Source organism: Sciurus vulgaris (assembly GCF_902686455.1).
Source record: "Sciurus vulgaris genome assembly, chromosome: 11".
NCBI classification, from domain to species: Eukaryota; Metazoa; Chordata; class Mammalia; order Rodentia; family Sciuridae; genus Sciurus; species Sciurus vulgaris.
This window is the reverse complement of record NC_136472.1, coordinates 24,886,705-24,958,793: the sequence shown is the minus strand read 5'-3', so window position 1 is coordinate 24,958,793 and position 72,089 is coordinate 24,886,705. Positions and strand designations below refer to the sequence as shown.

General features: G+C 36.3%; 4 protein-coding genes across 4 annotated transcripts; all 4 read left to right on the top strand.

Annotated features, from left to right (window-relative positions):
• Positions 1–4,950: 4,950 nt before the first annotated feature.
• LOC306639235 (olfactory receptor 4C15-like) lies at positions 4,951–5,889 on the top strand (the record flags this gene model as incomplete). Its single annotated transcript, XM_079102631.1, has 1 exon — positions 4,951–5,889. Exon 1 carries the CDS (start codon positions 4,954–4,956, stop codon positions 5,887–5,889), a length of 936 nt encoding a protein of 311 aa, XP_078958757.1. The 5' UTR covers positions 4,951–4,953.
• Positions 5,890–19,853: 13,964 nt separating this feature from the next.
• LOC306639004 (olfactory receptor 4C15-like) lies at positions 19,854–20,789 on the top strand (the record flags this gene model as incomplete). Its single annotated transcript, XM_079102449.1, has 1 exon — positions 19,854–20,789. The coding sequence occupies one exon, from the start codon at positions 19,854–19,856 to the stop codon at positions 20,787–20,789; it is 936 nt and encodes a 311-aa protein (XP_078958575.1).
• Positions 20,790–34,756: 13,967 nt separating this feature from the next.
• On the top strand, positions 34,757–55,220 carry LOC306639195 (olfactory receptor 4C15-like; the record flags this gene model as incomplete). The annotated part of the gene is made up of 2 exons (XM_079102594.1): positions 34,757–34,932; positions 54,539–55,220. 2 exons carry the CDS (start codon positions 34,757–34,759, stop codon positions 55,218–55,220), a joined length of 858 nt encoding a protein of 285 aa, XP_078958720.1.
• Positions 55,221–69,728: 14,508 nt separating this feature from the next.
• LOC306638975 (olfactory receptor 4C15-like) lies at positions 69,729–70,703 on the top strand (the record flags this gene model as incomplete). Its single annotated transcript, XM_079102424.1, has 1 exon — positions 69,729–70,703. The coding sequence occupies exon 1, from the start codon at positions 69,765–69,767 to the stop codon at positions 70,701–70,703; it is 939 nt and encodes a 312-aa protein (XP_078958550.1). The 5' UTR covers positions 69,729–69,764.
• Positions 70,704–72,089: the final 1,386 nt, after the last annotated feature.

Below are 72,089 nucleotides of genomic sequence, written 5' to 3'. Positions count from 1 at the left end.
CAATCAAGAAATGTGTGCACTCGAGCTAGCTTGCTAAACTTTGTGGCTGTCAGTCTCCTTATCTTTATTTGGGACTTCATTTCCTAATTTTGAAATGTGCATTCAAATGAAACAATATACAAGGAGACCACAGAACAACACGCAATCTGTAAAAGATACCAAACAAACAATAATAGCTCCCAATAGGATCTATTTTATGAGAATTAAATTTTTTCAAGGTGGGTGATGTGATTAGAAGAACCTTTTCCTTTAAAACTAATGAAATTACAACTGTATTTAGATTTTCATCTTCAATTTAAATCCAAATTACTTAGAAATATACAAGTGCACATTTTAGCCTAGCTTTCCAACAGCATGTTCTTTGTTCTTTCTAAAGACATTTTCTTTGATCCTTTATGTTCTATCGTTTTCTCCACCCTTTTATTTCAGACTAATATATGGAATTTTCTGAGGCCTTATAAAGAATGCTGATGTGAGGGTATGGTAAAATCACAGGTATTGATGTAGAAATTGGTATTTGTTATTTCCACAACCACAGACTGGCAGATGGAATGGGGAAGGACTGTAAGGTAAGAAAGAGGTACTGAAGACACATATTAGAGTCTTCTGATTTAATTCTGTCCATTTAAATTTCCTTAAGTGCATTTGATGTCATGAGTAGCCGCATTAGGTTCCTGCCTGAGAATTTTTCAGTAGAGATCACAGTGGCTGGAATTTTAAACTACTTTAATGCTAGTTGCTGTTTCTTGGTCTCTCCCTTAATATGGGCTAAATCACTAACACAACAGAAAAGAAGCAGGCTCATACCTACATAGGAAAGAAAAGGTGGAAGCAAAGAGATGGATTTCTTTCTTCAAAATCAAGAAATAATAAGAGTATTTACATTGAGATATTTGGGAAAATAAACAGAGCTACATTGAAGGGAGAGAAAAGGTACTGAAATCTGAAAGGATCCTATTTTCCTCATAGTCATGAAGAAGGAATATGCTTAGAAACAGATGAGACCTCAACCTTTAGTTGGTGAATAATAATATTGAATGACAAAATGTGGTAGAATAAATGAACTTGCAGGTAGGGAAATCCCAAATAAGATTTTAAGCTATTAATTAAATTTGAAATAATATTTATTTAGAATTATGGATGCAAATGTGACTGATATACACATGCACATACACATGTAAATACATCCAAACTTTACTGGTTGAATATAGTTAGAAATCACTACTTGCAATAATGAAGCTACTACTGATTCTTATTTTAGGGTTGACCATTATATGTACTTCAACCTGAAACAGAAATTCTGTTATTTTTAGAAGAATGGGTGGTAGAAACAGTCTCGACTAAAATGAATAAAAAGGAAACAGTGGGCAATGTGGGCAGTGGAGCATAGGCAGGCAAACTTCCCAAGGTCACCTCCCTAGGAGATAGCCCAGCGTCCACAGTTCATGCTGCCAGGGAGCCCAGAGCAATCACAGGAAGCTCCAGCATGTCCAAGGGCATGGCTTTTGAGAAAAGAAAGACCAACAGATGTTCAAAGAGAAATATGAACACAAAGAAAGATGATGTGAATTTAAAATTTACATTAAAATAAATACACATAGGACGGGCAAAGTTGGGACCTGGTATAGATGTCAATAAAAGGTTAACAAAACAAAATTCATGATATTTTAAAACAATATAAAATTCTTTGTAATTTTGGATTGTTCGTTTTACTTTTATAAACAAATTAGCTTCAAACTAATACCCTTTCCGAACTGTTTAATGAAGAACCTTGTGCTGTTTTAAATGTATGTGCAATTTTAAATATTCATCTAATAGTAACCAATTTGTATTTAAATTTAAACTCCCTATCAATTTTATATATTTCTTTTACAGATTGTAAAATTATATTTAAAATATCTGTACAAATGGAAAAAATATTAGAATTTTTCTTTTGTGCTAGGCACAAAGTCACACACCTGTAATCCAGAGACTAGGGAGACTGAGGCAAGAGGACCACATGTTTAAAAATAGTGTGGGCAACTTAGCAAGACTGCCTCAAAATAAATGAACAAACAAACAAACGAACATAAATAAATAATCTTGGGGATGTGACTCAGTGGTAAATGTCCCTGGGTTCAATCCCCAATAACACACACACACACACACACACACACACACACACACACACACACACATATGCACACATACACAGTATACTGCAAAATGCTTCACCTTTTCAATCCCTCATATTATTTATTAAAGCTTATTCATAGCATCATGTTAAATTAATGTATAATCATCTGATTTGCATAAACATCTTATTCTTTTGATTATTTTAGATACTTCACTGTTTCAAATGAGAATGCATTATCTTCTATAATAAAGCCTTTTCATGTCATTTAAATTTTAGAATACAGTTTTAAGATTGGTTCCTGGTACAAAGATTATGATTCTGTAAGTATTTACCAACATCTTATGAAAAGGATTATGTGAATGAACCGGTTTCATTGCAATTGCAATAGGTGTAACTAATTAACAGCTTGATTTTTAAGATGCATATTTTATTCTTTTGCTGCTTCAGTTTCCAGGTTTTTTGTGTTTGTCGTTACTGCTTTAAAAATAATGCCAGCATTGACATTTCCTACCTTCCTTCTGATGCATTCTTAATAAAACTCTTCATAATGACTGTGAACTTGATTCTTGCAGGTCAGACAACTGGATCAGTGGTACTACTGCTGCTATACAGTAGAGGAGAGAAGAGCAAGGTAGTCATTCAAGGACACTGGTCTATTAGATGATAAAGTTAAAATTACCAGCATTTTGATAGCAGAAAATGAAAAGTTATTTAATTGAATTTTTATTTGGAATAAATTCAGATGAAGAGAAAACTTGCTTAGATAGTATAGAAACTTCCTGCACACCTCTCACTCAGTATATCCTAATATTATCATAGGTACATCCACCAACATGATGAAATAAATATGGGTTCATTACTCTTAACTAAATATCAAATTTTATTTATATTTAAGTGATTTTTCTAGTGCTGTTATTTTTCTGCTCTAGGAGTCAATCCAGAGTAACTCATTGAATTTAAGACAATTTCCTTTAGAAGATATGAAATCATGAACCATGAGCACACTATGGTCTTCATTGCCATTATTTTCAGGAGTGGGGTAGTACGGGGGATTGAACTCAGGGCATTCAACCACTGAGCCACATCCCCAGCCTTTTCTGTGTTTTATTTAGAGATGGAGTCTCACTGAGTTACTTAGAGCCTTGGTGTTGCTGAGACTAGCTATGAACTCTTGATCCTCCAACCTCAGTCTCCTGAGCTGCTGGGATTATAGGCATGCACCACCGTGTCCAACTCCACTGCCAATATTTTAGATATTTCTTTATTTGATTAGTGGAAGAGTTGGTTTGTTTAGGTTCTATGCATATTTCAATTATTTCAATTCTAAAATGGTATTGCTTTAGAACACCTCAGATAAAGAAAGTGGAGACAGAAGAAATATTGACTAGATTAATATAGAACATTTCCTTCTTTCCTACTTACAACCCTCTTGGCTTTTCTCTGGACAATGAGGCCATCTGAACAGGAGTAGATATATGTGGATCTGAGACCACAGGAATTCAAGGTCTATTAAGTATTCAAATATTCATGGTTTATCAGGGACCTTTAAAAGTGTTACACATTTAAAAATATATTTATCACTGTGAATATCTAAAGAAAATATCCAGCCTATCATATAAGATTAAGAATAAAACAAGTCTAGAATATGGTGAGGCTGGAATTAGGAGTAAACATGATGCCGCTTCTGCTCTGGGTCAGGGGCTGTGGCAGGTTACTCTCACCACACATCATCTCCCCACTGGTTCTGAAGGTAGCAATGTTTTTAAATCTAGTCTTTACCTGATTCTCACAAGAAGTCTATTGACAGACATGCTTAGTAAACCATAGGCTGAAGAGTTTTAGGCCCCCACTTTTAAGTGATGGGCGGCATGCCATGGAGCCAGAGAAGAGTCTGGAGCCAGGGTTCTCTTGCTTTCACTTCATTCTCCTTCCTGCGTTGGCCCATGGGTGAGCTGACCAACGGTGGATTCCATATGGAAATTCTTTCCCCTGTGGCAAGTAGTTATTGTAGATGGTGTGGTAAATAATTATACTAACTGATTTCTTGCCTTATTTCAATTTGTCCTATGTCAACACTCAGAAGCAGGTAGTATTGACTCTATGAACTTCTGTTCTCATTTTTAAATGATGATTTTTAAAAAATCAACTTTTATGCATACTTGTATCTGTAGCTAGGCACTTTTCCATAGATCCTTGTATTTTATGAAGAAAGAATCAAACCATTAAAAAGCACATTCAGTAGAAAAATTTAAAGAAATTTTGAAGAGTAGCCAGGATTTTCAAGTGCCTTGTAAAATTCACTTTATTTCTTCTACTTATAGATTCAGCAGTCTCCAGGTCTCTAGACCAGAAATGGCTTGCTATTCAACCTTGCCCACTTCCATGACAGTGGCCAACTGGACTAATACAATTATAGTCCAAATTTCCTCATTACATGGATGAACTTCAGAATGCTTCTGAACAAGGAATTTCAGGAAGTCACAATTAAATCACCAAAGCTGGAACTCAAGGTGAAGCTACGAATCTTCTCTATCACCTGTGGATGTTTACATTCCCCTTTTATAGACACTCTAGTATTTTAGTCCTCAAAGATTCATCTCCACCTTAAGTCTGCCTGATCTCCAATTTCCACCCTCAGAAAATGACTTAATTTGTGTTCTCAGTGACAAAAGAAGCATGAAAGATAATTTTTCATCTGGGTTCACCAAACCATTGAGAATCACAAAATTATAAACTGGTCTGAAGAAAACGTTTCCTTATCATAATTGCAGATTAACAGAAAACCTTATCTTAGAGTGGAAACATCTTTTATTAGAATACTTTTATTCTCAGAAATCATGCATAATCAGAGCTTCATAACTGAATTTGTCCTCCTTGGGCTTTCACAGAATCCTACTATTCAGAAAATAGCATTTTTTGTGTTTTTGTTGGTCTACATTGTGACTATTGGGGGCAACATGCTAATTGTAGTGACCATTGTCTGCAGCCCTGCACTGCTGGGCTCCCCCATGTACTTCTTCTTAGCATTTCTGTCTTTCCTGGATGCCTGCTTCTCCTCTGCCATGGCCCCAAAGATGATTGTGGATTTACTCTATAGGAGAAAAACCATCTCTTATAAAGGATGCATGATTCAACTTTTTGCAGAACACTTCTTTGGTGGAGCAGAGGTGATTGTCCTTACATCCATGGCCTATGACCGCTATGTGGCCATTTGCAGGCCCTTGCACTACTCTTCCATCATGAACTGGAGGCTCTGTGGCATTCTGGTGGGGGTGGCCTGGACAGGGGGCTTCTTGCATTCCATCATCCAGATTCTGTTTACTTTCCAGCTGCCCTTTTGTGGCCCTAATGTCATTGATCATTTCTTATGTGACTTGTACCCATTACTGGAGCTGGCCTGTACCGACACCCACATCTTTGGACTTTTTGTGGTTGCCAACAGTGGGCTTATCTGTATTATAATATTCACCATGTTGCTTGTCTCCTATGGTGTCATCTTGCTCTCTCTGAGAACACTCAATTCTGAAGGGAGGAGGAAAGCTCTGTCCACCTGTGGATCTCACATTGCTGTTGTGGTTTTGTTCTTTGTTCCATGCATATTTACATATGCACGGCCTCCATCTGCCTTTTCCTTTGACAAAATGGTCGCAATATTTTACACCATGCTAACCCCCTTGCTCAATCCTTTGATTTATACTTTTAGGAATATGGAAATGAAAAATGCCATTAGGAAAGTGTGGAAGTGTTTGGTGGTGGATTCTGATGAAAAATAAAATCATCAAACTTTATAAAAACAATACAATGAATAACAAATTCCAAATGGTCCTATACAAAAATATTGATGGAACCCTAATTATCTCTACAGTGGTAACAATTCTATAGAAATGTCATTAGTGTGGGATCAGAGATGATGTTTTCACTATCTTATCAAGCATCTATTCAAGCTGGCAAGTCAACATCTTTTTATGTAGACTGAAGATTATTGAATTTTATGCTTAATTAGAATAAATATTTTTAAATGGAAAGAAAAAATACTTTTCAGATTGTTGGCCACTGTCTCCATGCTTTGAGAAAATTTGTGGAGGGATGACAAAAGTATCTTAGAATTTAGAGACAGATACTTATTCAAAGTATTTCAATTGATAAAAAATTTTTATTTAACTCATTAATCTCAGTGATGCTGGAGGAAGACCAAACTGAGCTCAGGAGGGGCCTTTAGAAGAACATTAGTGGAATTTTGATTGTAGGTTTCCTGTTTTCTGCAATCCTGTTCTTTAAGGTGGGTCCATTTCCATCTCTACAGGTTTAGTCATTCTTGAATTTCATGACAGGTAGACCCTGAGGGCCCAGAGCTGCCTGCCTAAGGTGAGTTCCTCTTCAGTCAGCACCACCTCATATCAATCAACTCTGGAGAGCAAGGGGAGGCAGATTTCATGTGGGACTCAACAATGAGTATTTCTTATTCAAGTACAATCAAAGGGAATTGACATATGTAAGGCATAACCAAAAAACCCAGGACCAATTTGTGAAGGTAGAGAGCAGACTCCTCCCAGTGCTAAAGAGGAAGTTCAGAGACACCAGAGAGAAATAGGAACTTTAAAAGAAGGAAATATTTCAATTGATTTGGTATTTTAATTTTTGTGGTTTTCTGTACCCAAGTTAAAACACACTTATTTCAACAAGTATCAATAAGGAGATCATTCAAATTTATACAGTTTTATATGTCAGTCTCACAGTGAAGACTGGTTGATGTGAGGTTGCAATGTGGTTTCTGGAATAAATGTATTTACAGTAGTAATATTGTTCAGTTTCCCTAGCCCATCAACACTAATAAAACACCTATTGTTTATGGTGGGAAAAGTACTAAATCTTTCTATTTTTTTCCTTTGCCATGCCCAAAGTAAAAGAGTTAATGATAATACCTTTCTTCTCCAGAATAAATGTGGTAGGAGATAGATAAGATTTCACTGCTATTATAAACCCAGGAGGAACTGAGAATTAGGGTCTAAAATTTCACCTGGACAATGTGAGAGCCCTGCAGCAGACCAGGTGTGTGACAAAGGTTTAGACATACCAGCACACCTGTCTTTTACCTCTCCCTGTCTCTCTATCATCTGTCTGTTCTTATCATAGAGATATCAGGTCCTTCCCAGGTACACAGAGATACATTCATCCCTACAGACTCTAAGCAGTCATTCACCTCCAAGAACTAGCTCAAGAAATGAGATCTGCTGATTGGCTCAGTTACTTTACCAAACTTTGAAATAGTATAAAATGATACATTATTCTGCACTGTTTTCAGTGACCACCCAATTCCTCTCTGATTCATCATAAACTTGAAATAGACCAAATGTTTTCACTTTAATCATAAACCCCTCATTGTGTACTCTGGTAAAGATACCTCGTTAAAGAAAACAAAACATTCAACAGAGGCATAAACAAATGCTGAAAGATATCTATCTAAGGTTTTAATCCTTTCTAATTTACTTAAGAAGATTTTGCATAAGCATCTTTACAACAGTTATTTCTTTAGCTTTGTATCCTATTTTATGATGATTTTGCCCAGGTGTGGTAAAATTAATTCCAATGTGTTTACTCTTGGCCATGTAACAGTTGTTTACAGTAATCAACTTATAATTAATGTAGTTATCAAAATAATTTTCAGAAACACAATGCCAATATAAAATGTGATTATGTTTAAAAAACTAGATACCACAAGGAAGGTGATAGTTGATTTCAAGTTTAAATAATGAGTATATTGTGTTACATCACAGACCAGATAAAATCATGATTTGGCTCAATATCTTATAGTGTTCCCCAATCCCAAAATTCAGTTTATTTCTACCATGGATCTCTTCCCATCCTTGCTTTGTGGCTTTTTCCTTACTTCACTATCCAATTTTCCTGCCTTATCTTACTTTCAATGAAAATAACATTTTTTTTTCTTTTGGCTCTGAATCCTCCCATTGTTACTTAATATTCCTATGTCTTCCTTGCTATCATTTTCAAATAGGCCTAGGGCATGCTGGTCAGGCTGACTCATCCTGAAGTTTGCATCCATGGTAAGCGGTATGTGTTCTGAACATGGTAGTGGTATCTGTAATGTATAAAGCTGCTCCCCTGCCCATCAGGTGCAGTCATTGTCCCCACCTCCCAACCACTTGTCAATCTGTGAACATCCTAGCTAGCTATTGGTTCATCAGTCAGCTTGCAAGTATCCTTCTCTGATATTGGTCCCCTGTTAGCCCGGTGGAATTCAACTGTTTTACTGTAGCTTCCCCGCCATCTCTTTTCCCTTCCTTCTGTGTGTCCTACACACTTTTCTCTATCCTCCTGGATTTCCACTCTCTCTAGCGCTCACCCTTTCTTTTCCTTTCTCTTTTCCTCTCATTTTCTCTCTTCCCCTGCAGGGAGACACCGTTTGCTTAATAAATTCCCTTATGTGATTTCCTGTGTCTGGCGTGGTTTCCTGGGATTTCCTTACATCTGGTGCCGTGACTTGGGATGGGTCCTTCCACTGTTGTGAGTGGAACCCCATCTAAGCCCTAGTGCCCCCTGAACACGGCTCCACCTTCCATTCTGCCCGGTCGCTCTCCTCTGCATTTATCACCGGGCTTCAGGTTGGTGAGTAGGCGGGTTCCCCTAGGCCGATTTATAGTTACAGCTGGCCCCTATAGTCGGTCTTATCTGCCAGGTGGATTCCTGATTTTATGGTGGAGATTCTCTCAGGGTTGAGGTTCATCTCATGCTCACGCACTTGCCCTCGAAAACCCTGATATCAGGTCCTCAACTCTTTTCGACTTCTGCCTGGCCCACATGGATGTTTGTGTGACGACACCATCTATGTTCCACCTTCTCATCTCCAGTCGACTACTCTGTGGCCTCAGGATGCTGGGGCACAGACTCGGCTGTATCAGTCCCCACCATGGAATCTGAGTCCTCCAATCTGGCAGATTCCACTCTGGGAACCATTTGCCTGACCGTGGGTACTTAAAGCCATCAAAATCTGTTTGTGAAAAAAAAAAAAAATCTGTTTGTGTAATGCACACAGCTTCCGTGAGCGAGCAGGCAGATGGAAAGGGATTCTTTATCTTCAAGTCTTTTCTTTCTCCCTTCTTGGCTCTTCCTACAGGCTCAAGCGCCTCCAAACCTGAATTAAAAGGACCTAAGCATCAAATTTCTGCTAGAACATTTTAGCCCCTTTCAGATTCAGATCTCAGTCAAGGCTTACATTGAAATGTAAATGAAGGAAGGCACTGTGGGAAACCAGTCTGAAGCCCAAGGAAAAAAGTGTCCATTTTAAATTTCTCCTGGGCTACAACTCAGAATACTTTTCTCCCTTTCACATTTTCTTTCCTTCTCATTTTCTCATGCTTTAATTAATAACCATTATCATTTTTCTTTTAGGACTTCTGTTTTTCTTAAATGCTGTATTTTTGAGCTCACAATTTTGATCCACATACCTAGGTTACTGATTTTTGATCAGTTCTTTTTATCCAACTCTAGAGTTATTTTTGAACATCTGTTACATTGCAATGGAGATAAATACTATAAGGCGTTTACTTTTGTGTTAAATATAAGCGCGCATAAAAAATTACAATTTTAAAAATGGATCCAAATATTTTTAATTCACATGATTTAAAGAGGTTCAATTTAAATTGGATAAACTAATAGAAGTAAAATATCCTTAAAATTAACTCACAAGTCTCTAGGTGGTCAAACTAATAAACTGTTGATGTTTATAAAATGTCTAACATCAATTTTTCTAGGACTTTTCTTCAACAGGAAAGAGACGTCAAATGCTGTTGGTACACTTGTCTGATATCTTCTTTTTTCTACAATAAGATGAGTGAATTAGAGTCGACATGTATGGGATTACTCAAATGTGTTTGTTAGAGACATCTGATTAATTTATAAAGTTATTCTATGGAGTAACATACTTAAAAACATTATTCTTTGTATATTAAATGTGTTCATATTTTCCAGGTATACAAGCCTTTAAAGCAGAAAATTTATCAAGCTGCTATTCTCTAAATTAAACATGTCTGTAATGGTAAACGTATCATTTAATATTCTATTATAGGACCTGTCATCAGTAGGGTATATATAAAATTTGTTAAATGTATTTCTAAAAGTTATTGAGAGGAGAGTTAAAAGCTCTCTCAGCTTTTCTTTAATGCTTACATACATATATAAACATTGCTGACATAACTCTTTAGATATGCATTTCCATCAGAGAACAGAGTTCCATCTGATCTCAGCTTAATCTTCAAAATCTGTGTTTATAAACCTTTATTTTCTAATATTCCTTTGCCCCTCACTGAATTTGAGAATTTGGTCATGCTGGTCATAGCAAAAGAGGAAAAATTAGCTTTAGGAAAAGCCCCGCCTTACCTGAGATAAGGCTCTGCCTCGCAACTCTGCTGCACATCAGATTGGCTCCAAAGTAAGCCAGACTTTAACTCATTTAAAGTTGTGTTCAAAAGTCTGACATTTGTTGTAAAGATTACTGTGATCTCAAACGGGAACTCAGCCAAAATTCAAGAGCTATTGCACAAACTGAATGTTTTACTGTTAGTGATTCCATTTTGTATTTTCCTTGTAAACTCTAATTGTTGCCTGATCAATATTTTGCAGAAGTTCTGCTTTAAGAGCGAACACCGTAAATTAACTTGGAATAGTAAGCCATCAGCTATAGGACAGATAATGTAAACCCCAATTATATAAAAGGGGGTAAATAACTGTAAAGTCATAGACATTGAAGTTAAAGCCCAGTACTCTTGCTTTATGACTGGTGATACTGACTTGCTTGATGGCTAAGATCAAACTTAGAGATTGAGATTAAATACAGAGGTCAAGAAAAGTCCATATTTGGGTCTTGCCCTCAAAGTCAGCCTGAACCCAGGGAACAAGAGAACTTCTCCAAGTACCTTTACAACTCTGGGTCACACAACCTCCTGACCAAGGAGATTGATGAGGCCACTAGAGGATGAAAAATCACTCAGTGCATCTGCTGCAGAGGAGGGTCATGGAAAAAGGGAAACATCCCTGGTGCTTTCAAGGAAAGCCACCTCATGGAGGAGACCCTTCCTAACCAATGGCACTGGTGGAGCTAAGAAACTGCTCTTAAGTTCTCTATAAGTGACCCCTGTGGGAACTCAGCTGACTCTTTAACAGACAGGAACAGGTCACTTTGACCAGCTTGATCTTAAACACCTAGCAAAACAGTTAAAACCAAAATATAGCCATTCTTGGGGATTTAAAAGAAGTAATACTTAAATGTAACTTAAGATGTACACTTGTGTTAACCCACTAGAATAAAGACTAAAAGCTACAAAAGAGAGATTCTTAGGCAAATGTGCCTGATAACTATCAAGAGAAACTGCCAGAGTCAGAAGTTTTTAGTCAGTTTAAGGCCTACAGACACAGGTAGGCTTAATCTATGTTTGCTAGTATCTCTACTAAATGTTGTGTTTACATTCCTGATAACCTAGACAATGTTAAAGTTCCCAAATAAAGGCCTTGTCCACTCCAGCCTTTGCTAGGCCTTGTTATGGGAACAACTTCTCAGTTCTTCCTCCCCCTGGTGAGGAATTATTGACTTCTGTCATCTTTATGATATGCATTGGCATGTTCCAGATTCTGCAACATTTATATTATATCAATCTCATTTCAGTACTCATGTCTTTTTGTTCTTCTCTCATAGAAGCACCCATCCCCAGATGCCTTTACAACCTGCTGTTCCCAACCGGACTTCTACCATGAACCCCTCAATTGACCCGATTTCAAAAAAGGGAACTCCAACTGCTTGCCGCACGCTGCCCCCTTCCAGCTTGAAGAAGCCAGATCGGTCATCACCCCTCTTCCCTACAGCAGTGAAGGAGTTCCTAGAATTAGAGGGGTAAATGAAGTCAGAATTGGGGACAGGCAGTTAGTGTAGAAATTGGGGATCAGTCAAATCCAGGAAATGAAGTCCATGAAAACCATCTGCCTTTGGAAGTCTGGAAGGAGAATGGAATTTTATATCTCAGCTGCAAAACCAATCCCAGTCACTTAGGCAGGAAGGAGAGAGAAGGTTTCAAAAAGAACTGGAGAGCAAAAGATTTTCTTATAAAAAAAAAAATGGGGGAATGTAATGCATAAAGCTGCTCCCCCGCCCATCAGGTGCAGTCATTGTCCCTGGCTCTCAACCACTTGTCAATCTGTGAACATCCTAGCTAGCTATTGGTTCATCAGTCAGCTTGCAAGTATCCTTCTCCGACATTGGTCCCCTGTTAGCCCGGTGGAATTCAACTGTTTTACTGAAGCTTCCCCGCCATCTCTTTTCCCTTTCTTCTGTGTGTCCTACACACTTTTCTCTATCCTCCAGGCTTTCCACTCTCTCTAGCGCTCACCCTTTCTTTTCCTTTCTCTTTTCCTCTCATTTTCTCTCTTCCCCTGCAGGGAGACACCGTTTGCTTAATAAATTCCCTTATGTGATTTCCTGTGTCTGGCATGGTTTCATGGGATTTCCTTACAGTATCCTTGATGGTTTGTGGTTTCTTGGATTTAGGGTGTCTGCACCTGGAATGTTGCAGTGTGAGGCTTTGCCATGGTGGGACAGGGTGTAAGAGATTTCCTTGTTGTATAAAAAGAGTTTGGATTTTTGTTCTGGAATTTTTTCTCTGTGTTAAACTCTCTCTCTCTGCTATTTTAGGTTGAAGCACACAAATAGAACCGGTGTCATTTTGTTTCACAAACTACGGTAAAGTAGAAAGAAAATAGAAGATGTTGAAGCGTAAATGAAAGAAGGCTATTCTTAAAGGTAGGATATTCATCTAAAGACTCTACAGAGAAGAAAATCCTTTAGTGTGGTCCCACCAAAAAGGGGCCTGAGGTGCTACATACCCTTTTCCCCTCATTTTTAAAAAAATTTTGATTCATTTTACAGAAATGGGTACTACTTTCATTTCTCTGGTTGTGCACGAAGTAGATTCACACCATTTGCATAATCACACATGTATATAGGGTAATGATGTTTATCTCACTCTATTATCTTTCCTTCACCCTATTCCCTCCCCACCCCTCATTTTCTTCTACACAATCCATCCTTCCTCCATTCTTGCCTCCCCCCTTTATATATCCTCATCCACTTATCAGAGAAATCATTCAGCCTTTGGTTTTTTGGGATTGACTTATTTTACTTAGCATGATATTCTCAAACTCCACCCATTTATCTGAATATGTCATAATTTTATTCTTCTTTATGACTGAATAATATTCCATTGTGTATATATACAAGCTTCAGTTTTAAAAACTGGGTCCTTTTCATTCAACAGAACTATCAGATGAGATCAGGAGCATCAGGATGATATGGCTGTAGACTCAAGAGAACTGTCATACTTTCTTTTCAAATAAAATGAAAAAGAGAAATTTATTTTAATCTCCAAAAATTGTGCTTTATTTTTCAAGTCATAGAATCTCAAAATCAATTTCTGAGAGAAAAAAAAAAAAAACACAACAATTTAATTAACATACAAGTTTCTATTTGTGTACAGAAATGTGTCTCTTTAACAAGCACATGCCCCAATCTGAGTACAGCACACATTGTCTAGGTAGATTGAAGTTGCCTTGTCCCAAATCTCAGTCTTGAATTTAAAAAGTGCCCTGGCATCTTGTCCTACTTTTACAGTCAGTCCCTATATTCCATCCCCACATGCACAGTGTTCCATTCCTGAGCATCAAGGAAAGTGATGAATCTTCACACAGAAACCCAAGAGAAGTTAAAAAATGGGCTGTGTGTCTTTTACTTGGTGGTAGACACAAAGTTTTATAAACACCTGAGCAGTTGAAAAAACACACAAAATTTCTCATGCAGATCATGCTTATGGAAAATTTCCAAGCCTTGGGAGAACTGAGAAGCAATTCTCTAGGTTCATAACCTTTCAGGGAGACCTCTTTAAATTCCAGTTGGAAATCAAGGAGGAAACCTGCTTCTTCCTTTTTTCTTTCCTGAGACCATGTTCAAGTCAACAATTCTGGACCACTGAGAACATTCTCCACCTTGACTGCCAGAGAGGCTCTGCCACCCCATTGTACATGTACAAGGAAGAATCGGAAAACTTTTCACATTCTGCCCACCACTGAATGGAATTTTCTCCACAGAGAATAGGGGGTGACCATCGTTAGAATTTTCAGGGAATCAATATGGGGTAAGATTTATAATTCACATTTCTGCATTTTCATAGAGATTTCAAATTGTGAAGCAGTGTTTAAAAGTGTGTGTTTGTGTTGAGGTCAGGGAGTGCCTTGGCCTATCCATAACTGTGCATACTGGACTCATTAGCCATTGTGGCTCTCAGAGTTCTTATATTTAATGGACCTTATTTTACTGAGATCAGTCATAGTGAAAGGGAATAAATAACACATGTGGAGCCTCAGGCAGCACTTGGTAAAAACTAAGTGCATAGAAATAACAACAGCTATTTGAATGATTCAAATATTTCTTTCAGTCAGGATATGGTGGTGGGGAGAATCTCTTCCTTCAAGTATAATAAAAGTAGACCTACCGTTTAGATTTTCATCTTCAAGATAAAGTCAAATAATTTATACAGGTTACAACTTCATATTTTTGTCCTTGATCTCCTGCAGCAATTTTTTGTTCCAAATAAAGTTTCATTTATCATTTATCCTCTAATGTTCTCCCCATCTTCAGGTTTAAGATCAAAAAGTGGAATTTTTCTGAGGCTGTATATAATACAATGAATTTGAACCATGGTAAATCCAAGTACTGCTGCGTCATTCACAATTATTGATGTAGAATGTAGCCTTTGCTATTTCTGCAACTACAAACTCACAAGTAGCACAGGAAAGAATATTAAATATAAGAAAGAAGGACTCAAGCCACAGAGTCCAGTCTTCTAACAATGACCATTTAATTTTCCTTTAGTGCATTAGGGGTTGTAAATCCCTAGCAGTAGAAACAATGATGACAAAAAGAAAAACTGGCTTAAAATGTGGTAAGAATGCCTTAGAATGGGGCTTAAAGAGATGTTCTTAAGACAGAGTTTTTGACTTTTGAAAAAGCAGGACAATATTTTCATCTTTGCATATGACTGGAAAGTGGAATACATTATGTGTCAGCACAAACATTTTTTCACTTACTGCTCAGCCATAGAAAGCTGCCTACAACACAAATAGATATAAATTAATGCATGAAACTTAACATATGATCTGACTCAAATCCTTAGTAAGGTAGGTCTTACTCATCTGCAGCAATATATATCAAATTGTCCAAGCATATGCAAAAAGGCCATCCCTACATGGTCCTGATGTGTTTGTAATAAAGCAAAGAATTTTATGTTTTTCTTTAAAAATTTTTGTATTTTTTTGCGATTGGATGAAAACAAAAACAGTAAATGTTTTCTAAACCTAAAAAAAAAAAAAAAAAAAAAAAAATGCTTTAGTTTCCCTCCTCAGAATTGTTCAGGAAAATCTAAGAGCCTGAATTTCTGAACTGCTTTGGTACTAGTTGACAAGACTTAGTCTCTTTTTTAAAATAAGCTAAATTACTGATATAAGAGGGTTCATGCACCCATAAGAAAGGTCAAATGTGGAAACAAAGAAATGGCTTCCCTTCAAATTCCAGAAATATTAAGTGTATAAATAATGAAATATTTGGGGATATCTTGAAGACAGAAAGGGCACTGAAATCTGAAAAGAACATATAACATATGTCTCAATGCCCACAAAATGAATATGCTTAGCTAGATAGAGAAGGAATAAATATTTTATAGGTGAATAAAAATTCTGAATCAAAACATGATTAAGTAATTTAACATAAAATGTAATTACAGACAGGATTTTAATTCATTTTCTTAATTTGCAATATCAATATTTACTTAGTAAAATGGATAAAATGTGACTGATATGCAGGTTTATGTATATGTACCTGCATTTGAAATTTACAGCTTGATTATAGTTACAAAACACTACTCATAATGAAAACTTCACTACTAACCCCTTTTCCAGTAGTAAATGTTACATGTACTTTAAGTTGAAACAGAAATTCTATTATTTTCAGAACAATTGGTTATAGAGTTAGTTCCATTGCTAAAAAGAGTGGAAAGCAAACAGTGGGCAATGTGGGCAGAGAAGGAAACAGTGGGCAATGTGGGCAGAGAAGGAAATAGTGGTCAATATGGGTAGTGGGACACAGTGAGGTAAACTTCCCAAGGTCACTGCTCTGGAGATGGCTCAGTGTCCACACAGTCTGTGCTGCCAGGAGGCCCTGAGAAATCTCAGGTACAGCTCCACTGTATTCAATAGTATAGCAATAAAGAAAGGAAAGACCACAGAGTGTCCAAGGAGAAAAATAGTCAGAATAAGCTGCTGCTTGTAGGACAATCTGTTTAAAATCGATATCAAAATTAATGCATAAGGACAGGGAGGGTTTTGTGCATGGTATGACTTTTTATGGAAACTTAACAATAGTTAAAAATTTTTGATATAAATTCTGTGTTATTTTAACCAGTTATTTCCTCCTACACATGTCAATCTCCCTTAATTTCACCTTCTTTTGCTGAACTCCAGATGGTGGAAAATTTGGTATTGTATGTTTAAATTTATGATCAGTTCTAAAGTTGTTAAAACCATAACCAGATATATTGCAATTTAAGAGTTTTTTAAAAATTATTTTTATCATTTTTGTTTTCTTCCAGATATATTATATTTAACTTATTAATGCAAACAAGCTATTAGAAATATTCTTGTTTTTCTTATTTAACATACTGTAAAAGTGCTCCACCTATTTTTAAACACATTTGATACATCCTATGGTGTTATCAAATGGTTAATATGTAACCATTTGATTTACATAAACATCTTTCTGTAATTGAATATTTTAGATATGTCTCCCTTTTCTCCATCACACACACACACACACTGTACCATCTTCCACTGTAAAGCTTCCTCTCCTCATTTCACTTTCAGAATAATCATTTAGGGTTGAGGATACTAGTATAAAATTACTAACATATTCACGATTCTTAAATTATTTACAAATATGTTTTACAAAAGAATTAAATGAGTGAGGCTGTTTCATTGCTATCTTAAGAGGTATAACAAAATACTGTGATTTTATAAGGATAAGTTTTTAGAGTGATTCAACCTCATCTTTCTTTGTGTATATAGGCAGTGCTTAAAAAACTGCTGCTACCAATTTTCTGTCTCATCCTTTTAATTTATACTTAAAAAAACATGTTATTTATAAGCAACTAACTCTTTGGTGTCAGGTAGTTGAAGTCTTTCTCTGTTTTAGACTCCTGGAAGTGTCAATGCTGGTTTCTTCAGTGACACATGACTCCCAAATACTTCCCTGGAATTGATGGTTTTCCAATACCAAACACTGAAAGAATTTTAAAATCAACATTTTGTTAAAGTAAGTCCAGGTAAACAGAAAATTGATAACATCGTAAACATCCTGTGTACTACTCACCTTCCTCTAATGTTGTCACCATTAATTAGCATAGAAATATTTATCAGTTATATGAAATGATAATGGCTACTAACTTACTCTTTACTAAACATTAGATTATATTTGACTAATTTTTCTACTATTATTTTTTGTTCTAGAATTCAATCCAAAATAATCAGTTGCTTTTAAGACAATTACTTTTCAAAAAAATTAAAAGGATACACTTTGTGAGCAACACCATCAGCTCACTATATTCTCCACTGTCAACGTTCTGACACCATTTTTGGCAAATGTCTTTAATTGATAAAACAAGAGGTTACTTCTTTTATATTTATTGAATATTTAAAATTTAAAATTAAATTATTTTTAAAATACCCTTAAAAAAGTAAGTGAAAGGGCAAGATTCATTTAATTATTAGATTAACATCAAACCTGTCTTCCTTTTACCCTTTGCTCCACTTGGTTTCTTTTCACAATGAATGTATCTGAGACAGGAATGAATGCATGTGGGGCTGAGGGCCACAATGATGTACTCAAGTTCTGTCAATTATATTTAAATGTGTTGTATAATTTAACAGGTTATTTCTTCTTTGCTACTCATTGAAGAATATATTTTTTCATCATAAAATAGATTGGATGAGTAACATACTTATCAGGCTTGGTCATGCGAGGTGGGATTTAGGAATAAGCATGCTGCCATTTGTGCTCTGGGTCAGGGGCTGTGGCAGTTCTCACCACATCTCACCCTCCCCTGGTCCCTGTCTGCAGCAAGGTTCCCACATGTAGGGTCTAGTCTGATCACCACAGGAGTCCTATTGATAGACATTCTAACTAAACTCACATAGAAGTGTTAACTGAGGGTTACAGAATTTTAACTGTTTTAAGTAACCTTATTTAGTAACTGGATGACTCATAGAAATGTTTTCGGTGGAAAACTCAACTGGCTTTTCCTGGAGTACTTAATAACTATAATTAGTAAGAGCCTATTATCATAAGCAACATTTTCAAGCTTCCAAATATGATCCTCAACATGAACTTGGGAGATGAATGTGTAAGCTAAATAAGAATATATTGGGTAGTTTCACTTGATCAGACCCAGTCACATTGTGTAAAGTATTGAAAAATGACTAATAGAGTCTGAAGACTCTGGTCTATGGCAGTTGCCTATTTGTATACATGAGCGATTGGTCATCATCTTCTCATTCATCATCATTTTATACTTCCTCGATTAAGATGCTCCTTCACTAATGAACAAAGAATCAGAAGCTTTAATGATTCAGGTGGATGAAAACCCTAGAAAGATATCCCCAACCCTGAGGGCCTTGATAGAAAAGAGAAATCCCTACTCCTTTCCTGAGGGATCCAGTGGAAAGGACTTGGGTGTGGTGACAGATGTTGTGTGTAACATCCTAGAGCAAACATCTGGTGTTTGCCTGAACTTAACCTCCTGAAGCATGAATTTTCTGTAAATGAAATAAGGATATAAACCCTACAGGGTTCGCTGGGCAGTGAGTCTTGTATAAATGCTCCCCTTTCTTTATTTCACTTATTCACTATTTCAACATTCAGAGGTAGGCATTATTGTTTTCATGAAATTCTCTTCTAATGACCATTAGGTAATTAAAAAGAAAAAACTTAACGTTTAGTGCAGTTTTGTGTGTTGTCTGTCACTTGGTACTTTCTCACAGATACTTCATTTTGAAAAAGAAGAAGCTGAAACATAAAAAAAAAAAAAAAAAAAAAAAAAAAAAAAAAAAAAAAAAAAAAAAATTTAAAGGAAGTTTTGAGGAGTAGCCATGCTTTAAAACTTTTGCTTATTTTACATATAATTTCTTCTTGCAGAATGAGGGTCTCCAACTCAGAGATGACTTGCTGGTCACCCCTACCTCCTCCTGTGACCATGGCAGAAATGCATAATACAGCTACAGTCCTCCTCTCCTCATTATGGGACTGAAGTAAAGAATGCTTCCCAATGATCCACTTAGGGAAGTCACTAGCAAATCATCAAAGCTGTCTTTGGAGATTAAAATCTATTATTCTTTTTTAAAACCATATATGGATGATTTTATTCATCTTTATAGAAGCTCTAATAATTCAAAGGTAATGAATACTGTATCTTGAGTTCTGACTGATGACTAGTTCGTATTGTCAATAAATGTTCAAATTTGTGTTTGAATGACAAAATAGTTGGTGACTCTAAAACTATAAACTAGTCTGAAGCAAATCTTTATCATAATTACAAACTTCAAAAATTGTAGTATGTTTGCCCTTTTTGTGGAAATCATGCATAACCAAAGCTTCATAACTGAATTTGTCCTTTTGGGGTTCTCACAGAATCCTACTGTACAGAAAATAGTATTTGCTGTATTTTTGTTGGTCTACTTGGCAACTATTGGGGGTAACATGTTAATTGTAGTGACCATTGTTTGTAGTCCTGCACTGCTGGGCTCCCCCATGCACTTCTTCTTGGCATGCTTATCATTCCTGGAGGCCTGTTTTTCCTCTGCTATCACACCAAAAATGATTGTGGATTCACTGTATAAGAGGAAAACCATCTCTTACACAGGATGCATGATTCAACTTTTTGCTGAACACATTTTTGGGGGAGCAGAGATGATTATCCTCACAGCCATGGCCTATGACCGCTATGTGGCCATTTGCAAGCCCTTGCACTACTCTTCCATCATGAACTGCAGGTTCTGTGGCATTCTGATGGGGGTGGCCTGGATAGGGGGCTTCTTGCATTCCATTATACTGGTCCTCTTCACTTGCCAGCTGCCCTTTTGTGGCCCTAATGTCATCGATCATTTCATGTGTGACTTGTACCCATTACTGGAGCTGGCCTGCACTGATACTCACATCCTAGGTCTTTTGATGGTTGCTACTAGTGGATTTATGTGCATTATAATCTTCTGCTTGTTGCTTGTTTCCTATGGTGTCATCTTGTTCTCCCTGAGGACACACAGTGCTGGAGGGAGGAGGAAAGCTCTGTCCACCTGTGGGTCTCACATTGCTGTTGTGGTTTTGTTCTTTGTACCATGCATATTTATAAATGCACGGCCTCCTTCTGTCTTCCCTTTTGACAAAGTGGTGGAAATGTTTTATACCATCCTCACTCCCTTGCTCAATCCTTTGATTTATACATTTAGAAATAAGGAAGTGAAAAGTGCTATAGGAAAAACGTGGAAGAGATTGGCATTAGTTTCTGATGAAAAATAAAATATTAGATTAAAAAATAGTATAAAGAGCAAAGTAATCAAAATGGCCCTAAACAAAACTTTATGTTCAGTACTAAGAGGTAATACACTTCTGTAGAACAAAAGTATTTGGGCTGTCAAAGATGATGTTTTTATTTTTATAGCAGGTGTCTAGTTTGAGGTGAAACATCAGTATCCAGATATGTTAATTAAAGATAGTTGGCTTTTAGACTTACCTGGAAGCTAATAAAAAAAAAAAATAGAATGGAGAGAGACATTGCTTGTCAGAATGTATGACAATAACTTTATGATTTCCAAAAACATGAGGAGGCAAAATAAACATTTTTGATATGACGATCAGGAAGTTTACTCAAATTATTTGAAGTGAAAAATAATATTTCTTTAGGATGGTGAGCTCAGTGATTCTGAATAAATACAAGGTGAATTCAGGAAGAGCACAGAGAAGAACAACATTAGAACTTCTACTGTAGGAATTCTGCATCACGTGACTCCATCATTTAAGCTGGGGCCATTACCATTTTGACAGAATTGGTGTAGCCTCATGAATTTCTTGATAGATAAGCCCTGAGTGGCCCAGGGCTGCCTACTATGTGTTCCACCAGGCTCAGGAGGAGAAGAGGAGGCAGATTCCATGAGGGAGTCAACCATGAGTATGTCCTATTCCAGCACAATCAAGGGGAATTCTTGGGATGCTGCATTGTCAACAAAACCAAGACCAGCTGCAGATGTGAAGAGTTGATTCCTCTCCAGCATCAAAGAAGGAATAAAGCTAGAGGCACAAGAGAGTAAAAGGAAGTCTCAGAAGATTATATCTCAATTTACTCAGTGATTTGAAGTTTTGTGATTTTGTGCTGGCAATTGAAAATAACTCTATTTGAGCAATTACCAATAAAGAGATCATTCAAATTTAGACACTTCTTATTTGCCCTTCCCATTGTTAAGGTGACTAATTTCAGGTTGCCAAATGGCTGCTGGAATAAATAGATTTACAAAAAACATTTCAATTTTCCCCTAGCCTATCAACACTAATAAAATACCTATTGAATATCATGGGCAAAAATACTGAACTTTTCTGTCATTTTCTTATTCATCCACGTAAGGCCCAAAGTAGAAGAGTACATATACTAGTTTTCTTCTAGAACAGACATGGCCAAATATAGATTGAATTTCATTGTTTTTGGGGGTAAGCACTCAAGGTATTAAGATTTGGTCTGAAATACCAATTGGACAAAGTGTGGGGATGGTAGGAGACCAGGTGTGTCACAAAGCTTTAGGCATGCGAATGTACCTGTTCTTCACTGTTCCCTTTCTTCTCCATAAACTGTCCATTCTCATAACAGGGGTAGCTTCATGTCCTGTCTTTTCACACAGTTCTTTTCATTAAACAGTTCATGTAGTTTTAAGATGCAGCTTGAGAAACAAGGAACTGATATCATTGGGTCAATCAATTTATGGACCTGTGAATCTAATATTTGAAACAGCATAAAAGAAAACATTTTTCAGGACAGATTGGAGTGGCCACCACAGATTTATTTCTGATCCATCATATACAAACATATTTTATCATTTTTACTCCCAAACTCTTATTATAGCTTTAGATAATGATATACATTAGTAAATAAGATGTAATATTCATTCAAGAAATAAATACCAAAACACATCTAACCAACATTTTTTATTTTTTTGGTTTTACAAGTCTGCTTACCAGAATTTTACAGAATCCTGATACAATCGTTGTTTTTACATTTTATTTTCTATATTGATTTTTGCACAGTCATGGTGACAACTCATTTCAATGTATTTATCTTTGGCATTAAAACTGTTTTGTTAATGTAAGTTTGGCTTGTATCAGTAATATAGTTAGAAAAGCCAAGTCAAAATAAACTATGGGAATTAGTGCACTTTGATATCTGACATGTTTATGGAGAGCTGGTTTATAACTTAACTGATTCAGGAATTTTATTTGCCATATAATAAATCAGATAAAAATGACCATTCTGCTGCAAATCTTGCAATGGTTCTGCCTCCCAATTACTGTCTATCCTATCATGAATTGGCTTATTTTTGGACTGTGGGTTTTTCCTTATCTAATCCCCTGCTATTCTTCCTTTCTTGCTGTTGCTCAAAATGGCATTTTTCCTTTTGACACTGACTTCTTCCACCTCTCCCTAACCTTTCTGCCTTTCTCACTGTAATATTTTAATTACACCTATCCAATGGTGGTATTTTGGGTGGAGGTCAAGAGGGCAGAATAGGACTTGGTAGCACTCTCAGCTCCTTCAGTATTCAAACATAAATCAGCTGGAGAGCATCTATTCAGGAAGGTGGGTGACAAAGAAGTGAGGTTCAGTATTGGACAGTGAGATACTTGGAGATAGTCAGAGGTTCTGGTTATTAGAACAGAGGGAGAAAGTATACACTGAACCAATCCAGTCCTGGCAGATCTGGAGCCGGGCAGGGGAGAGTCCTGACAAAAGGGGAAAGGGAAACAAATGAGATAAAGAACAATATTGTTATAGAAAAATCTGCACAACAGATGAAGTCTGAACTTAGCTGATCTGAGAGCTACATAGCAGGCAGGTGTGTGAGAAGTGTTCTGAGTTTCAGCACTTACAAATGAAGAGCTTCTGTGGGGAGCCATCTTGTGGGGTCAGGCCTGAGCTTGATGCTTTGAGAAACATAAAGTCCCTGCATCTTCATTTTCCCTGGAGGTTACAGGAAATATTGCTCTGCTGTCCCAGCCAGCATCTACCTTGTGGCACAGTATGGCCCTGAGCAAATGAATGCCACAAGCAAAATGTTATGATTTGGATATGAGGTGTCCACACCCAAAGCTTCTTTACTGATGCAGGGATGATAACTGGTTGGATTGCGAGAGCTGAAACAATCAGTAGATCCTAGTTTGAATGATTGCCTGGTAAGTGTAGGAAGGATTAAGATTGTTAGTATAAAGAACAAACATATTTATAAATATAAAATTTTTACTAATATGTTTTCCAAAAGAATTAGTTTCATTGCAATTTTGAAGTATAATTTAAAATAACATGATTTTAAAAGGCCATTAATATTCAGGGTTATTATTGAGATATGATTTGTATTCCCGGTCATTTGGCTCATTTTATTTATTTATTTATTTATTTTGACACGACTTGGTTCTTCCTTTATTTGACAATTCCTTTAGGATAGTTCCTCCCATTGCTGATTTGCTTCTTTGTTTTTCATCTTTTCCTCATGGAATATTTTGCTGAGAATGTTCTGTAATGCTGGCTTTCTTTTTGTAAATTCTTTTAGCTTTTGTTTATCATGGAAGGATTTTATTTCATCATCAAATTTGAAGGTAAGTTTTGCTGGGTATAAGATTCTTGGATGGCATCCATTTTCTTTCAGGGCTTGAAAAATGTTGTTCCAGGCCCTTCTAGCTTTTAGGGTCTGGATTAAAAAATCTGCTGATATCCGTATTGGTTTCCCCCTGAGTGTAATTTGATTCTTTTCTCTTGTAGCCTTTAAAATTCTGTCTTTATTTTGTATGTTAGGTATTTTCATTATAATGTGCCTTGGTGTCGGTCTGTTGTAATTTTGTATATTTAGAGTCTAAAAATTAGTGTAGCCACTCTGGAAAGCAGTGTGGAGATTCCTTAGAAAACTTGGAATGGAACCACCATTTGACCCAGCTATCCCACTCCTTGGTCTATACCCAAAGGACTTAAAATCAGCATACTACAGAGATACAGCCACATCAATGTTCATAGCTGCCCAATTCACAATAGCCAGATTGTGGAACCAACCTAGATGTCCTTCAATTGATGAGTGGATAAAGAAACTGTGGTATATATATACAATGGAATATTACTCTGCCATAAAGAATGATAAAATTATGGCATTTGCAGGCAAATGGATGAAATTGGAGACCATCATGCTAAGTGAGATAAGCCAATCTCAAAAACTAAAGGACGAATGATCTCGCTGATAAGTGGATGATGACACATAAGGGGGAGGGTGGGAGGAGTTAGTGTTAGGGTTAGGGTTAGGGTTAGGGAGGGGGGCAAGAATGGAGGAAGAAAGGACTGTTTAGAGGGAAAAGAAGGGTGGGAGGGGTGGGGGGGAAGGGAAAAATAATAGAATGAATCAAACAACATTACCATATGTAAATTTATGATTATACAAATGGTATGCCTTTAACCCATGTACAGACAAACAACATGTATCCCATTTGTTTACAATAAAAAAAAAAAGACACTCACTTCTATGAAATATCCACCAATATCTTACTGCCTTCCTTGTTCTGCAATAGAATCTGGCACCTTCCATAAAAGTTGAAAATATACGAATGTCTTGCCAATACTACATAAAATTTCTAAAGGTGGTGGATATGTTTTTGGATTGATCTTCAACAATTGACAAAAGACAACTATATCAAAATATCTACCTCTAGAAGATTCAAAACCAGCAAGGCCTAATGTGGCAACATTGCCACTTTCACTTCTTTCAAAGAATTTACAAGCAACCATGTTTAATCTAAATTTTTAATACAATGGAAGATCCAAGAAACTAGGCAAATAATGGAATTATTTAAAACAATTTTCAGAACACAAAATAAGATTAGATATAGAATCATTCTGATTTTTGAAACTCCGTGGAATTTGTACTATTTCCTGTTATTGGGATACTACATTGCACTGCTGGTAACCATGTAATAAAGACCAAATTTGAATCCAAAGAATTGATTGATATTGCACTAGAAAGATGAATAATAATTCACATACATATTCTAACAGATACTTCTTATTTGATGATAATTTGGGTCCTATATATTTTAATGTATTCTTTTTGGTTTCTATATGTTCTCACATTCATATATCTAGGGGCATAATTCCTTCTGTTAATATGCTATGGACCCTGAAAGATAAGTAATAATAAAATGATTGAGCTCAAATTAAATGCTTTAATATGTACTATTACAAATATCAATGATGAGCTTTTTGTTCTCCAATTTAAACAAATGCTTAAATACCATAATGACTGTAAGCAATGTCTGTGTTGTTCCAACTAAATATTATACTTCCCAATGGGACTAAGAGATGATGAAGAATCATCTAATGGACATTTGACCCAGCAATAATAATAACCTGGATCTTATAAAATTAGATCATCACATGGAGGATATTCAAAAAAGCAAAATTGATCTCAGGGACTCTGCATCTCTAGCTGATCAAATATTTCCTTAATTGAATGGAACATTATTGGAATGATATGTTTACTACTAATTCTTTTTTTGTATCATGATAGTAGGTTTTCATACCCTCAGAATCACAATCTGGGACCTCAAAGCAGGTTTCAGAACCAAAATCCAGAACCTCAAAATAACTGCCCATTATTTGCCTCTTAAAAAATATTAAATGGGGAATATGTGGGGAGCAATCCATGCCTAGCAGAATCATATTTGGCTGCTCTATGGGATACAGAGGTCTGACTCTCAGGAACTGAGAAGCTCTTCCAGACTGCTGGGGAGTAGGTGGCCCTGTATGGGAGTGGATTACTGCCTGGGAATATGCTAGTTCCCTAAGAAAATGGTTTCCTTAACTCCACCCCATTCTGTTCCTCACAGAAGAAGCCTCTCCCAGTATTGGCCCCTTTACCTATGCAACTATAAATAAAGGAGATGTGGGCTACTTCATGTTGTTGGTCATTTCTGGTATGGCTCAATCCATTGCACCCCCTTCCAATTGAAAAGAATATTGGCTCTTCTGTGTCTATTGATTAGATAAGTTTATCAGCAATTAATTGATTTGTCACTGGCACCACTGTACTCTGGCAGTTAACCCTTCCCTTATCCATGCTGGATGTGGCTTGAAACCCTCACAATAGGAGGTTGTGTTCATCCTAACAAAGGGAGAAAGTATGCACTAGCAACAATACTGTGGTGGCAGATCTGGAGCCAGGCAGGGGACAGTGGTGTCAAAAAAGGGGAAGGAAAAGAGATAAAGAACAATGCTGGTATAGAAACATCTACAGAACAGAAAGTGAGTCAGAACGTAGCTGATCCGAGAGCTGCATAGAAGGCTAGTGTGTGAGAAGTGCCCTGAGTTTCAGTCCTTACAATTGAAGAGCTTCTGTGGGGAGCCATTTTGTGGGGTCAGGCATGGGCTTATTGCATTGGAAACATAAAGTCTCTGCATCTTCCTTTACAAGAAATATTGCTCTGCTGTCCAGCCAGCATCTACCTTGTGGCACAGTATGACCCTGGTCCAATGCCAATGAAGTAAACTGTTAAGATTTGGATATGAGGTGTCCACATCCAAAGCCCCTGTATTGATGCAGGAATGAGAACTGATTGGATCATGAGAGCTCAAATAATCAGTAGATCCTAGTGTTAATGACTGGGTGGTAAGCATATGCAAATTGGGTAGGTCTGTAGAAATTGGGACACTGGGGGTGTTCAGTGGAAGGTGCATCTTCCTTGGGGTCCTTCCCTGATGCTCTCTGCTTCCTTGCTGCTACAAGGAGAGCACCTTACCTTTTCTAGTCCCTCACCCCATGATGTGCTGCCTCACTTGGGCCCAGAGCAATATCATTGGCCATCTATGGATTGAGACCTCTGGACCTGCACTACTGGCCTGCACTGACACCCACATCTTTGGACTTTCTGTGGTTGCCAACAGTGGATCTGTCTGATAATTTTCTCTTGTCGATTGTCTCCTATGGTGTCATTTATTTCTCTTTAAGAACCATTGGTTCTGAAGGGTGAAGGAAAGCTCTGTCCACCTGTGGGTCTCACATTGCTGTTGTGGTTTTGTTCTTTATCCCAAGCATATTTACATATGCAAGACCTCCTTCTGTCTTTCCCTTTGAAAAGAAGGTGGTCATATTTTACACTACCTTAACTCCCTTCCTCAATTCTCTGATTTATACTTTGAGGAAAAAGGAAGCGAAAAATGTCTTAAGGAAATTGTGGAAGAGATTGGTGGTGGTTTCCAATGAAAAAAATAAAATATTAGGCTTTACAATAAAAAGTGTAAAAAGTAAAGAAATAAAAAATGATAGTAGACCAAAATATTATGGGCTGCTCACTTTCTTTGAAGTCAAATGCCAATTCTATAAAAATTGCAGTTTTCTTGGGGTCGAAGATGATTCTTTCACTTTCGCATCAGTCATCTACTCTGAGTTGGCAATTCAATATCCTGATATGTGAATTAAAGAGAAATACATTTGATTCTTATGCAAACCTAGTAATCAATAAAAAAGTAGATAGAAAAACTTCCTGTCAAACTGGTGGACATTGACGTCAATCACCGTTTAAAAAATATGAGTGTTAACAAAATTCCTGAAGTCTTCAGGATACAAATATACTCTATTTAAAGTGAAAACCTTTAAAAATATGTATTATTATTACTTTATGCAGAACTGGTGATCAAACCTTGTGAACTCTAGTCAAGCAGTCTACTGCTGAAAGAGTCTACTGGGACCAGAGGGTAAAAGATTGTTTGAAAATATTACATTTCAATTTTCTCAATGATTTTAATTTTTGTGAGTCTTTGCACCCAGTGAAAATAATTCTATGAGAACAATTTTTAATAAAGTGATCATTCAAATATAGACACATCTTACATGTCATTCCCACAGTTAAATTTGGCTAATCTCAGGTTGTCATTTAGCTTCTGGGTTAAATATGCTTAGAGAAAAATATGTCAGTTTCCCCTAGCCCACTCACAGTAATAAAATGCCTATTGTGTGCTGTGAACAAAAGTCTAAATCTTCTATTTATTTCCCAAATCTTTCATGTTAGGTACAAAAGAGAAGGGTACAATGTTGGTTTTCTTTCTCAGATCAGATATGGCAAAAAGTCAGTAAGATTAATTGGTTTCTCTTTGAAAAATCCACAGGGATTTATATTAGGGTCTAAACATCATTAGGACAAAGTGAACACATTGTAGCTGACCAGGAATTGTATAACAAACGTGTAGTCATGCTAGTGGAATTTTCCTGTTGTGGAATTTTTTTCTGACCACTCTCTGCTAACTCTATCCACCAATTTAGTTTGAAGGACACAAAGTAAAACAACATCAACTTGCCTTATAAGATATGGTAAATCAAATGAATGAAAACTTTTGATGCAATAATGAAGAAGGATATACTTAGAAGATTATATGTTTCAATCTATACACACACATGTACACACATTTAACAGTGGAAATTTATCAGCAAGACCATTGTTTGACAGGGGTAATTAGTAACATTTGCTAAAGCAATGCTATTTTCATTTATTGCTATAATCTTTACTTACTGCTGCTTATTGTCATTAGTTAAAAATGGAAAGTGGAGATTTTAGCAAAGTATCACAGCAAAAGAAGGGTTATTAGACCCTGTGAGGTAAGGAACATTACCAGGTGTGTTTATGAGGAACAGAATGTGTTGGGTGTGGCTGAAGCACAGATGAACAGAAGTTCTGGGAGGCAGGTGGAAAGCAAGATGGTAGCATGAGGTTAAAGGCTCGGAAGGCCATGGTGACTACCTCAACAACCAGAGTAATCATTGCATTATATTTATAAAATATAGTATTTTTAAAGTGACTACTTACTCTTTCTTTCTTTTTTTTTTTTTTTTTTTTTTTTGGTAACAAAGATTGAACTCAGTGGACCTCAAATACTGAGCCACATGGTCTGCCTTATTTTGTATTTTATTAAGCAGCAGGGTCTCACTGAGGTGCTTAGCACCTTAATTTCTCTGAGTCTGACTTTGAAATTGTGATCTTCCTGCCTCATGCCACACTTACAGGAGTGTGCCACCATGCCTGGCCCTACTTTCCTTCTAATATGATAGGAGGAAAGAAGAAAGAGAATGGAAAAGTGAAAAGAAGAGTGAACAGTGCCCACAAAAACATATCCCAATTTCATATGTTGGTTTTTATGACCTCAAACTAGTAGGAAAATTTATTTTTCAAAGTTTTTCTACTGTGACTGAAATTTGGCTAACAAGTTATTTATATTGATCTTCAGTTTGTTTCAGAAAGAATTTTCTTTCTCATTTCCATTAATCTTTAATTTTATTTCCAAAATCTCAAATGTCCTTGCTCTTTTGATTTTCATATCTCAGGATCACCAATTTGTTCGAATCCAAAGACCTATTTTATTCTTATTTCCTCTCACTCTGAGCCCCATGTATTAAAGAAGGTATGTATTTTACTAATTTAATTTTTAAATTTATTAAAGTTTTTGAGACTGGTCATAACTAGATAGTTATTCACCATAAGAAAAACTGTGTGATCCATAGTGCATATATAATTTCAATTACTCAGCAAAGCAACTTCATGTTTTAAAACACTTATACAGCTATAATATAGGTAAATAAATAAATGGAATTAATATTTTTGAACAATGAAAGCAGCCTCATAGAAAGCCAATACTAAATATCATCATGAAAGCAAGCATTTCATTTGCTCATAGCACACAGCCAAATCATCTGTATGTTTTGCTGATATGGATCAGCAATCCTAAAATGGCAGAATTTTTATTATTTCTTTTTCACACATGAATCTCAAGAGACTAGTTAACTGACCACTATTGAGTGGTGGGTTGGGCTTGAGACTAATCTCTGAAGACTCACATTATGCACTGATCTCAAACAAGGGTCAAACTCTGGATTTATGTGCATTTGTAAGAACCAGAATTAGAATGTGAATCTCTTTCATTATACTTAATTGACTTAATTTTACATTTTTCATTCTACAGTCCGTCCTCCCTTATGTTAGCCCTGTTTGAAGAGCTGGGAAATGGACAATGTCAAAGGACTTCACTCTTCAGGAGTGCAGTAATTATGACCAATTTCAATGTAAGACTCATTTAGAAGGTGCATAGTTCTATATTTGTTCTGTAATTGATTTAACATAAAACTGAAAGGAATCATTGCTTTCTTTGTAATCTAGTCATCAGATTTGTGTCTGTAATCATTATTTAAGAATCTTTGAGAAAATCATTAGAAGTCAGTAAAATAGGCAGCTAGATAAATAATGCAGGACTGCGAGTAATTAGCATGAAGTAAATGGTACCAAGTAACTTCAGAGACATCACTTCAACATGAAAATGCTCCACAGAAAACAATAAAAGATGACTTCTCTACCTGATATGTAGTCTTTAAACAACCTAATTATATAAACAGTCTACCTGTGACTGGCTTCAACTGTGACTGGCTATAGATGAGGTACAGATTTTAGAGATAATTCTGATGAATTAATATCCCAGTACTTCTCTCACAAAGACAAATAAGTTTTCATGAAGATTGATAAGTCAACTCTCAACTTTATATGGATATTAGCCTAGATCTGAACAGTAGCCTTGTTAAGAAAATGTGTGAATACAAATGGAGGTCTAGATCTCTTTTATCAACACAAGGACTAAAGCTTTGCTTTAAAAGTTTTGCTATGAGCTGAATGAAGTAATAGGGTATTCAGAACTCAGAAAAAATTGCCCAGGAGGCCACATATTTTAGTTAGCTTATAGTCACTGTGACCAAGAACAACTTTGAGGATGAATGTAGGGAACATTCCTCTAGCTTATCTGACAGTAGTCGCTGACACCATGGTCTAAATAAGCCAAACAGTCTGGATAGAGAAACTGAGGAAATGGTAAAGACTTGCCATGGAATGAAGGCCTTTTGCAGTTGCTGAGGTTGAGCTACAAGCTGAGGGAAGGCCTCACTCACCAAGCTTCCCAGCAAGCTGTGACGTGAGCTTGCCCGTGCTGCCTCACCTCATGCTGTGTGCTAGTCCTTTGTCTCAGACTTGTTGCTGGGCAGAATCACTTAGGCATACTTGGTTTGTTTACATTAGTTTGACATATAGCTTACCTATAGTTTGGTTTTGATATGTTTTAACAAGTGTGTTAACCTGATTGGATGATGTGCCTATATATGTCTTCTACAATACTAAGTAAAATTAGATCTGTGCCTTCTGAGCCTGGTATCCAATGTCTGAACTGGAGTAGACATCGTCGTCTTGTTGATGTATGAAATGAACATAGATGCATTAGTCTAAGTAAATACCAGATTTTATTCATATTTCACTAATTTTACCATGATGGTCTTTTTAATGTCAATTCATGACAATGACTTTCATTTAAGATAATTCCATTTAAATGTTTTAAAATCCTAAACATTGTTATCATAATCCAAGGGGCACAAGTTTCCATTGTCAATTTTAATACTAATATAGGGAATTACTTTCATCTGGAAAAGAAGCGATTGATTTGTTTACATTCAACATTTTAATTAGGCAATGATATTGCTTTTAGACCACTCAGAAAAAGAAAGCAGAGAGATGAGATTTATGTAAATATTAGATTTTTTTAGGGCCCTGTCTTCAACTTCCTACTCTATTTGATTTTCTTTGCACAATGATGCATCTGAAGGAGACATAGATCCAGGTGGGTCTGAGTCCACAATATCATATGCAGGGACTACTAGGGACCTTCAAAAGTGCAGTGCATTTACAAATATTATTTCTTCACTGCTAATGAACATCCATGTTTTTATGTTTATGACCTATCTGAATTTTATAAGAAGCATATTGATAGACATTCTTACTAAACAATAAATGGAAGTATAACCTGAGGCTTACAGAAATCGAAGGATTTTGAGTAACCTGATGCATGTCATAGAACAAATAGAGGGATAAGGATTTGAACTCAGGTCTACGCAAGTCTGCTGTTGATGCTCTCACTCACTCATGTCCTTTCTTTGTCTTTCCTGCTTTGTCCTAGGCTAAGATGTACACTGCTGGATGATGTATTGCTATTCTTTATTCTGTAATCAGTGGTTTCCTACTGATCCAATGAGATTTCAGTGCTTTTTTTCTTTTGGTGTTTTCTTGTTAATGTGATGGAGTTCAAAGTACAGATGTTGGTCAAGAATAACCTTTGAACAAAATGGAAATGATTATTTTAAGGTAAGCAAATAAATAAATATTAATTTACAGAAATACATATTAGTGAATTGTAAGAATTTTAAGTTGTTTCTGCTTATTCTAAATGGGAGTCATGAAACTCAGTTTGTTTTTTAATTCTCATATAAAACCCATTATTCAGTGATTTTTCTCTCTACACACACACACACACACATGGTGGAATGATTCCAAATTAATTTTCTATGTTCTTATGTGAATACATCATAATGAATCCCACCATCATGTACATCTATAAGAATGGGGTATTAATTAATATAAGACATATTCCATGCTTTTATAGTTCTATCAAAATGAATTCTACTTTCATGGATCAGTAAAAAGAACTAATAAAATTATATATATATATATATATATATATATATACACACAGATATATGTGCCTATACATATATAGGTACATATATATGTGGAAAAGTTTATGTGGACATACACATATGCTATTTCACCAATAGAGTTTGGTTATACCCACAGGTGAGGACACATCATTCTCTGAAGCAGTGTCTCTGTGGATTGTGATGTCAAGAGTTCAATTAGTTATCTGGATGGTTCCTGGAGTAGCTTTCTGCAAGCAAGGAGTCTGGCCTCTTTAAGTGAGCACATAATAAGTGCAATTGGTAAAGGCCCATCATCATAAGCAGCATTTCCATACTTTCAAATTTGACCCTCATAATAACCCTGGGACATGAGCAGGTAAGTTATAAATGAACAACTCTGCCTGACAAGAAAGTCTCATCAATTTGACACATTTATCTTCAGTTACACCTGATCAGAGTGGGTCATGTTGTAGTAAGCACTGGCAGATTATTAACCAAGCTTCTAGACTGTGGCTGGCTGCTAACATTCTCTTCCTTGCCTGTGTGGTTGTTACTGGTTTGCATGTTTAGCGGATTGGCCATACATTCTCACGCCTCATCATATGTTGGATTAGCTTCATCAAGGTGCCTCATTCAAACATGAACAAAGAATCAGAGGTTTCAAGATTTATGAGTTTTGAGAGTAATTCTGGAAAGCTCAGCCTGCAGTAAAGTCCTTGCTGAAAAGAAAAATCCCCATTCTTTTCCTGTTGATCCAGGTGAAAGGACTTGGGGGTGGGAAGAGAGGTGTTGTGTGACATCCCATGTAGGCATCTGTTGTTTTCTTAAACATAAGGTTGTTAGTTCAGGTTTCCCATTAGTAATATTGGGATGATAACGTCTAACAAAGACTGGCTCCTATCCAGTGAGCCCTAAGCCATGGCTGGTTTTGAATGCATCACTTAAGGATCTCAAGGACACTCAGGAGTAGGCATCATTATTTGCATGAACTTCTATTCTTATTTTAAATGATGAATTATTAAAAACTCAATAAAACCTAAACTTTCTCTGTGTTTATTATAGAGATGGACACTTACCCATGAAGTCTCTTTTAAAAAAAAGAATGAACTAATTCATTGTAAGGCCAATTCTCTTCAGATTTTTGAAGAAAATTTGGAAGAGTAGTCATTATTTTTGCAACCCTCTAAAAGTGCATGTTTTTCTTCTTTTTATAGATGAGACTGTTTCCGGATAGTGGGTGACCTGGCATTAACCACTGTTGTATGACCAGAACAAACATAGTTGATGAACCACAGTCCTCCTCTCCTATCTTGGGTTTGGTTTCAGAATGGTTGTCAAGAATTCACCCTGGTGGTTACTATTAAAAGATCAAGATGCCATTATTATAAAAACTACTCTTCTTTAACACATGTGGATGCTTACCTTTCCCCTTATTAAAACTCTGGCATTTTGAAGTATTCCCTAGTTCATTCCAATCTTTATTTTTTCAGATCTCTTTCTACCACCATAAACATATCTAATTTTGTGTTTTTAAAGATAACAACTCAATAAGTAGTACTCATAATAACAATACAATGCTCTTGAGAGCCATCAGCTTGCTGGTGATTGCAAAATTTTGAACTGACATGAAGCAGACTTTTTTTTATCATACTTTCAGATTTACATGATCCCTACTGTACTTTCATTCTTTCCTTGTAAATCATGCAAAACCAATCATGCCTCATAACTGAATTCATCTTCATGGGGCTTTCACAGGATCCTACTCTACAGAAGATAGTATTTGTTGTGTTTTTGTTGGTCTACATTGCGACTATAGTGGGCAACATGCTGATTGTAGTGACCATCCTCAGCAGCCCTGCACTGCTGGGCTCACCCATGTACTTCTTCTTGGCAGTCCTGTCCTTTGTGCATGCCTGCTTCTCCTTGGCCATCACACGAAAACTGATTGCAGACTCCCTCTGGGAGAGGAAAACCATCTCTTTTAAAGGATGCATGATTCAACTTTTTGCTGGACACTTCCTTGGTGGGACGGAGATGATTATCCTCACAGCCATGGCCTTTGACCGCTATGTGACCATTTGCAAGCCCTTGCACTACTCTTCCATCATGAACTGGAGGCTCTGTGGCATTCTGGTGGGGGTGTCCTGGACTTGGGGCTTCTTGCATTCCATCAAACAAGTTTTCTTTACCTTCCAGCTGCCCTTTTGTGGGTCTAATGTCATCGATCATTTCATGTGTGAGATGCATCCATTAATGAAGCTGGCACTCACATCTTTGGCCTTTTGGTGCTCGCCAACAGTGGGTTAATCTGCATCATCAACTTCTCCCTGTTGCTTGTGTCCTATGGTGTCATCTTGTTCACCCTGAGAACACACAGTGCAGAAGGGCAGAGGAAAGCTCTGTCCACCTGTGGATCTCACATTACTGTGGAGGTTTTGCTCTTTGTCCCGTGCATATTTATATATGCACGACCTTCTTCATCTTCTTTTCCCTTTGACAAAAAAGTAGAAATATTTTACACCGTGCTAACTCTCCTACTCAATCCTTTGATTTACACTTTGAGGAATAAGGAAGTGAAAAAATGCCATGAGGAAAGTGTGGAAGAGACTGGTGGAGGTATTTCATGGAAAATAAAATATTATAGAATCAAACATAATGTAAGGAGTAAAAGGTATTTATTTAGACAAACACTATCAGATATCCTTCTATGGAAACAGATCACATAATTCTGAGGAGATGACATTAATATGCTGGGGAGTTAAAATTTATGTTTTCAATTGGAAATAAACCCTTCTGAGTTGACAACTCAATAGTGTTATTTGTAAATTCAAGATAGTTCAATTTTGTACTTTGTGAAATTTATTTTTAAAAATGAAAGGAATTTAACCCCTTCAAATGATAAACATTTACATAAGGCTTTGAAGAAACCTTATGGGAAATATATTAGAAATCAGGAGAAAAAAACAAGATTTGATGTGACAGGATACAATTTTCTGATACTAGTATCAGTGAATCTGATTTAGAACGTCAAGACTTAATAAAATCAGAGAGAAGAGCTCTCAAGTTACCTACATCTATTCACTTCATCTCTGAAATGGGTTCATTGATGTCTATTAGAATTTCAGTTATTTCTTGAATTTTGAGAGAATCTGATTAGTCCAATTCTGCCTATGTTGGTGGTCCCCTTGGGTCAGGTGACCACCTTACATCACTCTGCTCTGGGAGAGCAGGTGGGGCAATTCCACAAGGGAGTCAGCAATGAGAGTTCAAATAATTAATTTGAGTATTTATCAATAAAGAGATCATTCAAATTATAAACATATCGGTGATCATTTCTATGTTTTGTTTGTCTCAGGTTGTCAGGTGTCATTGGGATAAATTTATTTACAGTAAAATATTAGCTTCCTTTGACAAATCAATACTGATTATATCCAGTTGAGTGTTGTGGGCAAATCATCTTTTATTTTTCCTCTCTGTAATCTGACAGGCCAACACAACTCTAGAAAAAGTACATGATTTTAGTTTTCTTTCTTATAGTAGATTTGCAAATGATACATATAACTTCATTGATCATCCCTGAAAGAGTCTGTGATAGATTAAATTGTGAGTCTAAATCATCACCTGGACTACATGTGTGTTCAACAGACCAAGGATGTGACAGGTTCAGACATGTGTTTCCCTTTCTTCACATTACCTATCCTCAAAACAGGGGTAGCTTATTCATGTCCTCTGCCATCGAAGTCCTGTCATTTAAGATCATTTATTCCTAAGAGCTAGCTCAAGAAGTGTGGAGCTGCCAGATTTACTCCAATACTTTATGTACCTGTGAAGCCAAGATTTGAAATGAAGCTACAAAGTAAAACACTTTTCTGGCCAGATTGCACTGACCAACACCAATTCATGTCTGATGCATCATACACTCAAATTCCAACATGTTTTTACTATTTTAATGCCAACATTTTACTGTGAACTCTGTAGTTATATACAAGGAGAAAATCCACTAACATTCCGTAGAAGAATAAATAACTATGAAAGGTATGTGCCCAATATTTGTCATTCCCACTGGTTTGATGAACAGAATAAATCAAAATTCTCCCCAAAATGACTGTTGCTTTAGCTTTTCATTTTCTTTTTTTTGTAGATTACCTTTGGCATGATTAAGGGCATTCCAATATTTTCAGCTTTTAGGCAAACTAAAAGTTGCACTAATACTAAGTTCATCTGTTTCTGTTACAGTTTCTGTAGTTAATCAAAGAGTTTTCAGAAACACATTATGATAATGTTAAAAATGTGAATTTTGAAAAATGTCTCTGGATATCTGAAAGACAACCATACAGAACTAGATTATAATTTTAAAAATTATTCAGAAAGACATTTCATGAAATCTTAAGCCAAATACATTCTTGGCTTTGTTCACCATGTTGCAATTATACTCCTCCCTAAACTACTCTGTCTCTACCTTGGACCGTTGCTCACTCTTGTACTGTGGATATTACTCATCTGATTCATAGATTAACTTTCTTCTGTGGCTCTTAGTAAAAATGTCATTGTTCTCCTTTGGCTCTGAGTCCTCCCCTTATCCTCTAATCATTGAAATATTTTCCTCATTCAAATATACATATAAAATGCTGATTTCTTTGAGCCATCCTAAAGCTTGCATTCATTTTTATTAGTCAAATTTCATGAACATGTGAGTAGTTTCCTATACTAATTGTCCATGGTTTCTTGGACTTTGATTGGCTCTACCTGGATGGTTGTAGTGTGAGGCTTAGTGTGGCCTGTGGGGTAGTTTTTTAGAGTGTCATTTCATGGAGTTTGAAATACCAGGTTCTCATCCTGGATCCTGATTTCTTCCTACACAATTCTATCACCCAGGTTAGTCTGAGTTGGACAGAGCACTTATAATGTATTGTAAGATCTTATAAGTAGAAACTGCCCTCTTTTACTTTTCAAGTGATAGAAGGGAAGTAAAAAGCTGGAAAGCTGGGAGTGGTTGGAAAAAGTGAGGATAATTGGCATTACCTGAATTTCCTCCTTCTCTAGAGACATAAAATGAGCATCTCAAAAAAGCCTGTGAGAATCTACTAGAAGAATTGTAGGGCTGGCCATTTTATCACACTGGGGTTTGTGACATCTCAGCCTGAATATTTGGTCTGTAGGTTCCAATGATTTTTACAATGAAAACCAAGGGTATCTCATTCAAAGTGATAGAATTCGTCTGCCATTAAATTGTGTTCAACATTTTGTATACAATTTATGAGTAACAAATACTGCGTAAAACTTGTTTTATATGTTGAATAATATAAAATGATCCTCTTAAAGCTGAGGAAAGATGTTTAGTGTTTTTATACCCACAGGTAACACTAGAGAGTAAATCTTCTAAGCCTTCAATTAGAAACAAATTGACAAGTCTAATGCCACTGATGTATTTTATTTGGTAAGTCCTCATGACAGTCTTTATTATATGGGGACCACCATGAGTCAACCTGTGAATTTTGACCTGAGTTACTAAATGCAGGGAACAGATAGACTCACTTCAGTGAGTGTCTGGAATCTGAAAAAGGGTAATCTGTTCATGTGGATGATATCTAAATCCAAGTGTAACGTAACTTAGATTAAAAAAAAAAGATTGAATTCAATTAAAAATTCGGAGTGACTTTTCTTTGGTGATGACTTAATCTGGAAAAGGTGCTATCATGATTTGATGCCTACAAATGTTACATTCGCTTGATGAAAAGTTATCTAACTAGTTATCTATAACCTTGCTTTTATGGGCTACCCAGATAACATGTTTCCAGGTTTTGTTATTGATTTGTGTGTGTGTGTGTGTGTGTGTGTGTGTGTGTGTGTGTGTGTGTGTGAGACTATAACACTGGAATCTGGAATTTCACATTTATCTTTTGCCCAAAAAAGCATTTTTTTTCTTATTTCCATTATAACTTGTTTTCATTTTCCTAATCCCAAATGTTCTCACTCCTCTGAATTTCATATCTCTAGATACAAGCCTTTTCCACAACCAAAGACCTATTTTATTGTATTTTCATTTATACCAATATTCTATACCAAGATTCTGTGCACTTCTAATTAATTTTGTTTTTTTATATTGACTAAATTTTTTTGTTGTTCTCTCTCCTTCATACCTTCTCATCTTCGTGAAAAATCTAGGACAATCTATGGTACAAATATAACTTACGTCGCTCAGCAAAGGAAGTTCTTATTTTAAGGCAGTTGTACAGGCATCTGCATTATTGGTAAGTGACAATTTAAATCAATATTTTGAACATGAAATTTACCTCTTGGAAAGCCACTGCTAACAATCATAATAAATGTAAATGCCCCAATTACACACTGTGCACAGTCACATTTTCTGTATATTTTGCACATATTGAATTTTGTAACTTTCCTAGTGTCCCTTAAAGGTAGTTTTTAGAATCATTTGTGTTCTACAGGTGAAGATCAAGGAAGAGGTTGAATGGCAGAAACTGGTGGGCAGTAGGTGTGATTTGACAGGAGGTAGTGGGGCTTCAAACTATATGCCAATCACTGAATAACACACAGTAGTCTGGCTCCATCTGTGTATTTTACAGTCTAGTTGAGAACTTCATTATTTGAATTGAAGTTTGCATGGTTTTAAAATGTCTGAACACTCCTGCTTTTGATTGCAGTGTGTGACTGCAGGACTCTGGACACAGTCAACAAATTTCACATTATTGAATGCAGTGTTGATGTTCACAGACTGTGGATGTGATGGTACTTTAGTGTCTAAACCTTCCTCACAAATCACTTAAACTTGGCACTTTTTGTGGTTTGTGAATAGACATAAAATTAGATAGGATGTAATATTTAAATACCACAAAAATAGAAAATTATTGGTGGGGATCCTCCTGAGGGGGCGAGGAGTTATGTCCATGTTTTCCCCAAACATCATTTTAGATGATATGTTCCTTTACATTAATTACATCTGCTCAACCATCTTCCAAATAAATGAAAAGAGAAAAGTTCCTTCAATCTCCTCTTTAAATTTTTTTTTGTCTTTAAAATTATTGTTTTATAATATCAGTTTTGAGAGAAACATTTCAAGAAATGTATACCTCTTCACGTATATTACATGAAATATTTTTCTTTAACAAGTACTCCTTGCAGTAGTACATGTTTCCATATGGAATGGTGAATGGATGGCTTATCAAACAGAACTCTGTATTTTCATTCAGTAGATGCACAATCATTTGGTCTAAATTCTGCAAGAGTCATTATATTATGTTCCCAAACACCAAGTGCTTAATTCCTCAGTATGATGGGAAATAAAAGCATCTGCAGATAGAAACCCAAGAGCAGGAAGACAAGAAAACAGAAGAATACACATCTAATTGCTTGGGACAAAAGTTCTGTAAACACTTGAGCAAGTGAAACACCACACAAAATTGTGTCTTGGCACATCATGCTGATGAATAATTTTTCCCTGGGGTGAACCAATTAGGAATTCTACAGGTGCATGGCCTATCATGGAAGTCTCTTTAAAGTTCAGTTGGAAATTCAGGAGGAACTTTTGCTTCTCTTCGTTTCTTGGTTCCTGACACTGCTCTCAAGGAACACCAGATATTCAACATGTTGGCTTAGGACCAGACTTCCTCAACAGGACTCCCATAGCACAAGAAATAAAAGCAAGAATCAATAACTGGGATAGATTCAAACTAAAAAGCTTTCTCTCAGTAAAGGAAACTATCAGCAAAGTGAAGAAAGAGCCTACAGAGTGGGAGAAAATCTTTGCCAATCATACTTCAGATAGAGCACTAATCTCCAGAATCTATAAAGAACTCAAAAAACTCTACACCAAGAATACAAATCCAATCAACAAATGGGCTAAGGAAATGAATAGACACAGAAGAAGATCTACAAGCAATCAACAAACATATGGAAAAATGTTCAACATCTCTAGTAATAAGAGAAATGCAAATGAAAACCACCCTAAGATTCCATCTCACCCCATTAGAATGGCTATTATCAAGAATACAAGCAACAACAGGTGTTGGCGAGGATGTGGGGAGAAAGATACACTCATACATTGCTGGTGGGGCTGCAAATTAGTGCAGCCACTCTGGAAAGCAGTGTTGAGATTCCTTAGAAATCTTGAAATGGAACCACCATTTGACCCAGCTATCCCACTTCTTGGCCTATTCCCAAAGAACTTAAAATCAGCATACTACAGAGATACAGCCACATCAATGTTCATAGCTGCTCAATTCACAATAGCCAGATTGTGGAACCAACCTAGATGCCCTTCAATTGATGAATGGATAAAGAAACTGTGGCATATATATATACAATGGAATATTACTCAGCCATTAAAAATAATAAAATTATGGCATTTGCAGGCAAATGGATGAAATTGGAGAATATCATGCTAAGTGAGAGAAGCCAATCTCAAAAAACCAAGGGACGAATGATATCGCTAATAAGTGGATGATGACACACAATGGGGGGAGGGAGGGGTTAGTGTGAGGGTTTGAGTTAGGGTTAGGGAGGGGGTCAAGAATGGAGGAAGGAAGGACTGTATAGAGGGAAAAGAGGGGTGGGAGGGGTGGGGGGAAGAGAAAAAATAACAGAATGAATCAAACAACATTACCCTATGTAAATTTATGATTACACAAATGGTATGCCTTTATGCCATGTACAAACAGAGAAACAACATGTATCCCATTTGTTTACGATAAAATAAAAGAAGGCCCAGCTCTACCTGGGGGAAAAACTAAAAAAAGGAACAGTGGGACCATTTGACTGCCAGAGATGCTCTTCCTCTCTATCTTAGGAGCAAAGAATGAATACAGACCTCCCAGTTTTGGGCTCACAGGTGAACTTTTCTTCATAGAGAACAGGAGAGGCCATCACTAGAATTTTCAAGGAACTGACACATGGTGAGGTTTATAGTTTGATGTTTTGGATTTTCATGGATGATTTAAAATTGTGATGCAGTGCTTAAAATTATGGGTAGAGTGGGGGTGCTGAGCTCTGTGCACAGAATGAGTCTGTCAGCAACTGTGCACTTGTTAAAACTGCACGACTTTTATGACCTCAGAATTCTCATGTTGAATGAGGTTTATAAGATTAGCAGGGTCAAGGGATTTGTGGAATAATACATGTGGAACAGACAGTTCATAGTTCACATAGAATAAGTATCCATTGAACATCAGTTCTTAGAGTGCAGCATTTTTGGTGGGAATATTTGGTTCACTGATAACATTCAGTCTAATGAAATATGACTCATTTTCAGCTTTTTATCTTCAAGCCAAATCCAAACACTTAGAAACACATATCAATGTGATTTTTTTTTTTTGTGACTGTAGTGGGGGAGAATTTCCATTTCATTCAATGCTATGACCAATGAATATGGAATATCTCTCCAAATACATATATTTTTTCATAATTGTAATTATTTTTTATTGTCTTTCTTGATGGACACATGATGATTGTACATGATGACTTTTATAGGAAAATTGTTGATCAGACAAAGGGAATAGGCATTACCCGTGATGTCAAACATTTATCATTTTTTCAACTTGGTAAAATAAAAATTCATGTCTGCCAGCATTTAAAAAATATAGAATTCATTTGTTTCGATCCTAGTTATGCTAAAGTAGAAGCTATGCTCCCTATCCTAGGGCACCACTGCACCAGTTAACCATCCTCCAACCTCTTGCCACACTTTCCCCAGCCTCTGGGAACAATTATTCTACTCTCTACTTCTGTGAGGGCTGCTCATTTAGCTTCCACATATAAGTGACAACAGGTCATTTGTTTGATAATATTTGCACAATTGTAATGTTTTAGATTAAAATTTGTTTTTTCAGAGCTGGAGCTATAGCTCAGTTGGTAGAGTGCTTTTCTGGCATGCACAAGGCCCTGGATTCAATCCCCCAAAACAACAACAACAACAACAAAAAGTGGTCTTTGCAAATGATGTACAAACAAAACTGATGTTTTAACCCGATAAACATAACTCTTTCAGAACTGTCGCAATTTGTTGGTATTGAATGTACTATCCATTATTTCTACAACACCACACTGCTAAAAAATACAGAGAAAAAAAATTAAGCCTAAGAAAAAGTGACTAAGACACAGAATGGAGCCTTTAGATTTTAATGGTATCTGTTGAATTTTTCCTACATTCATTTGATATCATAAGTAGCTTTAGTTTTTTGCCTCAGAATTTGTTCAGAAAAATCTAAGTGACTAAGCTTTGAACTTCTGTAGTGCTTGCTGTTGTGGTTTGTCTGTCTTAAAATGAACTAAACAATTGAGATGGAAACAAATAAATTTTTCTCTCAAATTCCATAAGCATATCACACACATGCACACACACACACACACACACACACACACACACATTTGAAATTTATATGTTATACATATATGTATTTCGAAGTTTAGGAAAAATATCAGAAGAATATTGAGGGGCAAAGAAAGGATCTGAAATCTGAAAACTTTATCTTTTGTTGCTGAGTAATACCCTGGATTAAAAATATGGTTAAAAAATCTAAAAGTAAATAGCAGAAAGGTCAGTAGAATAGAGGAAAAGGAATGTGGAAGGGAGGAAAGAAAGGAAGGGGGAAGTACTAGGGACTGAATTACAGCAAATTATATTTCATGCTTTTATATTTATCTCAAAATGAGTCTAAAATTCAATCAAAAAGAACAAGAAAAATGTGGTTTATTTAAAGCAATAACAGGGAGGGTATTTTCAAATAAGACTTTACTCTTTTAATTTGCAATAGTAATATTTAGAAGAATGTATGCAAATGTGACTGATATGCATATGCATGTATATGTAACTGCATCTGAAATTTATTGCTTGATATATAATTACTAGACCTTATTAATAATAAGGTATTACTACTAGTAATAATGACAACCGTATTACTAATCTCTCTTTTGGATCTGAATGTTATGTATACATATTTGAAAGTTAAAGAAGAAATATTACTTCTCTAGAGTAGTGCTAAAAATATTTGTGCTGATAAAACTAATAGGATGAAAACCGTGGTTAGTGTACATAGTTTTGCAAAGGGAAGGAAACTTCTCAAGATTCCCACCCTAGCAGGTCCTGTAGCCACAGATCATGCTGGGAGGGTCCATGAACAACCTCAGATGTGGCTCCAGCATATTGCAGAATATCATTACTGAGACAGGAAAGACCCCAGAATGTTGCAGGACAAATACAGACACATTAAACTTAAGCCTGTAAGAGAATGTAAATTCAAAACTGATATCAATAAATATATAAAGGGTGGAGGGGTCAGGCATATGTAGTACCATTAGGGGAGAGCTTACAACAGACTACAATTTTAATTTAAGATTCCCCCTTTGGTAGGGTATTACTGCCACATTTGCGAATGAATTGTCCTCAAACCTCATATCCTCTTTCTGTACTGTTCTGATGATGGTGAGTCCTTCGTTGTGTTTGTTCATTATATTTAATTATAAATAATTGTCATCATAATAATCAGGTATTTATTGTAAATTAAGACTCACTGTAGAAGTTGTAGTAGTTTATCTTCTGGATTGTAAGACTCTATTAAAAGGTCAATACATATGAGGGGGATTTATCATATTTTTATTTCTTCCTTAAAATGTTGCAAAATGTTTTACGTTATATTTCATTAATTATGGTTTTATTCATAACATCATGTTACATTAACGTGATGATCTGATTTACACAGACATCTTTCTAATTGAATCTTTCTCATTGAATTCTGTTTTATGTGATACGGGAGTATTTTCCATTATAAAATGTACCTATGTCATTTTGCTTTCATTATATATTTTCAGGTTTGGAAAATTAGTCAAAAAATACAAACACATTTATGATTCTGAAAGTATTTGTCAATTTGTTTCCAAAAGGCTTATGTTTAAAAGGTATTTTTATTAAAGTTGATAATCTTGTGATTCATTTAGTCCTTTATTTCACTGTATGAATGTTTGTGCTGCTTAAAAATGGTGACATTAGTATTTCTTGTATTCCTTTGGACTTCCACTGGGAACCCCACATTCATGATTCCTCTGTAGTCAGCTCCATGGTCAGACAACTTGAGGCACAGGGCTTTGTTAAATGGTATATTTCTGGTAGACAGTGAGGCTTGAACTGTAGGTTTTTTATACCAGAAATTGATCTTTCTAGTAACTTTTCATTTGAAGTAATTTTATATTAACCAAAAAAACACAAGTGGAGTGATGTCTGTAATTATTCGATTACTTTGGGACCCTGTCTTCAACTTGCCACTCTATTTGGCTTTCTTTCACAAGGAAGCATCTGAAGGAGGCATGAATACAAGTGGGTTCAAGTCCACAGTAACATATTCAGGGCCTGTGACACACCTTCAAAACTGCAGTGCATCAATTCAAAAATAATATTTCTTCACTGCTAATGAACACTGGTGTTTTTATTTTTATGACTTTATTGATTTGCACAAGAAACCTATTTATTGATATTAAACACATAAGGAGAAAAAGTAAAACCGGAGCCTTAAAGAATTTTAAGAATTTTAAGTAACCTGATTCATGCCATAGAACAAATAGAACAATCTGTATTTGAACCCATATGCACAATGTTCTCACTCATTTCTTTTTCTTTCTTTCCTGTATTGGTCCTCAGCTAACATGTACCCTGCTGGGTGATGCATTGCTACTCCTTATTATGTAATAAGTGGTTTCTAATTGATCCAATGACAATTCAGAGTTTGTTTTATATGTTTTGTTTTACGCAGCTGTGAAGATGAAAGTAGAGACTTTGGTCAGGAACCACCTGAGAACACAATATAAATGATGGTTTTAAAGAAAGCAAACAAATATTAATTTATACAATACATACTATTTAGTTGTAAAATGTTTAATTTGTTCTGCTTACTCTGAGTGGGACTCATAAAACATTGATGATTTTTTATTCTCTTATAAAACCCCTCGTACTTCAATATATCTATATTTAATAAACTTATATATAAATATAGAAATTTTCATGTAGACAAACATCTGTTACTTCACTGAAACATTTTGGTTATGCATACAGGTGAGGACACATCATTCTTGAAGCTGTGTCTGTGGACTGTGATATCAAGGGTTCAAGGAATTATCTATATGAATCATGGAGGAGCTTTCTCCAGGCAAGATAGCTGGCTTCTTTCAGTGAGCACATAATAACTACAATGGGTAAAGGCCCATCATCATAAGCTACATTTCCACACTTTCAAATTTGACCCTTGTGATAACCTTGGGAGATGAACAGGTAAGCTATAAATGAACAACTCTGCCTGACAAGAAAGTCTCATCAGTTTGAAACAATTACCTTTAGCTGTACCTGGTCAGAGTGAGTCATGTTGTAATAAGCATTTGCAAGTGATTAACCCTCTAGACTGTGGCTGGCTGCTAACATTCTCTTCCTTACCTGTGTGATTGTTGCTGGCTTGCATGTTTAGGGGATTGGCCATACATTCTCACTCCTCATCATTTGTTGGATTTGCTTCATCAAAGTGCCTCATTCAAACATGAACAAAGAATCAGAGGTTTCAAGATTTACAATTTTGAGAGTAATTCTGGGAAGGTCAGCCTGCACTGAAGTCCTTGCAGGAATGAAAAATCCCCATCCTTTTCCTGTTGATCCAGAGAAAAGGACATGGGTGTGGGACAGAGGTGCTGTGGGTGACATCCCATATGAAACATCTGTTGTTTGCTTTAACTTAAATTCTTTAAGCTTGGGTTTCCCATTTGTAAAATCAAGATAATAACAATTACAGAATGGCTCATAGTGAGTGAGCCCTGAGCTGTGTCTGACCTTGAATACATTACTCAGGGCTCATGATAACACTCAGGAGTAGCAATTAGTTTTTTGCATGGAGTTCTATTCCTATATTTACATGATAAATTTTAAAAAATGTTCTACTTGTTACATGGTTATTATAGAGCAGAATATTTTCCCCAAATCCTCTTCTTTAAAAAAAGGAATGCATTAATTCAATTAAAAGCCAATTCGCTTAACTTCATTCCCCTTTTTCTAATCAAATGAACTTCTGGGATGGGGGATGGGAAATGAAAAGGCAGTAGAATGAACAGTACATAACTTTCTTATGTTCTTATATGAAAACATGACCAGTGAAACTCCACATCTTGTACAACCACAGTAATGGGATCCTAATTAGAATAAGTTGGACTCCATGTGTGTATGTCAAAATATACTCTACTGTCATGTATATCAAAGAGATCCAGAAAAAAACTTAATATTCAATAACCCAACTAAGAAAAAGGCCCATTCACTTCAGATTTTTAAAGAAAAAATGGTGCAGAAGTTGTCATTTTTGAGTGCTCATTAAGGTGCATAGTTTTCTAATTCTTTTTATGGATAAGACTGTCTCCAGAAACAGTTGGCATGCTGGTTTTCATTCCCACCAGAGGCATGGTTAATAAATCACAGTACTTGTGCAGTTTCAGAAAGTTTCCCAGTCATTTACTCTAGAGGTTGCTGTTAAATTATCAGTATCACTTGAAATAAAAAAAAATATATATATATGTATATATATATATATATATATATTCTTTTTCTTTAAACAATGTGAATGCTTTCCTTTCCCCTTATTAAAACTCTGGAATTTTGAAGTATTCTATAATTTATGCCTACCTCAATTGTATCTGACCTCTGTTAACTTCCTTCAACAAACATCTCATTTTTGTTCTCAGTGATAATAGTAAGCAGTAGTCACAATCGTAATGAAAAGGTCATAAGTAGCCTGGGATGGGGCATGATCCTCTAATCACAGGGCTGGAGAGGCTCACATCTTGAAAGCAGGCCTCACCAACTTAGCAAGGCCATGAGCCACTTAGTGAGACTGTCTCAAAATAAAAAGAAAAAAAAAAAAAAAGGGCTAAGAATGTGTCTCAGTGGTTAAGCCGCCCAGACTTCCTTTCCTGGTACCATAAAACAAAACAAAACAAAACCATCATGAGTGTATAACAGCTTGTTGGTGGTGACATTTATAAACTAATCATATTTTTTTTATCATACTGTAGATTTGCATCATCAGTTTTACTTTAGCCGTTTCATTAGAAATCATGAAAAATCAAAGCTTTGTAACTGAATTTGTCCTACTGGGGCTGCGGGGGCGCCTAGCACATAAAACTCATGCCAGGGAAGTGTGCCTGGCGCATAAAGACCCATGCCAGAGGTTGGTAATCTTCCTCTGGAGGATGATAGCAAGGACTCGTCATAAGTTGGGTGCTGCCAAGGCCTTCCCTGGAAGACGATAGCAAGGACTCGTCGTAAGTTGAGTAAAGCTGGAGCCCCTTCCTCAGAGTGTTAATCTCTCTTCCTTTTTTGTTTTTCACCAAAACTCACAATATTACGCGGATTAATCATGTTTAATAAAGTTCTTCGGTTGAAGGATGATGGGAACACAAACAGTTCATATGAGTTAACTCAATTCCAGTAAAATAAAGTTCATTTGTTTACACAAAGCACTAATATTCCTATAGGGAATGGTGGACATTCTGAAGCAATATGTCTTGTGATGCTTTTGTTAACTTTTACAAGACTCCCAGACATCTAGTTGCATATAAGTGATTCTCTTAGCTTCAGTGATCAACATATTTATTACATCTAGTTTCTTCTGCAAAGTAATGAGCCTCCCACAGAAATACATTATATTTAGTTCAAAAGAAAAGTTTTAGTTCTTTTAGATAAAGATTTTTACTCTGAAGACAATAACTTGGTTCTTAATAGTATAATATGATTTAACATAGCATAGACATGTAATTATAGTCATGAAAAATTAATAACAAATTACTAAAAGTTATAATTAATCTTAGCAGTAAGAAATCAAATAGAAGTTAAACTTCAAGGAGAAACAGGTGGTATACAACAACTTGCCTTTGTAAGTTTCGAGTCAAGGATACTTCATTGTGGGGAAGTGTCAAGTAAGATAAGATATTACCAGATGGCGCCTGTCGGCTAAATGCCCAAGCTAAATGCCCAAATTCTTCTTCTGTCCTTGAAACTCCCTCCTTTATTCTTAGTAAGTTTGTAAAGGGTATAAAAATTGCTGGTGAATTCAATAAACTTGTCAGCAACCTAACACCGACCTGAGTCTGTGTGGTTGCTGTCCATCGCCGACGCTGCGCCGCCTAATCTTTTGGGGGCTTTTACATTTCAGGCCATCAAGGACCCCTGGACTCTGCTGCTTGGGCTGGTCCCCGGCAGTTTGGCGCCCGAACAGGGACCTGATTGGTAAGTATCTTATTCTTTTCTTTTTTTCAGGCGGTTGGCAGCTAGGATACTGCCCGGGGAGCCGCGGTCCCCTCAGTAACAGAGACTGAGAAAGAAAGGGCAGGGATTGGAAAAAATGGGTAATACAGCATCTAAGGAGAGAACTTTATTTCTTGATATAGTAAAGCATTTATTAAAGAAAAGAGGTGTTACAGTAAGTTCTTCACAGTTACAAGGCCTTTGATTTTATGTTATTTGTTTTTGTGTCTGATGTCATGTTTTGTCTGTATCAAACTGAGCGCTCCTAAAATTAAAATTTAAAAATGGATCCAAATACTTTTATTCACGTGATTTAAAAGGGTTCAATTTAAGTTGGGTAAACTAATAAAAGTGAAATGTCTTCAGAAATAATTCGCAAGTCTCTAAGTAGTCAAACTAATGCAATGTTGATGTTAAACAATGTCTAATATCAATTGTTTCTAGGACTTTTCTTCAACAGGAAAGAGACAGCAAATACTGTTCAGGACACTTGTCTGATATCTTGGTTTTTGCAGAATAAGTAAATTAAATTTAACATGTATAGGACTACTCAAATGTGTTTGTAAAGACATCTGATTAATTTGCAAAGTTAAAATGCTAATTGTTAAATAACATTAAGTACTTTTAACTCCTTAAATTCCATGGGGTATCATACCTAAACATTATTGGTGTTTTCATAGGTTGGTAAACTAAAAAGTGTTTAGAATTGCTTTATGTCATTACTAAAAACAAGGTTATTAAGAGTTATGTCCTAACAGGTAAAACCCCAACCCAGAGGATAAGCGTTCCATCTGCTTCCTTATCACTGCCCCTGCTCCCCCTCCAGTTCTGCAAAGCTCCAAGGAGCTCTTAGGTTTGGATTTAGAGTTACCATCTCCCCTCTCACTGTGTTTCAGTTAGAGTACTATAAACAACAAGGTATTTTATCTTGCTAAAATGGAGTAATTTATCTAAATTCAAAAATTTCATGAGAGTTGTCTCAGAATGTGAACAAAAAGGTGTCGGCAGGAAGGAAAGAGAAAATAAAGGGTTCTGGGTATGGATATATATTTAGTAGAAGGAAAAAGGAAATGTTTTTGGGTAAGAAAGTGATTATATGATGACATGAAGGTCTAAGTAAGTGCTAAGAAAGTCTGTGTAAGTGAAGAGAAAGTTTGAGCAAGTTTGTGTGTAACTAAGTTGGTTACAAGTATGTGAGACAATCGGTTAAAGCTATTTAAGGTTTTTCCTAAGGTAAAATGCTAATGTTCTGATATAAACTGAAGTCTAATCTATATGGTAAAATAACATGGTAAAATAACAAGGATTTGAAACACTAATTTACTCTTAACTTTGTGTCTATTAAGTTTTATTCTTTAAAACAATTAGTCTTAAAGATTGGGGTGTATACAATTGTGGTTAAACAACTGTTGTAGAGTGTTGTGCTGTGTTGCAGAGTCTACATTTTTCTTTAGAGGCTAAATTTGGTAAGATAAAAGTGTCAAGATAATTGTGAAATGGTCACTAGTTGCATATTAAATGTGTTCATATTTTCCAGGTATACAAGTTTTTAAAGCAGGGAATTTATCAAGCGCTGCTATTCTCCAGAATAAACTTGTCTGTAATGGTAATTTTAAACTTAAGGAGTACATTTTATTGGGGATTTATTTTTATCATTCAATGTTCTATTATGGGACCTATTATCAATAAGATATATGTAAAATTGGTTACTTATTTCACTGAGATAAAAATTTAAATGTAAATTTATGTCTAAGAGTTAGTGACAGCCTGATTTGTTTAAAGGTTCATATAATAGAAGGTGAAAGCATTTTGCCACACAAAAGGAAAGTTAAAAGCTCTCTCAGCCTTTCTTTGATTCATGTTTTAGATATAATGTTAAATTGTGTTAATTATAAAGTTTATATAGACTCAGGAAACAGTATATGTAAACTATTTAATGATATTTAAGGAAGAAGCAAAGATCAACATCAGAATTAGAACACTTAAGATCTGTAAAGAGCCACGCCTTACCTGAGATAAGGCTGTGCCTTCCACCTTACTGCATGTTAGAGTGACTCCAAAATAAGTCAGACTTCAGCTTATTTAAAGTTATAGTCAAAAGATTGGTTTTTGTTATAAAATTACTATGATCTCAAATAGGGGATATAATGTGGTTCTCAGTCCAAATTCAAGATAGCTATTAAACAAGCTGAATATGTTTTTACTCTTGCTAATTTCATTTTGTAAAACTGTTGCTTGTTACTGTTTTACAGAAGTAGCTGCTTCAAGAACATACAACCTAGGTAACTTGTGATAATAAGCCATCACCTATAGAACAGATAGTGGTAACTTCCAGTACTAATACAGACTCCAGTTAGATAAAAGGGTAAATAACTGTAAAGTTATGGACATTAAAGTTAAAGCCCAGTACTCTTACTTTATGACTGGTGAGACTGGCTTGCTGGATGATTAAGATCAAACTTAGAAATTGGAATTAAATACAGAGGTCAAGAAAATTCCATGTTTGGGTCTTGCCCTCAATGTCAGCCTGAACCCAGGGAATAAGAGAACTTCTCTAAGGAGCGCTGCAACTCTGGGTCACACAACCTCCTGATCAAGGAGATTGTTGAGACTAGAGGATGAAAAATCACTCAGTGCATCTGCTGCAGAGGAAAGTCATGGAAAAAGGGAGACATCCCTTGATGCTTTCAAGGAAAGCCACGTCATCAAGAAGACCCTACCTAACCAATGGCACTGGTGGAGCTAAGGAGCCGCTCTTAAGTTCTGTACGAGTGACCCCTGTGGGAACTCAGCTGACTCTTTAACAAGACAGGAACCAGGTCAATTTGACCAGCTTGGTCTTGGACACCCAGCAAAACAGTTAAAACCAAAATACAGCCATTCCTGGGCATTTAAAAAATAATAGTTAAATGTAACTTAAGATGTACACTTGTATTAGCCCACTAGAATAAAAACTGGAAGCTACAAATGAAAGAAAGATTCTTCAGCAAATGTGCCTGATAACTATCAAAAGAAACTGCCAGAGTCAGAAGTTTTTAGTCAGTTTAAGACCTTCTTAAGCTATACAGGTAGACTTAATCTATGTTTGCTAATATGATTACCTAGCCCTAAGTAACAGAAGTATAGAGATCTCTACTAAACACAGGTTATATCAATAAAAGGATATATTACAAAAATCAGATGACATTAAGTAGCTTAACTATATTTTCTGGGAACATCTATGACATTAAGAGTTAAATGTTGTGTTTACATTCCTGATAACCTGGACAATGTTAAAGTCCCCAAATGAAGGCCTTGTCCTCTCCAGCCTTTGTTAGGCCTAGTTATGGGAACAATTTCTCAGTTCTTCCACCTCCTGGTGAGAGATTGACTTCTGTCATTTTCATGATACTCAGTGGCATGTTTCAGATGCTGCAACATTTACTTTGTACTAATCTCCTTTCAGTACTCATGTCTTTTTGTTCTTCTCTCATAGAAGCACCCACCCCCAGATGACTTTACAACATGCTCTTCCCCAACCAAACTTCTACCTTGGACCCCTTGATTGACCCGATTTTTAAAAAAAAGGAACTCCAAGCTGCTTGCCCCACGCCACCCACTTCCAGCTCGAAGAAGTCAGAGCGGTCATCGACCTTCTTCCCCAGCAGCATGGAGTTCCTAAGATTAGAGGGGGAAATAAAGCCAGAATTAAGAACAGGTAGTTAGTGTAGAAATAGGGGATCGGGTCAAATCGAGGAAATGAAGGCCATAAAATCTCCTAGTTACCTTCATCAGGGAAAGAGTAAGTGCTGTACAGGTATTAATGCTCAGGCAACAATATCAGTCCCTCCGCCAAGAAAATAACTTGGGAGAAAAGTATATAGAAACAGAAGTTCCATGAGATACTGATTTTTTGTCTTCCAGTTATCCTTCGACTCTTAACAAAGGTTTTTAAGGGCCTTCAAATTCAAAAAGGTCTTTTTGATCTTCAAAACAAAAAAGGGGGAACTGCGGGGGCGCCTAGCACATAAAACTCATGCCAGGGAAGTGTGCCTGGCGCATAAAGACCCATGCCAGAGGTTGGTAATCTTCCTCTGGAGGATGATAGCAAGGACTCGTCATAAGTTGGGTGCTGCCAAGGCCTTCCCTGGAAGACGATAGCAAGGACTCGTCGTAAGTTGAGTAAAGCTGGAGCCCCTTCCTCAGAGTGTTAATCTCTCTTCCTTTTTTGTTTTTTCACCAGAACTCACAATATTACGCGGATTAATCATGTTTAATAAAGTTCTTCGGTTGAAGGATGATGGGAACACAAACAGTTCATATGAGTTAACTCAATTCCAGTAAAATAAAGTTCATTTGTTTACACAAAGCACTAATATTCCTATAGGGAATGGTGGACATTCTGAAGCAATATGTCTTGTGATGCTTTTGTTAACTTTTACAAGACTCCCAGACATCTAGTTGCATATAAGTGATTCTCTTAGCTTCAGTGATCAACATATTTATTACATCTAGTTTCTTCTGCAAAGTAATGAGCCTCCCACAGAAATACATTATATTTAGTTCAAAAGAAAAGTTTTAGTTCTTTTAGATAAAGATTTTTACTCTGAAGACAATAACTTGGTTCTTAATAGTATAATATGATTTAACATAGCATAGACATGTAATTATAGTCATGAAAAATTAATAACAAATTACTAAAAGTTATAATTAATCTTAGCAGTAAGAAATCAAATAGAAGTTAAACTTCAAGGAGAAACAGGTGGTATACAACAACTTGCCTTTGTAAGTTTCGAGTCAAGGATACTTCATTGTGGGGAAGTGTCAAGTAAGATAAGATATTACCAGATGGCGCCTGTCGGCTAAATGCCCAAGCTAAATGCCCAAATTCTTCTTCTGTCCTTGAAACTCCCTCCTTTATTCTTAGTAAGTTTGTAAAGGGTATAAAAATTGCTGGTGAATTCAATAAACTTGTCAGCAACCTAACACCGACCTGAGTCTGTGTGGTTGCTGTCCATCGCCGACGCTGCGCCGCCTAATCTTTTGGGGGCTTTTACATTTCAGGCCATCAAGGACCCCTGGACTCTGCTGCTTGGGCTGGTCCCCGGCAGGGGGCTTTAACAGAATCCCACTGTTCAGAAGATAGTATTCATTCTGTTCTTGTTGGTCTACATTGCTGCGACTATTGTGGGCAACATGCTGATTGTAGTGACCATCCTCTGCAGCCCTGCACTGCTGGGCTCCGACATGTACTTCTTCTTGGCAGTCCTGTCCTTCCTGGACACCTGCTTCTCCTCTGTGATCACACCAAAGATAGTCGTGGACTCCATTCATGAAAGAAAAACCATCTCTTACACAGGATGCATGATTCAACTTTTTGCTGGACACTTCCTTGCAGGGGCAGAGATGATTGTCCTCACAGCCATGGCCTTTGACCACTATGTGGCCATTTGCAAGCCCTTGCACTACTCTTCCATCATGAACTGGAGGCTCTGTGGCATTCTGGTGGGGGTGGCCTGGACAGGGGGCTTCTTTCATTCCATCATCCAGATCCTCTTTACCTTCCAGCTGCCCTTCTGTGGGCCGAATGTCATTGATCATTTCATGTGTGACCTGTACCCACTACTGGAGCTGGCCTGCACTGACACTCACATCCTAGGCCTTCTGGTGATCGCCAACAGTGGATTAATCTGCATCATCATCTTCTCCTTGTTGATTGTGTCCTATGGTGTCATCTTGTTCTCCCTGAGGACACACAGTGCTGAAGGGTGGAGGAAAGCTCTGTCCACCTGTGGATCTCGCATTACTGTTGTGGTCTTGTTATTTGTCCCGTGTATATTTATATATGCACAGCCTCCATCTGCCTTCTCTTTTGATAAAGAAGTGGAAATGTTTTACCCATCCTGACTCCCTTGCTCAATCCTTTGGTTTGTACGTTGAGGAACAAGGAAGTGAAAAATGCAATGAGGAAATTGTGGAAGAGATTATTGGTGGTTTCACTTAAAAAATCATGTATTTCAGTATAAAAAATATGATGTAGAGTGCAAAAACATTAGTATATTTAGTTAGACAAACAGTTGCTGTCATGGAATGAGATTACCTAATTCTAAGGCAAAGACGTTCTGTGGGGGGAGTGAAAAACCTATGCTTTAATTTAATATCACACTTTCACTCAGAGTTACCACTCTATATCTCATATGTAAATGAAAGTTCAATTTTACAGTTTCTTACCTTCATCAAAGATTGGAAGGAATTTAACTCATAACAATGATTTCTGCCGGGGACCAGCCCAAGCAGCAGAGTCCAGGGGTCCTTGATGGCCTGAAATGTAAAAGCCCCGAGTGATTAGGCGGCGCAGCGTCGGCGATGGACAGCAACCACACAGACTCAGGTCAGTGTTAGGTTGCTGACAAGTTTATTGAATTCACCAGCAATTTTTATACCCTTTACAAACTTACTAAGAATAAAGGAGGGAGTTTCAAGGACAGAAGAAGAATTTGGGCATTTAGCTTGGGCATTTAGCCGACAGGCGCCATCTGGTAATATCTTATCTTACTTGACACTTCCCCACAATGAAGTATCCTTGACTCGAAACTTACAAAGGCAAGTTGTTGTATACCACCTGTTTCTCCTTGAAGTTTAACTTCTATTTGATTTCTTACTGCTAAGATTAATTATAACTTTTAGTAATTTGTTATTAATTTTTCATGACTATAATTACATGTCTATGCTATGTTAAATCATATTATACTATTAAGAACCAAGTTATTGTCTTCAGAGTAAAAATCTTTATCTAAAAGAACTAAAACTTTTCTTTTGAACTAAATATAATGTATTTCTGTGGGAGGCTCATTACTTTGCAGAAGAAACTAGATGTAATAAATATGTTGATCACTGAAGCTAAGAGAATCACTTATATGCAACTAGATGTCTGGGAGTCTTGTAAAAGTTAACAAAAGCATCACAAGACATATTGCTTCAGAATGTCCACCATTCCCTATAGGAATATTAGTGCTTTGTGTAAACAAATGAACTTTATTTTACTGGAATTGAGTTAACTCATATGAACTGTTTGTGTTCCCATCATCCTTCAACCGAAGAACTTTATTAAACATGATTAATCCGCGTAATATTGTGAGTTTTGGTGAAAAACAAAAAAGGAAGAGAGATTAACACTCTGAGGAAGGGGCTCCAGCTTTACTCAACTTACGACGAGTCCTTGCTATCGTCTTCCAGGGAAGGCCTTGGCAGCACCCAACTTATGACGAGTCCTTGCTATCATCCTCCAGAGGAAGATTACCAACCTCTGGCATGGGTCTTTATGCGCCAGGCACACTTCCCTGGCATGAGTTTTATGTGCTAGGCGCCCCCGCAGATTTCCATTCATATTATGAATTGAAAAAATACTTTGTGGAAGAAAATATTAGAAATTAGGAACATTTCAAGTGAAAAGAACATTCTTTCTGATGCTGAAATCAGTGATCCCAATGTAAAACTTCAGGAGTTAGAAAAATCAGAGAGAAGAGCTTTCAAGGCACCTGCATCATTTCACTTCATCTGAATGATGGGTCCAGTACCATCTGCTAGAGTTTGAGTCACTTCTTGAATTTGCGAGATAGAATCTGAAATGCCCCAATTCTGCCTATGTGGGTGAGCCCTTGGATCAGGTGACCACTTAATATCAAGCGACTACAGAAGAATAGGTGGGGCAATTCCAGAGAGGAATCACTAGGGAGAGTCTCTTATTCTAGTACAAAGGCAACCCCTGAGGCAACACCTACCTGCAACACCAGGTCAAACCTGCAGGTGTAGTGAACACACTTTATCCATGTCCCCACAGAGGGGACAGCACCTAGAGGAACCAGATGTAAAGTGTATGTTCTAAAGAGTATTAATGACAGTTTATTTAGTGATTTTCATTTTCCTGATTGAATGTACTTGAGTACAAATAATTCGAGTAATTATCAATAAAGGGATCATTCAAATTTAAAAACTTATTTGGTGGTCATTTCTGTTTTGCTAGTCTCAGGTAGTCAAGTGTCATCAGTAGTAACTGGAAAATCAACAATGATGACATACCATTGAGAGTACTGTGGGCAAAGGTAGTAAAGTATCTTTTCTTTTTCCTCTGTTTAATCTTACAGGCCACCACCACAGTAGAAAAGCATATGATATTACTTTCCTCCTCAAAATAGATTGCAAAAGATACATGTAATTTCACTTATCACCCCAGAAAAAGTTCATGAAAGATTAAATTGTGAGTCAAAACTCACCTGGGCAATGCAGGTGCCCTGCAGCAGACCAAGAGTGTGACAAGGCTCAGACACACAAGTGTGTCTGTTTCACTTTTCCCTTTCTTCACACCTGCCTGTCCTTAAAGCAGGGGGAGCTTCTTCATGTCCTCTGCCTTCCAAGGTCTGCAATTTTTCAGTTCATTTATCCCTCAGAACTAGTTCAAGAAATGTGGATCTTTTAGCTTGGCTTCATAAATCTTGGCTTCATGAATCTGTGAAGCGAAGATTTGAAATGTAGCTATAATGTAAAACACTATTCTGGTCAGATCGCAGTGACCAACACCAAATCATGTTCAATCCATTATGTGCTCAAATTCAAACTTTTAAAATTATTTTGATGCTCAGCATTTCACTGTGGACTCTAGTTACATACAAGGAGATAATGCACTAATATTCAGTGGGTGGGGTGGAGGGTAAACAAATACTGAAAGGCATCTACCCAAACTTTTTCATTCCACTAGTTTATTGAGCAACAATAATTCAAAATTGCCTCCAAAACAATGGTAGCTTTGGCTTTCCAATTTGTTTTCTGTGTTGATAACTTTAAACATATTGAAATACATTCCAGTGTTTTCAACTTTTAGGCCATCTAACTGTCATGCTAATTACAATTTCACCTGTTAGAGTTTCTGTAGTTATTCAAAGAGTTTGCAGAAACACATTATGATAATGTAAAAAGTATGAATTTAGAAAAAGGTCTTTGGATAGCGGAAAAAAGACAGTACATGTAGAACAAAATGTTTTGTGAAATCATAAGTCAGATATGTTCTTTACTTTGTTCAATGTATGGAATGGTTTTCCCTCCTAAACTTCTCTGTGGCTACCATGGATCATGGCTCACTCTTCCACTGTGGGTACTCTATCCGATTTCCAGATTATCTTTCTTCTGTTACTCTTAGTAAAAATGTCACTATTTTCCCTTGGCTCTGACTCCTCCCCTTATCCTCTAATCATTGAAATATTTTTCTCACTATTATTTTTTCAAGTATCAATATAAACTGACATTCTCTTTGAGTCATCATGAAGATTACATCCATTAGGGTATTCACAAATACGAAAAGGCAAGTGATTTCTTCTCCTATGTGTCTATGGTTTCTTGGATTTATGTTGGCACCACCTGGATGTTTGGAGTGTGCCCTTTGTGTGGCATGTGGGGTAGTATATTAGAGAGTCACTTCATGGAATTTGAAAACTCATATTCTCATCCCGGATCTCTGATGCTCTGAACAAAACTCTACATTCAGGTTAGCCTGAGCTATGCATGGTAGTTTTAATATATTGTACAATATTTTAAATAAAAATTGTTGAAGTAAAAATAAGAGCATGATACCTTCAAGATTATGTGACTCAATAAATATGGACACATTTTAATACTGGGTGACTTCAGGGAATAATTTACTTGTCTGTTACAATCTGGGAAGGCTTTTCTGAGGCACTCATATTTAAACTGGTCCTTTGTCCAGAGTGGAAATGGACAGTGGAAGTGAGCAGAGGAAGTGTTGATGGTGTGAGAGACGGAGTGATCATGAAATGTATTCAGGAGAGACAGCAGTGATTATACAGCAATAGGAATGAGGATAAATTGAAAAGCAGATGGTACAGAGAGCTTTGAACATCATAGTAAGCATCTCAACAAGTCATCTGAGAACTGTATAGGCTATTTCATTTTGTTTATAAATCATTATAAATTCAAATAATTCAAATGCACACACACACACACACACACACACACACACACACACACACACACATTTATTTATTTTTGGTACCAGGCGTTGAACCCAGGAGCGCTTGGCCACTGAGCCTTATCTCCAGCCCTTTTCATTTTTCTTTTTTTTTTTTTTTTTCTTTTTTTTTATTTTCAGTGTCTTGCTAAGTTGCTGAGGACCTCGCTAAGTTACTGAGACTGGATTTGAACTTATGAACCTCCTGCCTTAGCCTGCCAAGCCCTTGGGATTATGGGTATGCACCACCATGCCCGGCTTACTTCTCTTTTTCAAATTCCTATAGAAAAGAAGGAAACTATTAGAAAGGTTGGAAAAAAGTGAGGAGAATATATAATAATTGATTTTTTTTCCTTCTTTAAAAAAATAAAATAAGCATCTCAATAAAGCCCTGTGAGGATCTATCTACTTAAAGCATTCTAGGATCAGCAACTATCATACTGCAATTAATGACATGTTGGCTTGAATATTTGATCCTTATGATTCTCTCAAAGCTGAGGAAAGATGTTTAGTTTTTTATATACCCCCAGAGAATACTTGAGAATAAGGTATTTTGAGTCTTTGATAAGAAGAAAATTGGCACTGAGGGATGATATTTGGGATGCTCTCCATGCCAGCCTTTATTTAGCAGGGACCACTCTTATGGGTTAAACTATATGTGCCTTGACCAAACAATCTCCATTTTACCCTGAGACTCCATTCATTTTATGTAAGAAATGCTTCTCCCATAAAATAACACCACCTCTATACCCACCAACAATTGCTTAGCATAGCATATTTGGCAAAGCAAAGTGGCAAAATTGTTCCTTCTATTCTTGTACACTTTATTTGTGCAATGTACCCTAACCCCATAGAATGTCAGAGAATGATTGTCTAGAAGTTAGTAATCACTCTTTAAATTATACTCAAATAGTGTCATTTTTGACCCACTTCCCATTCTACATATGATTTGGATCTCATGATTTTTGTTTATGATTTTGAATCAGCAACATCCCCTTATGATTAATGTACTGACATGCTTTACTTGTGGTTTTGAACTATAAAAGATGTGCTCTGACCCCTGGAGGGGGTCAAAGAGTGCAGACTTGTAGCCTGCCCTTCGCCCACCAACTGGAGATCGTTTCCATCTCTTGCTTCAAGATTGACTTGGTGATTTGTTGCATTCTTGCCTTAACACCTGCTTGTATTTTGTACTGAATTACCATGTGCAGGAAAGAAAAAGATGAATATCTTCAGTGGGCCTCTGGAAAGGGGTTAGGGTCTCTGTTATGGATAATCTCCAAGTCCAACTGTGTGTAATTTAAGTTTGAAAGGAAGATAAAATTTAATTAAATAATTCTGACTGCTTTTTGTTCTCATATGACATAATCAAAACACTATCATGATTCTATACTCCAAATTTTATACTTCACTAATTGACACATTTCAAAATTTCATAACCTTGCTTTCACGGACTACAGCTAAGAAGACAACTTATTTCCAAGTTTTCCTTCTATGACCTTGAATTCTGCCTAACTAGAGTTTTCATGATGATCTATCTGTCCAAGAAAGCAATTTTTTTTCTTTCTTCTCATGCCAATATTCTAGATGGCATGCTCTGTCAATTCAATTTTTAATATTTACTGAAGTTATTTGGAGCTGTCATTCATACCATCAGATCATTGTGAGAAAAACTAGTATGATCTGAAGTACCAATATATCACTCATCAAAGGAACTTCACGTTTTAAAAACACTTTTGTAGCTGTATTATTGATAAGTGAATAATTGCAATTAACATTTTTGAAAAGTAAAAATGTCCTCTTGGAAAGCCAATGCTAATAATCATGATGAATACAATTGCCCCAATTGCACACAGTGCACAACCACCTCCACATGTTTTGCTCATATTGAATCACTTAGCCATTCTAGAGTCCCTTAAAGGTAGTTTCTAGAATCATTTATGTTCTACAGGTGAAGATCAAGAAATACGTTGAATGGCAGATCCCTGGTGGGAAGTAGGGTGTCCTCTGACAGGAGTCAGTGTGGCTTCAGACTCCATGCTAATCACTGAGATAACACACTTTACAGTCTGATTTCATTTGCATGTCTGAGCATCTAGTTGGGAACCTGATTATCTAAATTAAAGTGTGCTTGGTTTTAAATTAGCTGACTATTCTTTTCCCCTCTGCTTGCAGTGTGTGGCTGCAGGCTGTGGACAGTGTCAACAAACATCACCTAAGAGCATGCAGTGATTAATGCCTCAGGAGTCCAAGGAATATGTAGTTATTTCCTAAGGAATTCTAAATGTTCCATTTGACATGAACAAGGAAGGAGTTATCATTTGCATTTTCTTACATACTTTGTCATTTTATTTGTGTCTGTGATCATTATCAAAAAGTATATGTAACAGAGTTCCTGGAGGACAGTAATCTTGGGCAGCCCAATAAATGATGGGTTTTCTTGAACTGATGTAACGTGGAGTTTAAGAATGGTAGTACAGGAAATTCAGAAGAATTATTTCATCAAAATAGGTTTTTCTTCACAGAAAAAGAAGAGATGATTCCTGGATATGATGGAGACATGCTGGCTAAGTAGGAAGAGTCTTCTTGTGCTTTGATTCATACCTCTTGTTTGCTCACTGTTCTAAATCTTCATCCATAAATCATGAAATCTGATACTGTTTCAAGAATTTTAAAAATATACTCTTCTTTATTCAAATTGTTTATTATCCTTTACATCCTGCTGGTTATATAAGGAGTGTTCACATAAGAACATTTGACTGACCCTGCACATCATGGGAGAGGTCCTGATTTTACTAACAGTATTTTTCTGGTGAATTGATAGCCACCCACTCATTCCTCTCCTAATGACAAATCTTTTCACAGAAATTGATTAGACAATTTTAAAATATGTGCAGATGTGTACCTGTGTTTGAAAAGCAGCTTTGGTAATTAAAAAAAAAATTATCAGAAGAAATGGAGGACTGGGTATACTCAATCTCAGAACATCATTTTTTGTTTATATTTGCTATAAACCGAGTCTCAAAGAATTCTTTAAAAAAAGAAGAGAGTATTCAAAAATTAAATGATTTGTCTCTGGAAATATTTTATAATTTTTAAATTTAATGGTAAGGATGGAATTTTAATATTATAAATAAATAGAAGGAAGACCAGTAGGAGGATAGAGGAAGGGGATCAGGGGAAGGGAGAGGGGAGGGAAAGGGACAGTAATACATTTATATTGTGTCAGAATGTACTCCACTGTTTTACCTAACTACTGTGCACTAACAAAATCATAAAAAAGAAAAGGAATGCCAAATGATCTAATGAATAAAATATATTGTCCGTGACACAAAATGTATGGGAAAGAATGGAGTATAAGCTAAATCATGGAAGACCTAATTGCTACCCCACACCTCCTTTTGTTCACATTTCTCCATTTTCTGACTGTCGCTCTCTCTGTTTCTGTTTCTTTTCTGAGTCAAACTAAAAAAATAATTTTTTTTAATTCTCCTATTTTTCACAACTGTGCATATAATATTTATTATCTTATCTGCACCATTCTCTTTGTGATTTTATTCCCAAGTTATCCAACTCTGTTTTTCTAACAGAAACAAATGAAGCATTTAGCAAAGCAGGCCTAAGACTAAAATGGGAGTTTCAGTGCAGTTTGAAGTCCAGATGTGTTGGTGGCACCTTATTACTGACTGGCATTCTTGAAATATCCCCCTCACCGGGAGTGTGATTCATGTCAGATAATTCTTCTGTGTCAGCACTCACAAGTAGAATTTCAGTTAAAAGAAAATTAAACTTGTTTCTTAATTCTATGAATGATTGATAAGGCTTCTGAGCTTTAATATTCTTTTTTCACAAATCACTTTTATTTTACATTTTTTCTCCTTTGGGAGTGAAGAGGAACAAAAATAGGACACCATGCTTGAAGACTGTAAAGTAGCAAATGGTTTGTTGTGGGTCCTCTTAAAAGAGCCTGAATGGCTTCCTCTGAGTTTTCCCTCAAGCATTAGTCTCCATGCTGTGTTCCCTGACATCACACAGATCTGCCTTATCATCTCTCAGATTAGAAGAGAAAAAAATGCCTTCACTCTTCAGAAATTGTGTTTTTAGTTTTAAAGTCATGGATTCTTTAGATCAGCTTTAAAAAAAGCAATTCAAGTAATGTATATGATTCATATACTTTTATGTAAATGTTTTTTCTCTCATACACACTCCTTGCTGCCTTAGTCCACAAGCAGTATGCATTTTCTTCAAGGACTGATGAAGGATCTCTTATCCAGGACTCAGCTCTTAAGCTTAGTAATATAAGTACTTTGCCTGAATACTGCAAAGTGATACGACATCCCATCCTCTTATACACTGTACTCTATTCCTGAATAAGAAAGGAAATGAAAACATCTTATGTTAACAAAGAGAAGTTTAAAAAAAGAAGCAAAGAACCCTGTTACACAGGGACATAAAAGCTTTGTAAACTCCTGAGCAAGTGAAAAGCCACATAAAATTGTGTTGGTTAATCAGGGTAGTGGAAAGAATTCCAATCCCCAGGGAGGCTGAGAAGCAATTCCAAAGGTTCATGGTTTCTCAGGGAGCCTCTTTAAATTCCAGTCAGAAGCCAAGGCAGAAACTTTTACTTCATTTTTCTTTTTTCCGAGGTCCATCTTGAAGGCATCAGTTGAGCATCAGTGGGAACATCCTCCATCTCTACTACCAGAGAAGTCATTTCTCTCTTAGGTGAAGAATGAAGACCTGAAAAAAGAAAGAGCATCATGCTTTGGCCATTACCAGAGTGTTTAAGGACCTGACAAAAGGTGAGATTACTAATTAACACTTCGGCCTTTTCAGACAGGATTTGCAATGGTGATGCACTGCTTCAAAGTGCAGGTGTTGTAGTCGGGTTCTCATGGTTAATGTCACGCACTGTCCTTTTCCTTAGTAACAGTGAACACTTGAGCTAGCTGCATAAACTTTCTGGCCCCCAGATTTCTCATCTTTAGTGGGGATTGTACCAAGATGAATGGATATAGCAGGGGTGAAACGGCATATGTGGAGCTGAGAGGACAGCACTTGACATCTAAGTACACAATGGAGAGCATTCAAATCGTTCTCCTATTTTAATTACTTTCCTTCCTTTGCTTTAGGAACTCCTATGAAAGTAAATCCATACTCAGTCTTTTATCTTGAGTAAAAACTGAATAACTTAGGAATTCAAGTGAATATTTTTCTACTACTTCTCTAAAACATCTTATTTGTTCCTTTTAAATACATTCTCATTTGTTCTCTAATGATACCCCCATCCTAATGCTTTAGATTTAAAGGTGAATATTATGTATGCATGTCAAAGTACAGATGTAGGAAAAATTAAGTACTCCTGTGCCAATCATGGGTAGTGATAGAGAGTTTACTATTGCCACAACCACAAACTAACAAATAGCACAGGAAATGACAATAAAGATAAGGGGACTCATAGCACAGAATGGAAGCTTGTGATTTAACTATCTATGTAGTTTGTTAAGTGTGCCTGATGTCACAGATTGCATTGGGCTCCTGCTACAGGATTGTTCAGGAAAATCCAAGTGGCTGATGTGCAGAACTGCTTCAGGACTAGTCTTCATAGCTTGACATCACCCTTGCAATTAGCTAAATCACTAAGACAACAGAAAAGAAGTTCAGGCATCTGTTAAGAAGGAAACTAGCAGAGAGAAAGAATATATTTTCACTCACATTTAGCAGGATTGAGAGATCTAGGGAAATGAGCATGAGTACACTGAGAAGAAAGGACCAGCAATCCGAAAAGAATATGCATCTTAGATAGTCAGGAAAGGGAATGTGCTTAATTAGATGGGGCATGTTTCATTAGACAGGACAAGAAAAATAATCTTTAATTGGTGAAGAATAATCCTAGATCAAATATATGGAAAATTTAAGGAATTTAACAGAAAAGTTTATTACAAGTAGTATTTTAATTTATTTTTAAATTTGTTACAATAATTATTTAATAAGCAATATGAAAGTATGACTGATATGTGCATACGTGTGCATATAAACTCTATGAAATTTATTGCTTAAAGTATAGTTACAAAAACACTGCCTGTAATGAAAATCTTATTACAGCTCTCTTACAGTTTTGAAAGATACATATGTGTATATAAACAATAAAATTTAAAACAGAAATTGTATTATTTACAGAGCAATTGATGTTAGAATTAGTTTTGTTGCTAAATGATTTGTTTTGTTAGGAAGAAAAGAGTGGGTAATGTGAAGAGTGGGGCACAGAGATGCCAACTTTACAAGATCACAGCCCAAGGTGGTGACCAGTGCAGACAAGTCATGATTTGAGGGAGCCCTGAGCAATCTCAGGAACAGGACCATCATATTCAAGAGTATACGTGAAGGAAGGAGAAACCAAGGCATTTTCTAGGAGAAATGTGAACAGTACAACCTGCTATCTACATCAGAATATAGACCTAAAACTGATATTGAAGAACACATGGAAGTTAGAGAGGGTGGGTCTATGGTGGGGTCACTTATGGAAAGTTTTCAATTGTTTAAAATTTTTATATAAGATGCTGGGTTATGTTAGTATAACCCTTGACAAATAAATTAACCACAAACCTTACATTCTCTTTCTGAACGTCTAGGAAATTTGATGGTAAGATTTTAATTTTGATGTTTAATTCTAAATACTCCTATAATAGTAACAAAAAATAAAAAGATTATTATTATATGTTCCCTTCTAAGTTATAGAATTATATTTAAAATATTTATGAATGGTCAGTGATTTTCTTTTTCATCTGCCTTTCACTTAGTATAAAATGCTTCTTGTTGTATGTCCTCATGTTATTAATGTTTTATTCTTAGTATCATGTGATGATAATTTGTAATAGTCATTTATATAAACATCTTAATTGCTGAATGGGTTTGATATTTCTCAATTGCCATTATTAACATAGAATAATTTTTCAATATAAAATTTCCACATCTTTTTTCATTATTAGGATAAATTTATATGCCTGGGGTTAGTAGTATAAGCAATATAAGCAAATTAAGATTATGGAAACATTTACTAATATATTTTTCAGAAGTATTACATGAATGAATCAATTTTGTTGCCATTTTAGTGTAGAAGTCATTTTTAAAAGCATGAGTTTAAAAAAGACATTTTATTCTTATGAATAATTAATTTTTATCTCACTTTGTTTATGCAGACACTGTTTAAAATATTGCTGACACGAATACTCACATCTTCCTTTTGATTTATGCTTTTCATGGATCAGAAAGCTGACACACAGCTATTAAGTATGAAACTGGAATTGCTCTCTTTTTGATAGAAACACTAAACAGATTTGTTTCTTTTTTCTTAATTATCTATTCTGAATAATTATAGATTAACAGAAATAAGATGGTATAGAGGGTGCTAGTATGTTACTCAATTTCCTTTCATATTGTTTTCTTATGTTACCATGGGTATGTTTGCCAATATTAAGAGATACTTGTAAATAATATAAGACTTTACTGGACATGATGGTATATGCCTGTGATGTCAGCCACTCAGGAGGCTGAAGCAGGATGACCACAAGTTTGAGGCCAGCCTCAGCAAATTAGTGAGATCCTAAGCAATTTAGCAAGATCTGTCTCAAAATAAAAAGCCTGAAGTTGTGGCACAGTGATTAAGTGCCCCTGGGTTCAATCCCTGGTATCCAATAATAATAAAAATAGTAATAATACAAGAATTTATGTACATTTAAATTATTTTCCACTACTGTACTTTTTCCATAGTAGGATTCCATCCAGAAGAGCATAGTACATTTCAGACAATTACATCTTACATAATTTAAAATCATAAAATTTGTGGTCATAAACCATGAGCACACTATACTCTTTGTTGTTGCTATATCAGCCCTAGTTTTGGAAATTCCTTATTTGGTAAAAGAAAGTGTTGGTTTGTTAGTATCTGATGAGTATTTAATCCAAAAATATTATTGCTCTAAGAACATCTCCAGAAAAAGATAATGAATAAATAAGAGCTCCTTGATTATTTGATGAATTAGGAAACTATCTTCCTTTGAACCTGCCACTCAGTTTGGATTTCTTTGTAGAGGAAAGAGGAATGAAACCAGGGGGGACTGAAGGCCACAGTAATGTATTCAAGGAATGCTAAAGACATTTAAATGTTGTGTATTTTAAAAGAATAATTTCTTCACTGCAAATAATTGTCAAAATACTTTACGCTTGTAAATCAGTAAGAGGAAAAACACTCAGCCTTGTCAAGGTGAGGCAGGAATCAGAGGCAAAGGTTGTCATTCTGCTCTGTGTCCTGGGCTGTGGCAGGTCATTCTCACGCCTCCCCACCATCTGTGCTTCTGACTGCATTGATATTTCTAGTGGATGACTTCACTGGACTCTACTGAAGATCCACACAGAGAATCATTCCTAATAAACCCATTCACTGAGCAGAAACTTGAGGCTTTTAGAATTTTTAGGATCTGTGAAAAAACTGATCTGAGCCTCAGAAAGATTGGAAGCCAAGTCTGCATGAGTCTGGAGCAGATGTTCTTCCTCATTCTTTGCCTTTCCTGCTTTGGTTCTTGGTTTAGCAGACCACTGCTAAATTATATATTGATCTTCCAGGGTTGTTGTCTGACCCTATGACATTTAGGGTTTGCTTACACTCTCGTTGCCTTAGTGATAGTCTGTGAGCTGTAGACACAGAGTTCAAGGTGCAGACACTAGTGAGGAATGAACTGAAGGCATGGTGACAATGGCTGCCTTCAATCTGGCGGAGGACATATGCTAAGGCACACAGTTGTATATGTTAGCTTTATTAATATAAAGCATTATGTAATATAAATGGCTCAAAGGGAAGTCATTTGTCATTCTTGAATAAGCCCAATGATTGTTTTATTCCCCCTTTTTAACAACCAAAAATACATATGTATGCATATGTGTACATATAAATATTCACAGACAAAAATGCTGTTTGCATTTTAGTTACATGAACAGGAGAGGATACAATCACTTTTTTGAAGCTGTGTCAACCAGAGGCAAATAATTTCAAGAGTTGGGAGTATTTATCTGGAGAGCTCATGGAAAAACTTCCTGTGGGTGAGGTCATCTGGTTTTTATATAAGAACATTTTATCATTTGTATTTTTACATTTCCAAATTTGACCATCATTATAATCCTAGGAGATGAGGATTCAAGCTATTTTTAAACATTTCTATCTTACAATAAATCCACATAAATTTGAAACCATGTGTTTTGAAGAATTATATTTGCTCAGATAAGGTGACATTATATAAATAATTAACATATAATAAAGTCTCAAGACTCTAAATTATATTCACCTAGTTATTCCCTTTCTTACCTAGGGGTTGCCAATATGCATTTGTAGGAGACTGGACAATCACCTTCTGATTCTTCGTGATGTGCTTGTTTGCTTTATCAAGATTCCTCATTCAAACCTGAGCAATCGAATAATATACTTTAAATTTTAATATGTAGAGAGACCTTGCCTGCTCTGAACTTCCTCCTGGAAAAGAAAAAAATTCTACTCCTTTCTCTGCTAACCTTTTTTAAAAGAATTGAATTTTGAAGTTAGAAATTCCATGTTATAATTCCCAATGAAGAATCTGTTGTTTGATTCAAATTAAAATTGAATTAAAAATTCCTCTCCAATAAATAAGGATCAAAAGACCTCACACAGATTGTTGTTCCTGAGCAATTGCTTTCCCTCATTGTTCCAGTTATTTATCATAAAATAGATATTATTTTTATTAACCTTTGCTCACATTTTTAAATGATGAATTGCTAGTAAAATCTCAACACTTTGTATATACTTATGCATCAAGAGCTATGTACTTTTTTATACATCTTTCTGTTTTATAAAGAATGAAGCATCTTATCCAAAGGATCAATTCTTTTCAAAGTTTTAAAACAATTTTGAGGAGTAGCCGTGATTTTCCAAAACCACCTCAACTACCTCTTATTTCTTTTTCTAATGGTAGATTAGGCAGTCCTCTGGTCAAGCATGGCAGGTTACTCAACCCTACCTCATCCCATACCTATTGAAGGTTTGATCAATAAATAATAGTCTTTTTTGTTTTGCAATTTGTGTGTGGCTTCAAAGTGCCTCTAAATAATTCACAATGACTAAAGCTGGACTTTGAAATAAAAAGCAACTTCTCCACCCATTTGAAAATCTGGTTTTCTCCAGTGAACAATAATGTATCACCACCTCAGTTTTGCCTGATCTATAGCAGCTTTCAATAAAAGTCTAATATTATTTTCTTGGTGATAAAAAAAAAAAGCACTCAAGATAAGTTCAAATAATGAAGCACCAACTAGTTGATGGCTATAATATTACAAATAGCATAAAGCAATTTTTAATTCTAATTGTAGGTTTACATGATCACTCTTTTACCTTCATATTTTCCTTGGAAATGATGCAAAACCAGAGCACTGTAACTGAGTTTGTCCTACTGGGGCTTTCAAATATTCCAAGAGTTCAGAAAATGATTTTTGTTGTGTTTTTGTTGGTCTACATTGCAACTGTTTTGGGCAACATGCTGATTATAGTGAGCATTCTCTGCAGCCCTGCACTGCTGGGCTCCCCCATGTACGTCTTCCTGGCAGTCCTATCCTTCCTGGATGCCTGCTTCTCCTCTGCCATCACACCAAAAATGATTGTGGACTCTATTCGTGAAAGAAAAACCATATCTTATGAAGGATGCATGATTCAACTTTTTGCTGAACACTTCCTTGCAGGGGCAGAGGTAATTGTCCTCTCTGTCATGGCCTTTGACCGCTATGTGGCCATTTGCAAGCCCTTGCACTACTCTTCCATCATGAACTGGAGGCTCTGTGGCATTCTGGTGGGGGTGGCCTGGACAGGGGGCTTCTTGCATTCCATCATCCAGATTCTCTTTACTTTCCAGCTGCCCTTTTGCGGACCTAATGTCATTGATCATTTCATGTGTGACCTGTACCCATTACTGGGGCTGGCCTGCACTGACACCCGCATCCTAGGCCTTCTGGTGATCGCCAATAGTGGGTTAATCTGCATCATCATCTTCTCCCTGTTGCTTGTCTCCTATGGTGTCATCTTGTTCTCCCTGAGGACACACAGTGCTGAAGGGCAGAGGAAAGCTCTGTCCACCTGTGGATCTCACATTGCTGTGGTGGTTTTGTTTTTTGTTCCATGCATATGTACCTATGCAAGATCTCCATTTGCCTTTACCTCTGACAAAATGGTGGCCATATTTTACACCATCCTGAGTCCCTTGCTTAATCCTTTGATTTACACTTTCAGGAATCAGGAAGTGAAAAATGCCATAAGAAAAGGGTGGAAGAGAGTAGTGGTGCTTTCTGATGAAAGGTAGACATTAAAACTTGAAAAATTAAATTTCTGAAATAATAACAAATTGTTTTTTACTAAAAAACTTTATAGGATTTCCTTTGTATAGAAACATGGTAATATTTATATGTATGGAAAAACCTTCACATAGGGGTCAGGAAATGGCTTTTACATTCACAAAAGTTATCAGATCTGAATGGGCAACTTGATATTTCATATATAAATTCAAAAGAATTGAATTTTATATTTCTTTGAATCTAATAATGAAAGAAATAAAGAATGGAAAGAGAGATTACCTACTGATTACTCTCCCTTCTCTCTATTCTTTGCAAAATCTTTGCAGAGTGAAAACAAAATATTTTGTGCATTAGAAACAAATTTATTCATACAATTTCATGTTATAAAATATGGATGACAGTGATCTTAGTTACTGTTGAAGAACAACCAGGACTCAAGATGGATAAAGGGTAGAGACTCACCAAACCTCTACTGTAGGACACCCTGTGTCAGGTGGCTTTGGCATTCAGTGTGGGCTGGAGAATTTGAGTCCCTTCTTGTGTTTCCTGAGAGTTCTGCCTATGGATAGCTCCTCTCAGATCAGAAGCCATCAGTCAGTTATGGAGGGAGAGTGGGGCACACTCCATATGGGAGTCAGCAATCAGCATTTCTTATCCAAGTAAAGTCAAAGGGAACTGTTGGAACACCTCTATACCAGCAATGCCTTATTAAGGTACATACATAGTGCTGTGAAATGTCCCACTTGCAGAAAAAATAGTAGCCAAAAGCATCACAAAGTAAAAAGTCAATTTTAAAAGAGGATCACATTTCAATTTGTATGATTCTAATTTTCTTAGCTTTGACTACCAAGTGAAAATGATTCTATTGGAACAATTATCAATAAAAAGATAATTTAAATGTAGATACATATGTCATTTCTATTGCTAAAGTTTAGTCATCTCTGGTTACCAAGTAGCTTCTAGAACAAACCTATGTACTGAAATATTTCATTCTCTCCGAACAACAGATGTGGCTTTAGATTTGCATTTTGTTTTCCATGTAGATCTGCTTAGGCATGATGACACTCATCCCAATAATGTTGTTGGGCTAACACTAAGTTGGCTCCTTGGAGTTACCAGAGTTATTTAAAGAATTTGTAGGAATACAGTGCCAATGTAAAAAAGTGGAGATTCGAAAAAATGTTTCTGGATATTTGAAAGAATAACAGCAGGTTTCTAACCCTAAAAGGGAAATAATTCAGGAGTGATGCTGTATTAACTCATAGGTACCATGAAAACATGACTTTGCTCATCATCTTGCAATTTTTCTCCATTTGATTAGAGGAAAAAGTGGAGTCCTGACAGTCACCTCCAAGACTCTACAATTTAGGTGGCTGTGACCTCCCTGACTGCTT